Source organism: Aethalodelphis obliquidens, unplaced genomic scaffold (assembly GCF_003676395.1).
Source record: "Aethalodelphis obliquidens isolate GAN/ISIS:26980383/991018 unplaced genomic scaffold, ASM367639v1 scaffold113, whole genome shotgun sequence".
In the NCBI taxonomy this organism is placed as follows: Eukaryota; Metazoa; Chordata; class Mammalia; order Artiodactyla; family Delphinidae; genus Aethalodelphis; species Aethalodelphis obliquidens.
In genome coordinates, this window is record NW_020838057.1 from 176,915 (window position 1) to 245,124 (window position 68,210).

Below are 68,210 nucleotides of genomic sequence, written 5' to 3' on the forward strand. Positions count from 1 at the left end.
GGGTCCTGGTGGGGGCTGGGCAAGAGCTCCGCGCCCCTCACCCACCCCCAGGCAATTAGGGCCAAAACTTAGTTGCTGGGAAGTAATTCTGAGGGCACCAGGGCTTTGCTTTGTGTTTTCTTCAACATGGCTATTTCAACTTTTTTTGCCCCCCAATACAATTACGGGGTTCTTTACAGATAAGGCAGATGCTCTTCTCTGCTGGCTGCTTCCTCCATGGCTGGCAGTGGGCTCCTCTCCCACATCTCGGGTCCCCCCCCACCTCAAAGGTGGGCCTCCTCTGAATTCCTCCTCTGACCCATTCCCACAGGCCTCCGCGAGAACCTGGAGGAGGTCCTTCCCAAGCTGCAGGCAGAGAACATCCGCTGCTTCTACCTCAGCCACTCCTCCCCCACGCCGGGGGTGAGGGCTCTGGGGGCTGCCCTTGATGCGGCACCCTCAGACCCCGTGCCCGCTGACCTTCGAGCTGAGATCAAGCTGAGAAGCCCAGCCCTGTTCATCTACACCTCGGGGACCACCGGTGAGGGCGCCCAGCAGTCCTAGCCCAACCTCTGAACCCTTCTGCTGACATGACTCCAAGCCTGACCTGTGCCTCAAACTTGACCTCTGAAACCCACCCTGCCCTTTGATTTTGACACCTGGCCGAACTCTGACCCCCAGTGTTATTTGAATGGTCAGTGCCAGAATCCTGCCTCTGCCCAGTAAAGAGCCACTGAAACCCTGAACTTTGGAATTCAGCCTCTGAACTCCAGTCCAACGTGTCCTCCCTAAACGCGCCCACAGGTCCCATACTTGACCACCTTTCGAGAGCCTCAGACCCCTGACTGTGCAGACCTGATCCTGGAGACCCACTCCTGCGTGCGGGTCCCTCTAGTGCTGTCTGTGCACCACCCCACTCTTCCCATTGCTTCTTCCCCCAGGGCTCCCGAAGCCAGCCATCCTCACGTACGAGCGGGCGCTGCAGATAAGCGGGATGCTGACCCTGTGTGGGGTCACAGCTGATGACGTGGTCTACACGGTCTTGCCTCTGTACCACACGATGGGGCTGGTCCTTGGGGTCCTTAGCTGCCTGGAGCTTGGTAAGCCCTTCGCTGAGGACCACCCCCCAATCCACAGGACTGCCAGACTTGATGTCAAAGCCCCATAGGTTACCCAGCACCCCAGGTTCTTACCTTCGACAAGGGACAGTGAGCCCCAGGGCTACCTGGACAGAGGGCTGGACACCCAGACAGTCCTTAATGGCTGTGCTGTAGTTGGGAGGTGAAAGAGCTGATGTGAGTGTTGGTCACTCGTATCTATCATCGTCACAGGCGGAGCCAGTGAGGGAACACTCACCAAACGTTCCATCCGGTTGTCGTCTCCCTAGACACCTGACCATGAATTCTGTCAACAGACTGCGCTGGTCTGTTTTTTGTTGTTGTTGTTGTTGTTTTTTCCCTGAAATTTTAACATGGAAAATTTTGAAATATAAAAATTTCTAAAATTCTCTACATGTATCGTCAAGTACTCACCACCCAGCTTCAGCCACCATCAGCATTCTGCTCTTCTGTGTTTCGTTTATCGCCTCCCCCTTATTCCCACTTGTCTTTTTACTCATATTTTATTTAAAAAAATTTAAAATCATGGACAATTTCAAACATACACTAAAGCAGAGCAGTCAGTTTGATGATGCTTCCCATATCCTCACCCAGCCTCAACAATTGTTAACATGTTGCCAATTTTATTTCATATGTACTCCCTTCCTTCTTTCTGGATTATTTTGGAGCAAATCCTAGACACTATCTTTTTGTTGGTAAATATTGCAGTATGTATCTCTAACGGGTAAGGCCTTAAAAAACTGTAACCAGAGTGATCATCACTCCTGAAAAAATTAACAGTAACTCTTTGATATTATCTGATGTGCACTTCATGTTAAAAATTTCCCCAATTGTCTTACTGCCTTTTTGCAGATAAACTGTTCTCATTGTACTTGCTTGCTTGGTCTCTGCTCCTCTCCCTCCCACACTTCCTGGTAGACTAGATGTTCCCTCTAGAGATGTTTTCAGATTCAGTCCAATTATTCTTGTCAAGAACCTTGGTGGGGTGCAAAGTGCCTCCTAATTTGTCACGTTGGAGGCTGCTCAAAACTGGGATCCTACCTTAGGCTAAGAAGAATTGGGAAGCTTTCACTGGAAAAATCCTTATCAACCTCCCCCCTGGCTTTAGCAGCTCTTGAAAACCTTTCCAGAATCCAGGCATTTCACTAGGAGTTGCTAACAAAGCTATCGGTTTCAAGGACCCAGCATCCATTTTCACAGAGAGGGCATTCTATTTCACCTCTGTCAAGATACAGCCTCGAAGAAGACACATGCTTGCTACCTCACCAAGCACACGAGCCATCGTCCCTTTGGGTGCAGGGATGATATTTAGCTTTCGGGGTTTTGTTGAGGATTAGGGTTGAGGTAAGGAGAGTGCCATCCACAGAGCCAGCTGCAGAGGAGGGGATCAGAAAAGGAGGGAGCAATTTCCTGGAGTGCATGTAGTGGCCCCTAAGATGTATTAATCCATGTGTCCATCCTTCAGAACATCCATATATCCATCCACCAACCCACCCACCCATCACCCATCCACCCTTCCACCCACCTTTCCATCCACCTACCCATTCATCCATCTATCCATTTGCCGAGCTAGACATTCCTAAGACAGTTATCACAATCAAGAGTGATTCCTACTCACAGCCCTTATTCGGCAGTGCTCACTTTGTACCAGGCACCGAGCTTTCCACACATACTGGAGACGGGATTCAAACTCAGGCTAGGCTGTGCTCTTCTCATGGGAATAGTTTTGGCTGGGCCAGCAACACAGAGATGAGCCTGATGTCATCTTGGGTTTCAGGGGCCACAGCCAGGTGATCAAAGCAGCTTCTCACAGTGGTTTGGAAGCATGACCTGAAACCCTTTCCTCTCCTCCCTCCAAGGAGTGACCTGTGTCCTGGCTCCCAAGTTCTCTGCCTCCTGCTTCTGGGACGACTGTCGGCAGCACGGCGTGACTGTGATCCAGTATGTGGGCGAGGTCCTGCGGTACCTGTGCAACACTCCCCAGGTGAGGTGCTAAGATTAGGGCTCCAAGGTGAACACCCCAGGAATCACCCCAGGTAAAGATCTCAGGTAGATTCAGTCCAGGACTCAAGCAAGGTCCCTCAGGTATCAATAGAACACCCCAGACAAGAGGCACGGACAGCGAGTCCCACACAAGGTTTCCAATCATGGCTGCTCTGATGAACAGCGGTGCTATCTCGGGCAGGTGACTTCACGTCTCTCAGCCTCAGTGTCCTCTTTGGGAAATCAGGAATAATACCTCAAGGGGGTATTGTGAGAATTAAACACGTAAAGTGCCTAGAACAGGGCGTGGCTCAGGATAAACTCACTAGATGCGAGCTGGCCTCATGCTGTGTATCAATGATGTATGGACCCTGGGTAACTGTCTCTAAGCAAGATCTCCAGGTATCCTTCCAAATATAGTCTCTAGGTCACCCCTCAGGGGAAGGTTCCTGGTAACTACCCCCAAGTAAGGCTCCCAGATAACTCCCCAAGATAAAGCTTCAAGTCACTCCCCAGGTTACCTTCAGGTAAAGGCCCCCAAGTAACCCCTCCTGGTAAGGCCTCCAGTTAACCCCGCCCCCCCAGGTAAAATCTTCAGGTAACTACCCCTATATAAGACCCCAGATGCTTCCCCTAGGTAAGACCCTAGATGAGGCCTCCCATCGCCCCTAGATATCTCTCCAGGTAAGGTTCCCAGGTAACCCCTGCAAGTAACTCTCCAGGTACAGACTCCAGGTAACTGCTCAAGTAAGAACTCAGGTAGATCACCTAGGTAAAGACCCCCCATCACCTCCCAGGTAGCTGCTCAGGTCAGGACCCAAGATAGCCCTCCCGGGTAAGGGTTCCTGGGCACACCCGAGGGCACCTCCTCACCCTTCTTGGGATGTCCCTGCAGCGGCCAGAGGACCGAACACATAAAGTCCGCCTGGCGATTGGCAGTGGACTCCGGGCAGAAGTGTGGGAGACCTTCCAGCAGCGCTTTGGCCCCATTCGGATCTGGGAAGTCTACGGCTCCACGGAAGGCAACGGTGGCTTTGTCAACTATCCAGGGCGCTGTGGGGCCCAGGGCAAGACAAGCTGCTTCCTTCGAGTGAGTGTGTTGGGCGTGACAGTGGCCCTGATTGAGGCTGAGCCCACAGGACCTCTGCTGACACCTCCCCACCCTCCACTCAGATGCTGTCCCCCTTCGAGCTTGTACAGTACAACATGGAGACAGAGGAGCCTGTGAGGGACAACTGGGGCCTCTGCATCCCTGCGAGGCCAGGTATGGGGGCTGGGGGACCTTCCCTGGGTGTGGGGAGGGCGGAGACCCTAGGTCTCCTCCGTGGCTGGAACAAGCCACCCAAAGCCTTGAGGTTGATGTCCAGTGGTGGTGTCTGCAGTCCTCACCTGGACCCTGAGTCCCAGGCCTGTCTGACAGCGGTCCGGGGCCCTCTCCCTCTCAGCTTGTCAGCTCTGCCCAGCTCTTCTGCCTCAACCTCTTGTCCATTTGAGTTGTTCTCTTGAGCTTTCTGTGGAAGTCACATCCTCCCAGGCATCAGTCTCTTGTCCTGAACCTTCTCCTAGGGTCTTCTCTCCGGGGGCGTTGCAAGGTCCTGGCGGAATCTCTCTCTTCCCACCACCATTTGCCTCTCTCCCTCGTCCATCCTTGTTAGCCTTTCCCTATTTCTTTTCTTTTCTTTTTTTTTTTTAAACACTTAGATAACATTTACTATGTGGCAGGTATTGTGCTATACATACAATTATTGAATATCTACCCCCAGCATGTTGTCTGGCCCACGGCCAGCGGTCAGTTTGTTGAGTGAATGAACCCAGCCCCTATGTGCACACGTGCAAAGTTGCTGACTACCCCCTGGAACAGCCCATCACACTGACAGATAACTGGTGATTGGAAGGATCTTCTTTATATTGACCCCAGCTGCCTCCCTGCAATTTCCACCCTCTGATTCTATTTCTGCCCCTGTGGGGCCACACAGTACGAGCCTTAACTGTCCTTCCGCAAGCTCGACTTCGCAGCATCTGAAGACTCATTCGTCCCCCCAGCTTCTCCCTTCCCGACACTCCCTGCAGAGACTCCTCCGGGCTCCTTTCCGCGGCGGTGGTCCCCCTATTTCTAATGGACTCCCTGACGCCACCTTCCCTCTCCTTCTGCCTCTCATTTTCTGTCTCTGGATCTGTTTCTGGGTCTCTCTCTGTCTCTTCTCTGGCAGAGTCCCGGCCGCGGCCTGGTGGGCTCCTGATGTCCTCGTCCACGGCTAATGCTGGACTCCCACTCCTACCCCCCAGGGGAGGCAGGGCTCCTGCTGACCCAGGTGCTGCGTCACCAACCTTTCCTGGGCTACCGTGGGCCCCGGGAGCACACAGAAAGGAAGTTGGTGAAGAACGTGCGGCGCCCGAACGACCTTTACTACAACACCGGGGACGTGCTGGCCCTGGACGACGAAGGCTTCCTCTACTTCCGCGACCGCCTCGGGGACACCTTCCGGTCCCGCGGGGTTTCTCAGGGCGGGGCTTCTGGATTCTGGAGGGGGCGGAGCTTCGTGGACAGGAGGCGGAGCGTCTCCTTTCCAGGGGCGAGACTTGTAGATGCCGGAGGGGGCAGGGCTTGTGGAAGGAGGCGGGGCCTCTCCTTTCCAGGGGCGGGACTTCTGAATTCCAGAGGGGATGGGGCCTAGTCGCCAGGAGGCGGGGCTTGGTCAGGGGCGGGGCCTCCTTTCCTGGGCCCTGGTCCCAGCACCCCCTCCAACCCCGCAGGTGGAAGGGTGAGAACGTGTCCACGCGGGAAGTGGAGGGCGTGCTGTCACTCGTGGACTTCCTGCAGGAGGTGAACGTCTACGGTGTGCCTGTGCCAGGTGCGGAGGGTTCACCTCATTCTAACCCCCCAATTGCTTTGTGGGTGGTGCCGGAGCTTTGTTACAGGTGGGGGGCTGCTGGGACCCAGGGGAGAGAGTCAGTCGCGGGCACTGTGAGGTGGGTCCGCCGAGGATGCATGTGCTCCACAGGATGTGAGGGCAAGGTGGGCATGGCTGCCGTGCAGCTGGCCCCCGGCCAGGCGTTTGATGGGCAGAGGCTGTACCAGCACGTGCGCACGTGGCTCCCCGCCTACGCTGCCCCTCATTTCATTCGTATTCAGGTGAGCTCACCGTGGCTGGAGTAGGTGGGTGGGAGGTCTCGGCGGGACAGTCACAGTCGGGGTTACAGTCCCTGCCCTTGCAGGACGCCTTGGAGATCACAAGCACGTTCAAACTGGTGAAGTCGCGGTTGGTGCGCGAGGGCTTCAACGTGGGCATTGTTGCTGACCCCCTGTACCTGCTGGACAACCAGGCCCGAGCCTTCCGGCCCCTGACTCCAGACATATACCGGGCAGTATGTGAGGGAGCCTGGAGACTCTAACCATCGGGTCAGCCCACAGGACGTCCGAAGGCACTAGGCCCAACGCTGATCACCACCCCCTCTTGTATCGTCACCCACACCCCAGACCTGCACGGCGTCGTCAGGAATCCCAGCCTCTCCTTATCCCCAGCTGCACAGTGTGGGATGACCCTGGCCCCGCAGCAGAGCGAGAATAAACTTGGATGTGTACACAGATGTCTGTGTGGATGGGGAAACAAGCAAGGAGTGCAGGGGCCGGTGCCCTCACTTACCTCAGGGTCCCCCCCTCCCACTTGAGGAGTGGTCAAGGCCAGGGGTGTGGGAGGAGCCCGCAGGCCCACAGCCACCCCAGGTGGAGAGACAATTCTATCTGTGGGTCATTTGTGGCCTCTGATGCAGCTGAGGCTTGGCTAGGCCAGTGGATGTGGGCGTGGTCTGGAGGATGTGGGGAGAAGTGCCATGATGGGCAGTCTGACAAAAGCCAGAGGGCGTTGGACTGAGGCAAGAAGGGTGTGACTGGGGGAGGAGTGTGTCTGGCAGAGTGCATGTGCAAAGGCCCCGTGGCAAGTCCCTCTGGGGGAAGCAGAGGCAGAGCCTTCTGGAGAACAGAGTACACAGTGTCTTAGGGTCCATTGTGGGAGCAGTGGGCAGGGGGATGTTAGCAGGAGCAGTTGTTGCTGGGTGACGTCCCCGAGGCAGTATCATGGTCCCACGGGCCCCTGGGCACTTTAAGGTGGGTTTGCTATGAGGATCTTCCGGTCAGTGGCGGCGGCCGGGCGCTGTGTGCAGCCTGAGCAAGCAGACTAGGCCCTGCGGGCCACCCCTGTGGTTATCTTCCGGGATGTGGCAATTCCTGTTGTCATTGACTGTTTCTCTGCCCTTGGGGCCAAGGGAGCCCCGTCTGTCCCCCACAGAACCACAGCCCCTTCTTGGCACCGGTGCACACAGCTGGACTCAATCTGGGCCCACTGTGGTCCAGCCCGCCTCCCTGCACACACGAGTTCATCAGGTTTGTTCACACGCCTGTTCCCTCCATGAGAGACCCTGGCTAGGAAGGGAGCTGGGGCTGTGTGAACATAGCAGCAGAGGCCCCGGCTCGCCACCCCTGCTTTGGCCCAGGCCTACTTCCTCCTGGAGCACACAGTAGGTCCAGTATCGTTTGATAGCTGGCACATAGCAGCAGAGACTGGGCTGGTCCAGGTTGAGGCGCAGTGTCCTGCCCTTAAGGCCCTTGTACCCTCCGGGACCAGAAACCAGCTTGGAAGAGAGCTTGGAATGTATGGATGAAGCAGTAGAGGCTGCCACTGGCCACCCCACTGCGACCAAGTGCTCCTGCCATGACTGGTCACTGTCCCTTAAGATCTGCTGGGCACTGCTCTACAGGTTCTCCAGGCTTCCCTGGAGAAGGAAAAGCTGCCCACCGCCTGTGCCAGCATGAGCCGATACGTCCGCTTCTCTTGCATGTACCATGCTGCGAGTGGGGTGAAGTTGTGGCCATCACCCCCGATGAGGAACACTGCGTTCCTGCACCCAGGTCAAGGGGCCCTGACTGGTGAGGCCGTGTCACTGCATTTCCTCTTGACAGAGGAGGCTAGCGTCTGGGATGTGAGCCGAAGAGACCCACCCAGTCAACAGAAGAACATGTGCTGGGATGCCTGGAGAGTGGCGCGGGGGGACGTGTGCTGGACGCGAACCTGGGTCTGTGGATCCCGGAGGTTTCAGTGTGGATTGAGAGCGGGCCGCTTACAGCCTGGATGGCCTGGGGCAATGCCTAGAACCCCTTACCTCCCGAGCACTGTCTTTCTTCATTGTAATGGGTGATCGTGTCCACCTCAACAGATGTTTATGGGGATTAAACAAGATAGAAGTGCAGGGAAAGTTCCCCACAAGGGCTACCTGTCGGCCCTGACATGGGCATCCTGGCTCGGCTCTCACTGCGGGCCTGTTTCTTCATCAGCAGCGTCACTGGGAGGGATCATTGTCAGCAACAACAGGATCAAACTGTACCTAAGAACCCTCAAGATTGCCCTTGTAGCTGGGCTAATGCGGGTACGTCTCAGTCAACAGTCTGTGTCACCCTCATCCCATCTCACAGGGTGGGTGTAGCGTTATTCCCACTTTACCGTCAAGGAAGCCCCGGCTGAGGGGGTGCTTCAGCCATGAGTTATTTAGCCAGTACCATCAGGGCAGGCGTCAAGTCCCTCCGTCATCGCATGGATGTTATAAAAAGATCTCACTATGGATCTGAAGGCTTACAGGTTCACCAGCACTTTAAACAAATTCCTGCCCCTGCAAGCCCCAGTCAGCTTCGGACATTCACAGTTTTTGCTATTACCTTTGCAAGGATTAAAACATAATTGTTGGGGCTTCCCTGGTGGCTCAGTGGTTAAGAATCCTCCTGCCAATGCAGGGGACACGGGTTCGAGTCCTGGTCCGGGAAGATCCCACATGCCGTGGAGCAACTAAGCCCATGAGCCACAGCTACTGAGCCTGTGCTCTAGAGCCCGCAAACCACAACTACTGAAGCCCGCGAGCCACAACTACTGAAGCCCGTGCGCCTAGAGCCCGTGCTCTGCAACAAGAGAAGCCACCGTAATGAGAAGCCCGCGCACCGCAACGAAGAGTAGCCCCCGCTCGCCGCAACTAGAGAAAGGCCACGCGCAGCAAGCAAGAGCCAATGCAGCTTAAAATTAAAAAAAAAAAATGTGGCTGGTGGCCCCAGCTTTCTCTCCCAAAGGCTGCTCATGTTAACGCCAGCAAGGAGGTTTGCGCCTGTTGTTGTTTTCTGCTGCCTTGTCAGGTAGAGTCACAGCTTGGAGCCACTTTAAATCCCGTGTCTTCAAGTGACAGGGACATTGGCTGTTCCTCCTCGCGACTTCTCCATTTGTGTGTTTTGCTGACTTTCCTTTGGAGGTTTGCCTTGTTCTTAACAATTTAAAGGAGTCCTTCAAATTTGTCTTTTCAGGATATTAGCCTTTTATCTGTACTGGGTGGCACAGATTTGGAGCAGACTCTCTTAATCTTGTTTCTGTATCTCTTTGCTGTACAGAAATTAGACTTTTATGTAGTCACATAAGATTAAGCCAGTTCCGTAAAATAACTGGATAGATTTCTGTATCCCTGGGCTTCCGTTGTAGAAAATCCATTACTAATGGATTTTTAACTGTGTTGCCATGGGGTTGCTCATAATATCCATAAATGTATATTTCCTTATATCTCTGATACAAGTCTATTTGGTGGGTACATTTCACTCTTTTTTCATGACTAGACTTACATGCTTTAGTGGCCTGTCTCATTTCTTTGCTCAGGTTCAGTGGCGTCATCTATTTTATTTATTGTTCTGTGCAGAGAGCTCTATTTGGGATTTATTTGCTCTACTCTTCTGGATTGGTCTTTTAAGTTTGTGTACTGTCCCTGCGTGTGTAAACTTCTGGGGTGACGAGCGGGCACGGCCGGGAGAGCCGGCACAAGCGGTCCTCTCCGCTGGGCCAGGCTGTCCTCACTTCACCCCTGAAAACAAGATCCCTGTAAGCCTACCCTGTGAGCAGAGTCTGTGAGCCGCCTCTAGCTTCACTCTGCCGTTGTTTTGTGACTTCAGGCCTTTACCCCAAACCATGTCTCCCTCACGCTGACTTGGGCCTCAGGGCCCTAATATACATTTTGCAACAGAAGAAAAGCAAGTTTGATAGCCCCCGCGAAAGACTCTTTCCCTTTTGGATGTCAGCAAATAGATCGTACAGCAAGACACAGTCTGATTTGGGAGTCCCTTCTTGGCCTGGCAAATTCAGTGGACAAGAGTCAATTTACTATGAAACAGCGATTCCTTCTCTGATCCAGAGGTCTTTTCGGGAGAATTGTCAATAGTTTGCTTTTTTGGTCTTATTTCTAAATGTGTTTGATTACGATTAAAAAGGTAGATCCTATAACATCTCTTTATCACACTTCACACCCTTTAGCGTGGTTATAAAAAAAGACAATAACGGGCTTCCCTGGTGGCGCAGTGGTTGAGAGTCCGCCTGCCGATGCAGGGGACACGGGTTCGTGCCCCAGTCTGGGAAGATCCCACATGCCGCGGAGCGGCTGGGCCCGTGAGCCATGGCCGCTGAGCCTGCGCGTCCGGAGCCTGTGCTCCGCAACGGGAGAGGCCACAACAGTGAGAGGCCCGCGTACTGCAAAAAAAAAAAAAAAAAAAAAAGACAATAACAAGTGTTGGGGAAGGTGTGGAGAAACTGGAAGCCTTGTACGCTGCTAGTGAGAATGCAGAAGAGTGCAGCTGCTTTAGAAAACAGTCATCTCAAGGTTAAATGTAGAGTTACTGTATGATCAGTAATTCCAGTGCTAACATACTCTTTTTTTCCCCCTATAAATTTATTTATTTTTGGCTGCGATGGGTCTTCGTTGCTGCGTGGGCTTTCTCTAGCTGCGGCGAGCGGGGGCTACTCTTCGTTGCGGTGCACGGGCTTCTCACTGCGGTGGCGTCTCTCGTTGCGGAGCATGGGCTCTAGGCGCACGGGCTTCAGTAGTTGTGGCTCGCGGGCTCTAGAGCGCAGGCTCAGTACTAGTGGCGCACGGGCTTAGTTGCTCTGTGGCATGTGGGATATTCCCGGACCAGGGCTCGAACCTGTATCCCCTGCGTTGGCAGGCAGATTCTTAACCACTGCACCACCAGGGAAGTCTCCTAACATAATCTTATACCCAAGACAGATAAAAACATATGTCCACACAAACCCTCGCACATGAATGTTCATAGCAGCATTATTCACAGTACCAAAACGTGCAAACAACCCAAACTGTCCAAACAACTTAGGAATGGATAAACACAATGTGCTACATGCATGCAATGGGATATTATTCGGCAGCAAAAAGAAGAAGCCCTGATAGATCCGCAGAGACAGAAAGGAGACTGGTGATCGTCAGGGGCCGGGGAGGAGGAGTTGGGGATGACTGCTAACAGGTGTGCGTTTTTTGGATAATGTGAGAAAATGTTTAAATGTGTGGTGATGGAAGCACAGCTCTGTGGATAGACTAAAAACCACTGAATTGTATACCTTCAAGGGGTGAATTGCATGGTATGTGAATATCTCCATAAAGCTGTGAAAAATCTCTACACTGAAATGTAACATTTTATGATGTTTGCATTCATTTTTATTTTGTAGAATATGAAGCTATTACCTGTCTTGATGGTGAGCCTGTGGCCTCCCTTCAAAGCCCTGCTCTCCTCGCCCTGCTTCAGCCTTGCTCAGCAGCTCTGGGGTGTGGTGCTCCACCCAACTCTGGAGCGTCTTAATCTAGTACCATGGCTCCCACAGTGGGCAGTGGGCACCCGAGGGGGCCCACTGGTTTTCTTTTTCCTTTTTAAAAATTTTTTTTGAATTTTATTATTTTTTTCAGACAGCAGGTTCTTATTAGTTACCTATTTTATACATATTAGTGTATACATGTCAATCCCAATCGCCCAGTTCATCCCACAACCACCACCCCCGCCACTTTCCCCGCTTGGTGTCCATACTTTTTTTTTCTACATCTGTGTCTCTATTTCTGCCCTGCAAACCAGTTCATCTGTACCATTTTTCTAGGTTCCACATACATGCATTAATATATGATATTTGTTTTTCTCTTTCTTACTTACTTCACTCTGTATGACAGTCTCTAGATCCATCCACGTCTCTGCAAATGACCCAATTTTGTTCCTTTTTATGGCTGAGTAATATTCCATTGTATATATGTACCACATCTTCTTTATCCATTCATCTGTTGATGGGCATTTAGGTTGCTTCCATGACCTGGCTATTGTAAATAGTGCTGCAATGAACATTGGGGTGCATGTGTCTTTTTGAATTATGGTTTTCTCAGGGTAAATGCCCAGTAGTGGGATTGCTGGCTCATATGGTAGTTCTATTTTTAGTTTTTTAAGGAATCTCCATACTGTTCTCCATAGTGGCTGTATCAATTTACATTCCCACCAACAGTGCAAGAGGGTTTCCTTTTCTCCACACCCTCTCCAGCATTTGTTGTTTGTAGATTTTCTGATGATGGCCATTCTAACTGGTGTGAGGTGATACCTCATGGTAGTTTTGATTTGCATTTCTCTTATAATTAGTGATGTTGAGCATCCTTTCATGTGCTTCTTGGCCATCTGTATGGCTTCTTTGGAGAAATGTCTATTTAAGGCTTCTGCCCATTTTTTTGATTGGGTTGTTTGTTTTTTAATATTGAGCTGCATGAGCTGTTTATATATTTTGGAGATTAATCCTTTGTCCGTGGATTCATTTGTAAATATTTTCTCCCATTCTGAGGGTTCTCTTTTTGTCTTGTGTGTAGTTTCCTTTGCTGTGCAAAAGGTTTTAAGTTTCATTAGGTCCCATTTGTTTATTTTTGTTTTTATTTCCATTTCTCTAGGAGGTGGATCAAAAAAGATCTTGCTGTGATTTATGTCAAAGAGTGTTCTTCCTATGTTTTCCTCTAAGAGTTTTATAGTGTCCGGTCTTACATTTAGGTCTCTAATCCATTTTGAGTTTGTTTTTGTGTATCGTGTTATGGAGTGTTCTAATTTCATTCTTTTACATGTAGCTGTCCAGTTTTCCCAGCACCACTTACTGAAGAGGCTGTCTTTTCTCCATTGTATATCCTTGCTTCCTTTGTCATAGATTATTGACCATAAGTGCGTGGGGGCCCACTGTTTTAATCATCTTCTCTTCAACCAGCCCTAGGGCTATGGGGAGTGGCTGCACGCACAACACGTGTAGATGAGCTCACAGCCTGCGGAGGAGAGCACCTCACACCACAGGGTCACGTGCTCTTGGGTGGCCCCTGGCCCCTGCTGCAGGATGTGTGACTGGCTTTCTGGAATAATTCTGCAGGCTTGGCAGGATCAGCCATTTGATGGGGAGGGCTGTGTGACTTGGGGCTGTTACTGCAGGAGTAGTGGAGGGAGGGAGGGGGACTTGCTACCTGCCCTTGGGGCGCTCCTGGTTTCAGGAGTTAGGGAGGCACCTAGAATCGGGCTCTGCTTTTAGCCTTTCCCCACATCCGCAGATGCTTCCACAGTCAGACGGACCCGTGTCAGATTTTGGCTCTGCCAATCACTGGGTCACCTCAAGTAGGCTGACCTCAGGAGCAGCGGCAGAGGAAGGAGAAGGGGCTGGAGGGAGACCCAGGTGAGGAGGAGAGGCGCTTGGGGTGGTCGTGAGGATCACAGGAGACTGGGGGCGGGGGGCGAGCAGCTGGAACTGGGCAGGAAGACACCTCCTGCAGCCTCAGCCCAGAGACAGCCCAGGGGATGGCAGGGGTAAGGGGCTGCCACGGGAGGGGTGGCCTGGCCCGGTTTCTAACGTGAAGAGGTAGATTCTGGAAGCTGCCCTGCAGGCTGACCATGCTGCTGAACTGGCTGGGGCAAGCGGTCTAAGAAAAGCGAGGGAAGGGACTTCCCTGGTGGCACAGTGGTTAAGACTGCGCTCCCAGTGCAGGGGGCCCGGGTTCGATCCCTGGTCAGAGAACTAGATCCCACATGCATGCTGCAACTAAGAGTTCACATGCCGCAACTAAGGAGCCCACCTGATGCAACTAAGACCTGGGGCAACCAAATAAATAAATAAATGAAAAAAAAAAAAAGACCCGGCACAGCCAAAGAAAGAAATATTTAACAACAACAACAAAAAAGCGACGGAAGATGAGGACGGTGATGGATCTGACTACGTGAAAATTCCAAAGTCAGATCAGATGCATGAAGATGTGACCAGCGGTGTGGCCCACACCGTGCATTCACAGGAGAGGAAACCCACGTGAGCGGCTGTGGGGAGGAGGGTGCAGCCCGCCTGGCACCCATGGAGAAACAGTGCACTTGGGTTCTGCCTGCAGGATGGAGAAGTCGGTAGAGAACGGGAGACCAGGGTGTTCTAGCTGCCAGGGAGCCCTTCTGGAGGGAAGGCAGACAGGCGGGCCCCACGTTTCCGGAAGACACTGACATATCCATGAGAATTTAAAAATCCCATGGTCCAGGGCTTCCCTGGTGGCGCAGTGGTTGAGAATCCGCCTGCCAATGCAGGGGAATACGGGTTCGATCCCTGGTCTGGGAAGATCCCATATGCCGTGGAGCAACTAAGCCCGTGCACCACAACTACTAAGCCTGCGTGCCGCAACTACTGAAGCCCGTGTGCCTACAGCCCGTGCTCCGCAACGAGAGAAGCCACCGCAGTGGGAAGCCCGCGCACCGCAACGAAAAGCAGGCCCCGCTCACCGCAACTAGAGGAAGCCTGCGCGCAGCAACGAAGACCCAATGCAGCCAAAAAAAAAAAAAGGCGTTCTGGATGATCCGAGTGGGCCCAACGTCACCACGAGGACCCTCAGAGGTGGAAGGGGAGGCAGAGGACAGTGGCAGGGTGACGCCCTGTGGGAGAAAGCCGACTGGCCACCGCTGGCTCAGAAGGTGGGGAAGGGCCGTGAGACCGGCTCGCAGGCCATCTCTAGGGTGGAAAAGTCGAGCACACGGGATGGGTTCTCCCAGAGACAGAAGGCACTCAACCCTGCCGCACCTGGAGCTTAGCTTAGTGAGACTGTGCCTGACCCCTGACCTCCAGAACTATAAAATAATGTTTTAAGACAAAAGAAAAAGGAAAAAACAAGAACAGAAATCCCATGCTCCCGGAAACTCACCGCTCCCACTTTGGGGTGTGTCTGTTCTGAGGAAACAGCTAGGTTGCATCTGGGGTGTCTGCTCAGGTGCGGCCACCACAGCACTGGGTGCTAAGGGGGGCGGGAAACAAGGAACTATCTGGGCTTGGTGGGAACAACACTGCCGGCCAGAAAACGGGATTTCCACCCCAGCATTTTTAATAACACAGGGAGCTGCGTGGTAAGAGCACGATTCACAACGTACAGTAGCTTCACAAGCTGTGTGACACAAACCCCCGTGGATGAACACTGAGAATAAGACAGCAGCATTAGGAATCGTTTTTGCGATCTCCTTTGCCCTCTTGTATACTTCAGATTTCTCTAAGTGAACATAAACTACTTTTAAATATGCAAAATTGCATTAGAAGATAGCCCATCGCTCTCCCTCAGCACCTGGCGGTCCTGACATTGGGCCCTCGGCCTGGCCTGAGTGCTCGGGCCCTGCTCTGTCCTCTTCCGCCGTGTCCCCGGCATGGATGAAGCTTCCTGCTTGCCAACCAGATTGTAACAGGGAAGCACCTTTGTATTGTGTTACAAGTTAGTAACCGGAGGGATGTTGCCTATAAGCTTCAATATACACAATGGCCCATTCCTGGGAGCCCTGCCTCCCAGGTATAATGGGCGTTAAGCTAAAATACCTTTGTTCAGCTCCCAGGAAACCTCCTGACCAGGCCCCCCTGTGAATGACTGCAGGGAGAAGAAACGAACACATCCTCTCCCGGAGCTGATCTGAGCCAGGAAATGTTTCACTTTACTCCCTCCCCTTTCAGTATGAAAGAAACCTGAATTTTAACTCACGCAAGATGGTTCTTTGGGGCACGAGTGCACCACTTTCTTGGTCTGCTGGCTTTCTATTTTTTTTAAAAGCACTTTCTTTTTTTTTTTTTTTTTGCGGTACGCGGGCCTCTCACTGTTGTGGCCTCTCCCGTTGCGGAGCACAGGCTCCGGACGCACAGGCTCAGCGGCCATGGTTCACGGGCCCAGCCGCTCCGCGGCATGTGGGATCTTCCCAGACCGGGGCACGAACCCGTGTCCCCTGCATCGGCAGGCGGACTCTCAACCACTGCGTCACCAGGGAAGCCCAGCACTTTCTTTTTTAATGAATTTTTGGCTGCGTTGGGTCTTCGTTGCCGCACGCGGGCTTTCTCTCCAGTTGCGGTGGGCTTTTCATTGCGGTGGCTTCTCGTTGTGGAGCACAGGCTCTAGGTATGCGGGCTCAGTAGTTGTGGCTCTCGGGCTCCAGAGCGCAGGCTCAGTAGTTGTGGCGCACGGGCTTAGTTGCTCTGCGGCATGTGGGATCTTCCCAGACCAGGGATCGAACCCGTGTCCCCTAGGTTGGCAGGCGGATTCTTACCACTACACCGCCAGGGAAGTCCCGAGTCCGCTGACTTTCTGAATAAAGTCACTATTCCTTGCCTCAACAACTCGGCTCTCAATTTATTGGCCTGTGGTGCGGCCAGCAGTACAAGCTGGGACTCGGTAACAAGATCACCAGTGCCCGGTTCCATCTCCAGCCTGGCTCTACTTCCCCAGGCCTGAGTGTGGCCGACAGGTCAAAGGTCCTCAGAAGACTGGGCATGGAGGAGACGGGTCCTCCAGATGGAGGCCTCTCCCTCCCAGTTTCAGGCTGCAGCAAGGTCCTCCCCACGCAGCCCAGGTGTCCACCCCACCTCTGCTAGTAACCATGGTCACAGCCACACTCAACACCCACCTGCCACCCCTGCATGAGCCTGAGGCTGCGGAGGGCTCCTTCTGTGGGTGCACCTGTTTCCCTGAAACCACGTCCCACAAAAATGTCCCTTGTTTTCAGAGCAGAAAGGTGACAGAGAAGGGTGTGGAATAACAGTCCCCAAAGACACCCATGTCCTAATCCCTGGAACCTGTGAATGCTGTCTCACGTGCAGAAGGGATTTTGCAGATGAGATCAGGTGTGTAGGTGGGGCATGGATGAGATGTGACCCCGAGATGGGGAGATCATCATGGGTTACCAGGGGAGCCGTAGATGTAACCCTGAGGGTCTTTACAAGGGGGAGGCAGCATGAGACTTAACCATCCACTGCTGGCTTTTAAGATGGAGGAAGGGGCCACCACCGAGGAACGTGGCAGCCTCTACAAGCTAGAAAAAGCCTTAAAGTGGATTCCCCCCTTAGAGCCTTCAGGAGGAACCAGCTGTGCTGACACCTTGATTGGGCCCAGTGAGACCCAGTTCAGAGTCCTAAGAGAGTACGTTTTGTGTTGTTTCAAGCCACCGAGCTCGTTAGAGCAACAGCAGGAAAGTAGTACAGTACACTGGCCAAAGTCCTGAATGCCCACAGACGGACTGCCGTGGGCAGCAGGCGGCTGATCCTCCGCCCTCCTGCTCTGTGACTCACTCACCTGCCAGCATGCGTGGCCTAAGTCACATCTGTTCTCAGACGCCATGCTTGTCCATCCAGACTTGGAAAGAAGTTCCCTTAATGTCCGTTCAGGCTGGGACTCGACAGCTGGAAGGACAAGGCCAGGGAGTGATGTGTGTGGCCGAGGAACAGGTAAGCCGGACACCGACCCTGCTCGTGGGCAGGCAGCTCTGAAGCTCCAACTGCCGGGCAGGAAGGGCAGGGGCTGCTGATCCGACCAGCAGAGACTAGAGATCAGGATTCTTACGCAGAAGCTTCTCCAGGAGAAAACTGGAATTTGTTAAAAATCTAAAACGCACAGTGGCCAGACTTTAGCCTTCCACCTGCCTGCAAACAGAAGTAGGCTGTGCGCTCCTGGGCTTCCTGCACCGGCCTGCACCATGTCACAGGAAGGGGTTTGGAAGCCACCTGGCCGCCGCGGGTCCGGTGGGTCGGTGCACTGGAGCCCAGGCCTCTCTCTCTGAAAGGTGGGGTGGGCGAGACAGGAGAGGAGGGAGCCGCGTCTTTGGGGGGAGACTGATCGGGGGTGGGGGACCCTCCTGGGACTCTGACTTCTGGCCTGGGCGGCCTCCAGCTCTCCAGGCTGCGGCGGAGTGGAGTAGCAGGGGCGGGCTGGGCCCGGGGCCCCGGCGAGGCGCCCCTCCTGCGCTCACGGGGCCTCGGGCCGGTGGCTCTTGCGGTGGATGACCAGCTGGGACTTCCAGTCGAAGCTGTGGCCGCAGTCGCCGCAGAAGTGGCGCCGCTGGCCGGCGTGGCCCTTGCGGTGGATGACCAGCTGCGACTTCCAGCTGAAGCTGCGGCCGCACTCCTCGCAGGCGTAGCTGCGCGGGCCCGGGAGCGCGCGCCGGGGCGGCCCCACCGGCTGCTTCTCGGCGCCCGGGCCGCCCGCGTGCGCGCGGCGGTGGATGACGAACACCGACTTCCAGTCGAAGGTGCGGCCGCACTGCGCGCACGTGTAGGGCTTGCTCCGCGCGGGCGGCGGGGCCTCCGGGCAGCCGGGCCGGCCCTCTCGGGAGCTCTCGCTCTCTCCTCCTGGTGGAGGGCCAGAGGTGGCAGAGCCAGGTCGCCTGGTGACTCCGCCCGCAGCCCCCCAGGCGCGGGGCGGCCTGGGCTCCCCGCCCCCCCGCCCCCGTCGCCACCGGGGAGCGGGAGGCCACTCACCCGGGAGGAGGCTTCTCGCTCCCTCGGATCCGGTGCTCAGCGCCTCCGGCTCCGGCTCAGTGCGCGCCTCCGGCAGGGGACACGGCAACCCTGCTGGGGTCGGGGGCCCGTCAGGCGCCAGCCCTGGCACGGGGGCGTGAGGTGTTCGCACAAATGAGGGACAGGGGTGGGGGCCCCGGCGGGTGGCCGGGGTGCGGATTGGGAAGCGCCGGGAGGCAAGGTGCGCGCAAGGACCCGGAGGAGAGGGGTCCTCACCCAGGGAGACCACCGTGCCGTATTTCTGCAGCATCGCGTCCCAGTACACCTCCTTCTGTGACCGGTCCAGGAGCCCCCACTCCTCCTGCAGTGACGCGGCCCATCACCCACAGAAGGCCCGTCTACCCCGCACCCCACCCGGCCCATCCCATGGGCCCAGCCTTGTTAATCACCTGGGGAGCGGCAGGTAAACCACCCTCACCTGCCTGGGGGTGGGGCTAAAGAGGAAGCTGAGATGGGAACCTGTGAGCGCTGGGGATGCAGGGCCGGGAAGGGAGCTGCCTTCTGGCTCACCTGGGGGATGCACCAGTCCCCCTCAGCTGCCCCACCCCATGTTCTGGACGCACAGGTGGAAGCTGAGGACCCATCAAGGATGGGCCTTGAACAGTGGTGCTGCACCGAAAGCAAAAGGCCAGGGGAATGCAGGGGCCCCAAGCACGCCTCCCAGGCCTCTGGTTTCAAGAGTAATGGAGATCCTCCTTGGGGAAGTGTCACGGGCCTCAGCATCCCTGGCTGTGGGGACCGGGCTGCAGGGAGGCCAGGCACAGCCTCCCACTCAGGACATGGCTGGGCTGGCTCCTGGGTGCCGGGGGTGGAAGCAACCATGGCCTTCAGGCTGCGGCTGGGTCCTGGGCGACTTCTCAGTGTGGAGTGGATTAGGAAGTGTCGCTGGGAGAGGACAAGACCCCTGCTGCCCACACTCAGGAACCAAGCCCGCTGGGTGGCAGGGGCTTCCATGCCCAGCTGGTCGCAGCTGAGGGCTGGTTGGCCTTGGAGAAAAGCCCGGGCAGAGGGGGAGCTGCGGGCATTTCCTGGGAAGATTGTCTCCACTCTGATCTCAGGTGTGCAGGGAAGGCCAGACTGCTGGGTGGCACTCAGGCTTTCCTGGTCATCCTGTCCCCTCCCCAGGTGCCAGCTCAGAACTGCTGGGAGCTGTCAACACGCTAACTGGCTTCTCTGTAAGTGGGAAGCCAACCCCTGCCAGTTCCAATCACTCTAAACCAGAATCCCAGTTACCTGAGGCCAAAATCCTTTCCAAGCACTGGTCTGTCCCCCTGCCCCCCAGGACCTGCAGGGGGTACCCTGATACCAACTCCACTTTGGGGGAGCAAAGAGCACAAGAAGTGCTGGCCAAGGAGCCTGGACAACTGGCAGGACACTCTCCTCCCACTGTGGGCCTGCACCTGTCACCAGGGGCTGCTCACCTGAATCCTGGGTGGCTGAAAGGGCACGGAGGTCGGTTCCTGTTGTTCAGCGGGCCCCTCATGGGACCGGGCTGGATGTGGGGGGCTGGACGGTGCTAGGAAGCAAGGCAGACAGGGGTCAGGGGCTCCCACGTGAGCCAGAGCAGGCGAGGAGCTGGCGCTGGCGTCGCAGCCTGGGCCCTCCTCGGCAGCAGGGAGGAGTCCTCTGTGTGTACCAGGCACATAGCAAGCAGGCAGCCAGCCAGCCCTTCCCTCCGGCCTCCCGGGGACCCCACTCTGCAGTCTGCAGTCCCTGCGGGTCCCGCTCCCAGGGGGGGACACCCGCACTCCCTCCAGGAGCCCCCAGCTCCAGCACAACCTCATCTGGGTTCCCCGCCCTAGCTGGGGACGTTCGCACTCTCTCAAGGAGGCCCCAGCCCTCGCGCACCCCCGCTCTCACCTGTCTCCTGCCCGTAGCCATCAGGCTCCTCCTTCACGCTGCAGCTGAGCTGGGCATTCTCCTCCAACTGGGCATCCTTGGACCCCTCCCAAGAGGCTGCCTTTCGGGGCTCCACTGTCCCTGAAGGGTGGGAGCTCCCCACAGACTCCTCTGTGTTCTGTGCGGCTGGGAGCACCGCTTGCTTCAGGACATGTGCTGTAATCTGAGGGGGAGAGGTAAGTCATTGGGGCGCTGGTCTCTCTGTCCCTCCAAGAAGCCAACACCACCACACTCACCCAGCCCAGAAGCTGCCCAGGGTCATGCTGCAGGCCCTCGACCAGGACAGTGGCCTCCTCAGGGCTGCCTGGTTGCTGTCCCCGCACCCAGGCCTGGATCTCGGGGGGCAGCGCGCCCAGGAACTGCTCCAGCACCAGCAGCTCCAGCATCTGCTCCTTGGAGTGCACCTCGGGCCGCAGCCACTGGCGGCAGAGCTCCCGGAGCTGGGCCAAGGCCTCGCGGGGACCGGCCACCTCCTGGTAGCAGAAGCCCCGGAAGCGCTGGCGTGCTGCCTCAGGATCCTCCTGGGTGGCCTCGGGGTCCACAGAGGGCAGACTCGGGGGGCCCAGTGGGGATGGCATTGCTGTGCCGGGAGTCTTCTTGGGGCCACCAAAGGGGACCTGCAGGAAAGGAGGGGTCAGGGTGCTAGCCACAAGGCCACAGCCAGGGTAAGGCACTGTGCAGAGAGGCCCAGCCCAGGGGGCTGAGGCTGTGACAGAGAGGACCGTGGTGTGGGGATGCTTGCGGCTGAACTGGGGAAAGCTTCATGGAGGGAGGGGTCACAGGAGCTGGAACTGAGAGCGGAAGAAACTGACACTTGGAGGCAAGTTACCAGTGGAGCTTCCAGGAAACTGCAGGGAACTGTCTGTCGGGAGATGATGCTGGAGCGCAGGCAAGAGGAGTTAGCACAGGCTTCCAGGGTCAGGCTGAGGAGCCCCGGCAGGTGCCCCCGCGGCGGAGAAAGGGGGTAGCCAGGGAGGCGGTGGGGCCGTGATCCAGGGTGAGAACTGGGGCCAGGCTGCCTGTCCCCACCATCTCTGGGACACGCTGACCCAAGTGGGGCACCCTGAGGGGCTGGCTTGCGCCACGGCTCGAGGCAAGGGCTGATGTGGACCCCGAGACACCGTGCTCGCTGACCGCGGAGAGCTGTGCATGACTCACACGGTATGGACCGTGCGTGTGAAATGCAGAAGCAAAGCAAAACGGAATCACGAGTTGTGTGGAGCGGTGGACGGGCAACTGTGTCCCGGCCCTGCAGAGGGTCTGGAGTGAAACACGCCCACTTTGGGAGTGGGGGGGTCCTCTCCGATAGGCTGGACTAGGTCTGACTCCTGGAGTCCGCCTTCCACAGAGGAAAGGGGGGCAGGTCTTCCCGAAGGAGAGGAACGGGGCTGCGGAAGGGAGGAGGGGCCCGGGAGAAGGCTCGGAGGTGGGGCACGTCGGGAGGTAGTGGAAAGGCCACGTCCACCCAGCCGGCCGGTGCTCACCTCGGCCACCCGAGGCCACTTCGGGTAAGTGGGCCCACGCGGTCCCGCGCGCCTCTCCCCGGACCCAGCGGTCAGCCCCTCGCGCGTTGCCCTGGCGACGCCGCCCTGGCCAATCACACGTCTGCTCCGAAGGCAGCACCACCCCCTCCCTTCGGACTACATTTCCCATGAGCCTCAGCAAAACAGGGACAGGCGCGGCCTCCGCCAGTAGATGATCATTTTAGGAGGCCTCTCACGACTGAGAGGCGCCCCATGCCTCCGAGAGGAATCTGCAGAGTCGCAGGGTTTGGGGGACTCCCTCCCCTCCCCGGAAGCCGCTCTTCCTTTGTATCGCACCCTAGGACTCACCAACGGCGGAGACGTATGGTACCTTCGAATCCTGCGCATGTGCACAACAGGCCCGGCGCCTATTGGCAGGAGGTGACGGATGGGGAGGAGCGTGACCTTTCGGTCAATCAGGGTTGGCGCTACGCCTAGGCTCCTCCCCCAGAGCCCTACCTGAGGCTTCTTTCTGGTCGCCCGGCGGACGCCTTGGTAACCCCTGGAGCATAACCAACCTGCTCCAGCTGTTTCCAAGACAACGGCCCGAGGTCCTAGGAGGAAGCAGGGACCTACCAGGAAGGCTGGCCTAACCCACGGGCTTTCTCCGCCATCCCCGGGAATTTCTCCAGCGAGGATGGTGCTGGGGTCCTTCATTCGACCACTGCTGAGCGCCCTGCAGGGGCGGGGGGGGGACAGCAGGCACCCATCTCCTGATGAAGAAACTGTTCCATGATTTATACCCTCAGAGTCTCAGACATGCCTTCAGCTAGATCAGTACTGCAAAGTGAGGGCTGGAGGTTTTTGTCCAGAATTATGGGACGTGTTCAGCCTTTTATTTACTTTGGGGACCAGAACTAGTATATATCAGTAGACGATGTTATTGTTTTTAAAATCTGACTGTGGGTCAGGGTGTTTTGCTTCCACACATCAAATGGGTGAACAATGACTTATTATTTCGATCCTAAGGTGCATCTGCCTGCCTGTTTGAGTTTCTTCTAATACCTAGGAATCCCTGGCTACCAGGGATTTGATTTTTTCTCTGGGACTGTTCGGATTCCCCAGAAAGGACTCTTCCACCATCTACCCTGTGGGAAGAGCTGGAGCTCTAACAGCGTCTCCAGGAGCTCCCACTCAGTCATCTTTGTTTTGGGTCTCCCCTTCCAGGGGGCTGCTGGTTTTCAAGTCTTCTGGAATTCTGCAGCGTAAGCCTGATGGAATCTCCTTCCCCTTCCGCCAGCGCCAACTCAGCATTTGGCTTTCCCCAAATCAGTGACAGCTCTCCCACCCCCAACTACTTCTAGCTTCAGAATGCCGCTGCCTCCTCTTTTACCATCCTCATATTTGTAGGTTTGTGTTACAGTTAATTTATTGGCCGTGCCGCTTGCGGAATCCTAGCTCCCCAACCAGGGATCGAACCCGAGCCCCCTGCAGTGGAAGCGCAGAGTCCTAACCACTGGACCGCCAGGGAATTCTTAAGGGTTTGCTTTAAGGGCTCTCTGTGGTTTCAGTGGTCTTCTGGACCAAGTGAGATGCATGTGTTCAGTCCATCGTCTTGACCCAGAAAGCCCACGGATACCTTTTATAGTCATGACCTGTTCACGGTTGAGTGGAAGGGTCAGGCTGGCAGGACGTGGCCCAACATGATCAAAAAGGTTTGGGGGAGGACAACTTAGGGCCAAGACATGGGGGAAGGTGGGTGCTCATGGTTGCTGTTCCCACAGGAACAGGGCTGGAGCCTCTGACCACCCCTGGTGCTGGGAGGGTGGACTCGAGGAGGGTGGAGGAAAGGAGGGATAGTAGGGGCCAAGCACACAGGCAGGAAAGGCTCAGTGAAGCAGGGAGGAGGCTGGTGGGGAGACAGGATAGAGCACCAGGACCCAGCTTCTGTCCAAGGTGCGAAAAAGGTTGCAAGTGACTCTCTGGGCATCCACTTGGTGTTCAACACTCCTTTGCTCCTGAATCCCATGGGCTCCCTACAGTAGCCTTCTGTAAGCTCTGTGGGGTTTGTCTGCATCTCACAGCCATCCACACTGACCCTGAAGTGAGCTGCTCAAGAATCCCTCATGGGGGCCAGCCTGGGGGAAGATGAAATAGGGCGAGGCCAGGGCACGGACCAGCTCAAGAGAGAGGATGGGCCCCAAGAGGGGTGGACAATGCTCAGAGGACCTGCGCTTGAGGAGTTTTGGGGAGCCTGGCCCTGTGTGACTCTTCTCCCTACCCCTTGTCTCCTTTCCTTGCAGGAACTTGGGAGGTTTCAGGGGCGGAACCTGCTGGCAGGTGGACAGTTGGGGATGTGACGTCTCTGTTCTTTGGCAATGGCAGATACCTGCGAGGTCTTTGAGGTGATTGAACGGGAGCACCTGCTGGGTTGGGGTCAACCTTTCGGGTCTCCACGTGTGCCCCCTGCCTCAGATTCCAAGGCCTGGATCCACAAAGGCTCATGTCCCAACAGAGCTGCTGCTTGGGGCAGCCCCACCCTGTCCACGTCTCTTGGCTGCCAAGGGGACACAGACCTTCGGTGGGCCGCAGACAGGCTGCACCTCTACCCTGAGGCCTCTCAAAGGGACCAGGGTTGAAGTCAAGTCCCTGCAGCTGTGTGATGACACGTTTGCATCGTGCTGGGATGAAACCGGTTTCAGGCTGCTACCACTCACGTTTTTAAAAAGAAACCTTTATTAGAGAGCCTCTCTGGACTCTGTATTAAAACCTTCTGCACCATGACCTGGAGGCTGAGGCTGTGGACCTACACAGTGCCATGCAAGAATTTACAATGTCCCTCCATTCCAAGCTGTAAGTTCTAGTCTTTTTTTACCCCCAGTAAAAACACCATTAACTTCCTGCGGGTGAGGCCCAAGGTGGAGATGGGGCTTGTCTGTTGAAGGCCACAAGAAGCCAACCAGGCCCCCACCTAACTTGTCTGCCTCAGTGTCCCCACCCTGTGGGTTATGTCACACGGGGGAGGGGATCTTGGGAGGGCGCCACACACTGCCTTAGGTAATGGCAGGCACGTGGCCACTGGACCCCAGGGAATCGAGCAGCCCCATCTTGTCTCCTCTGCACCTGTTGTTACGGTCACCTCCAGTCAAGGCAGTGGGGATGGAAAGGCTCCTGTATCGCTGACTTTGGCAACAACAGGACACGGCCAAAGCTGAGGCTTGGACCACACTCTGAATGCACCAGCACAGCTGGGGAACCATCACTCTCAATCTCCGTCCTTCACCCGGGGACTTCCCGCCCCCACCCTCCTCCACCTCCTGAGGGTCCGCCGTGAGCAGCAAGCCACGCAGCCTTCACCCAGCCCTCAGGGCTGGCAGGCTAAGTGTGGGGGTAAAGTGGGGAGCTCTCTGGATGCTGGGCCGGTGGCCCTGCTCTTGTGCAACTCACGTCCCCTCTCTGTGCCTCAGTCTCCTCATCTGAGAAGTGGGGATACTAGCCACAGCAGCCACCTCACAGAGCTGTCAGGAGAAACTGTGCAGCGCTCAGAACGGGGGCTGGCGGTTGGCACGTATTGGCCCTTATCGAGATGCTGCCTGTCAGGGTGCTGCAAATACCCTCTGCAGGGCTGAATCTTTTCTCTTCCCTAGAGGAGGGAGCTGAGGCTCAGAGCCCAGCCACTTGTCCGAAGCCAGTACCTGCCTCCCCCATGACTTCCTGTCTTCTGGGCCTGTTCCCAGGAAGCCCTGGATGAACTGAGGGCTGGGGGAATACGCTGGGGGTAGGGGTGGAGAGGTTCCACACAGACCCTGTAGGTTGGGTGTAAACCTCAGAAAGTTCTCAGGACCACCTCCACCCCGTCCCAGCGCTTCCCGTTCGCGCGCACAGTCAAAATATGGGCGAACTGGCAGCACCATGCTGGCCTCCCCCTGGCCTTTGTTCAGCGTGACCGCTTGGGCCTGGAGGAGTGAGCTGTGGCTGACAAGAGGCAAATCTTGTCACCACGTGCAGGGGGGATGGCAGTGCACGTGCAGAGCTTCTCCACAGCGTGGCTCTGCAGAGGGCGGGGCCCCGTACCCATGGAAGGGACTCACAACAGGCCGGGGAAGGTCGGGGCTGCGACCTCAAGGCTCAGCTGTCTTTGGAACCGTGGCTGGGCCTGAGGCAGCAGTGGGCCCGGCTTCCTTCCCCAGTGTGCCTTCACACGATGCCCCCGAAGGAGGCCTGGCCTGGGGGAGCGGGCTGGCCCGGGGCCGCCGCGCTGGCTTCTCACCGGTGTGGAGCCTCTGGTGGTGGAAGAGGGCCGGACGCTCGCGGAAGGCGCGGCCGCACTGTGCGCACACGAAGGGCTTCTCGCCCGTGTGGATGCGTCGGTGGCTGAGCAGCACGGCGCCCTTGGCGAAGGCCTTGCCGCAGTCCGAGCAACGGAAAGGCCGCTCTCCCGTGTGCAGCAGCCGGTGCTGCCTGAGATTGGAGCTGTGGCTGAAGGCGCGGCCGCACTGCGCGCAGGCGAAGGGCTTCTCGCCGGTGTGCACGCGCCGGTGCTTGAAGAGCGACGAGCCCTGGCTGAAGGCGGCCCCGCAGAGCGCGCAGGCGAAGGGCTTCTCGCCCGTGTGCGTGCGCTCGTGCTGGATCAGGTGCGAGTTGCGGCAGAAGCTGCGGCCACAGCGCGTGCACGCGTAGGGCCGGCCCCCGGCGTGGATCTTGCGGTGCTGGCTGAGGTTGGAGCGGTGGCTGAAGGCCTTGCCGCACTCGGCACAGCGGAAGGCCTTCTCGGCCGTGTGGATGCGCTGGTGCCGCACCAGCGAGGAGCTGTGCCGGAAGGCCTGGCCGCAGGCCGGGCACGTGTAGGGCGTCTCTCCGCTGTGGATGCGCTGGTGCTGCGTCAGGTGCGACGTCTGGCTGAAGGCCTTGCCGCACTGCGCGCACTCGTACGGCCGCTCCCCGGTGTGGGTGCGCAGGTGCTTCAGCAGGTCCGAGCTCTTCACGAACACCTTGCTGCACGCCCTGCACTCGAAGGGCTTCTCCCCAGAGAGGAGGCCGGGGCCAGCGTGCAGGGCCTCGCCCAGTTCGGCCCAGGTCGGGGGCTCTGAGACAGCAAGCAGTCTCTGAGGCTCGCGCCAAGCCTCACCCATTCCTCGGTCCCCCTGAGCCTCTGGGGCGCCCGGGAAGGCTCTCCCCGGGGCCTCGCATGCGTACAGCTTCTGCCGCTCCGATGCCCTCGGCTGCTTGCCTGGTGCAGGGTGGTCTGCGAGGGCCTTCTCCCCGGGTGGGGCCCGCAGAGAAGAGGTCAGCCGCAGGCTGACGCTGGCCTCGCCGCTTTCCCAGTAGATCACAGACACCCCTGTGGGTTTCCTCTCCCGAGAGGGGGACACGCCGCGCCGACCCTCCAGGCTTTTCCCACACTCAGAGGCACCAGCGCTGGGGAGAACCCTAGTCGGTGCCAGAGGGGGGCCGTCCTGGAAGGGCCCTGGCAATGTTGCTTCTCCAGAAACATCTCTGTTCTCTGCCAGATGAGGGGAAGCTGAAGGACCAGAAACGGTGGACGCCTGGGTCACCCAGACAGGCCGCGTGGGTAGGCAAGGGGGCCCGCGGGACCGGCCGTGGAGGCTGGGGAGAGGAACTGGGGCCAGACTCCCTTCCTGCACGGAGCCCGTCCCCAGGGCACTCCCCAGGTGGGTTTGCCCCTTACACTGATGGCTACCTGAGGGAACAGATTTTACTCACCAACTCTGCTTGCTGACTGCCTCTCCCCTAGCAGGGTCAACCCCACAAAGGCAGGACCAGGAGCGGGCTGGGCAAGGCTGTGTCCCCAGTGCCACGAACGGGACTGGCCACTGCAAGTGCTCAACGATGAACACGTGAACAAACGGCCCCACAGATGAGGTGGTGAGGGAAGACGGGCAGGGTCTGAGGCCACACAGACTGGCTGAGGGTGGGATTCTGAGCAGGTCTCACCACGGCCTGGGGGTGGCCCTTGGAGCTCCCCTTCAAGGGCAGCCAAAGCCGGAGCCTCCAGAAGAGGCTGATGGTGAAAGGAGTCGGTCGGGTGGGAAGCTGGAGAGGAGAGCATCCAGGAGGGAAGGTGGACAGAAGCTTGGCCATAGGTTGGCCCCAAGTTCACACCCCTGAGCCCCCACTCACCAGGGCTCGGCCTCCTCTGGGCATTCCTGGCCAGGGTCACATCTGTCCCATTGAGAACCCAGGGCTCCTTGCCACACTCAAGCTGGATGACCACGTGGGGTCGGGAGACAGAGAGTCCTGTGAGAGAAGACAAGCAAGTGAGGGGTCACCCCCGGCAGATGGCAGGAGTCAGGGCTTCGTGGGCCACGGACGGCATCATCTGTGCAACCAAGGATACCCGAGGTCACATCACAGGGCAGGGATCTCAGAGCAGCTCGATGGTGCCTGTGAGGAGAACCGTGTCGGCAGCACCCGAAGGGGACTGAGCACAGAGGCACCACAGCTAACAGGGACACTCAGCCAGAGGACATGGGGCTGCTCACAGGCCGCCGGGCGGTAAGAGGTTAGTGCTGGCAGCCTAGCCTGGCAACACATGCGCTCCCCATGGAGGACCCAGGGCTTACCCAGCGAGGCCAGGAGGGTGAAGTTCTCCAGCATCACACGGCGGTACAGAGCCCTCTGGGCTGCATCCAGGAGCCCCCACTCCTCCCGGGAGAAGTACACAGCCACGTCTTCAAAGGCCATTAGGCCCTAAGAGAGTTGGAAGATGGACATGATCTAAGCTATAGCTGTGTGAACCAAAACCCAGCTCCGTGCCCCAAAGGCTACCTCCGCTCGTGTCCCTCAGATGCTCACCCTCCTCCCACAAGGCTCTGCAGATGGGCCTTCCCTCACCTCTCTGGACCCCTCCCCTCCCCCTTCCCCATCTAGGCCGTAGATGCCTCTTTAACCCGACCTGGCCACTCTACACAAGGCAGCCAGAGGAAGCCCCTGGCCTTCTGCCACACCAAGGTCAGCCCCTGGCGTCCACTCATTCTCCAGCCTTTGCACAAGCTGAGCCTCCCCAAAGGTGCTCTCATTGCTCTTGCTTAAGTAACTGTACAAGTCCCAGCTGCAGAGCCCCCAGGACATGCCCATCCCTGTAGGTATGCCCTCTCCTGCTGAACTTGCCTGACATTTCAAGGCTGCTCTTTGAACCTGAAGGACTGGCTGATCCCCTCCAGCTGCCACAGGGGTGGCGCCAAGGATCTGGTGGGCACACAAGAAGCCACTTCCCTCCTCCCTCCATAGCCAGGCCCCCTCTATTTCCTCCTCAGGTGGCTGCCACCTTCCCTTCCCTCAGCCACCTGCCAGACTTCCCCTGAGAGCCCCAGGGACTGCCAGCCATTCCTCATCTCCCTAGAGCCCTGACTGCCCATGCCTATCCCTGGCTGAGTCTGTGAGATGTCCTCTTCCTAAGTTTGATTCCTAGGCTCCACCTCACTCAGAACATCAGGACTCTGTCCTCGGACATCTACAATTCCAGGTCCATGTGACACCTCCACTCTGAGACAGCACAGACTCTTCCCAATTTCCCCCTGAAATCTACTTTCCCTTCAAATTCCTAATTTTGTCTACAGCAGTTCCGTTCTTTTTTTCTCTGTCCCATTGAGTGACAGTTGCCACTGGCACAGTCCCAGGGCAAGGATACAATCAAGGGTTTTCAATTTCAGCACCAGCTACCAAATCCTGGCCCCACTGCCTGGGGGAGGACCTGTGAAAGTGCTAGGCAGCTCCATTCTTTTGGGTGCTCCGGCGGAAAACCTTAGACTGGCCCTTCACTCAGGACACTCCCGCATACCCCGCACTTGATGCATCAGCAGATCTATCCAGAATCCAACGGCTTTTCGCACCTGCACTGCCCGGACTGTGACAGTAGCCTCCTCCCTGCACACCGCCACGCCCCTCTGCTTCTGTTCTCCACTCAACAATAGGTGGAATACCCTAAAAAATCGTTAACTTAAAGCATGTCCAGTCTCCCGGTGCCCTCGGGATAGTCTTAACTCCTCGGCCTGCCCTTTCAGACATACATATCTTCTCCCCGCCGAGCAGCTCACTTCCGGAAGCGCCTACACTCAGGCTTCCCTCCCAGCTTTTGCAAACGGGGGACCCTCCCCTTGGAACTTCCTTCTACACCTCACCCCCTTAGCTGCCAGAAGTGGGGATCCCACGCGTGCACTACCAACCAGCCGGGACAGCACGGCCTAGGACGAAGCGCGAGGGGAAGACAAGACGTCCAGGTAAAGTGCCTCCCTCGATCGGGGCTCGGGTCCATGAAGGAGGCATCCGGGTGGGTGGGGGCCTGGGGTTCCCGCTACTCACCTGCGCCGGGTCTGTCTGCGCCGCCGCCATCGGAACCTGCAGAAAGGTGCGGGCGCTCAGGCTCCGGGCCTCTCTCCCAATCCGTCAAGGGCGCCGCGTCGGGACGGCGTGGAGGCCGGAGCACGTGGCTTGGGGGGCGCACACGCCGCACCCCGGGAAACTGAGGCCGGGGACTGGCCTTGGGCCCCCGGGCTCGGCTGCCCGTGCCTCGGATCTCCGCCCGCACGTCCTCGCTGCCCGCACGTCCTCACTGCCCGCACCTCGGGTCTCCAGACCCTTCCGCAAAACCGGCCCCGACCCGGCGCTCTCCGGCCGTCACCGGCGTGGCCCGACGCCGGCAGCCAAGTGACAGTCCCGGACGCCGGAAGTCCAATCTCGCGAGCCCTCATTGGCCCGTGGCGCGCTGCGGACGCACGCGCAGAGCCTTCTGGCTGCCGGCGCGGTAGGTGGAGCGCGCCTGGTCTCCACGGCAACGGCCAAGCGGCGCCGCCGGGGCCGCTGGGAAGTGGAGTCTGCAGCAGCGCCAGGCTTCCGGGCTGAGCGTGGGGTGGGGTGCTGGCGGGGTCGTCAGCGCTGCGGGTGAACGGTGAATTGCTGAGGGCCCGGGAGGGCCTCCGCCACTTCCCACCCTCGCCCAGCGCAGCACCGGGGACGGAGCGTGACCGGGGTCCCATCCCATCCCCGCCTCCTGGGGCCTCGCACCAGGGCTGGGTGTGACCCCCGCGGGTCAGCGTCCTGTTATGGTTGGGAACAGCCCCCACGCCGAGTCGCAAGGCCCTAACCTAAGTTTTTCTAGCGTCTGGAATCGTTCTGAGACTTCCTCCACCATCTGTTTTCTTGGCTCAACTGGGCCGCGCAAAAAGTACTCTCCCCGACTCACTTGTCCCTAGGTCGTCTAGATCTTACCTTGCCCCGCACGTCATGGTGTTGATTCCCTGTTCCTTTATTTTGGGGGGAGGGGGCAACCTACATGGGTACGACACATAAAATCAAACGGAAGGGTAGTCTCAATGCAGACTGACTACTGCTGACAGAGAGTAAAAGGTTTTCTCTTTGTTGTTTCACTCTGAGGGTCTGTTTTTCAGGGTTCTTAGTCCTCATACACAAAATGGGACAGTAATGGTACCCACCGCATAGGGCTATTGTAAGTTAATATGGAACCAATCTGTGTCGAGTTCATTCACTCTGTCTCCCTCCCTGCTTACCTCCCTAGGTAAGTTATAAGTGATTGTTATAACATCTATATCAGCTCTGTCTGCAGTATCACTACTCTTTGTAAGTCCTTGTAATGCAAGAGATAACATCAATTTTGGAGTATTTGTGTGTAAATTTTGCTCACTTTGAAATAAATGAAGAAAATCTAATGTATTTGTGGTTAGGGAATGTTTCTTGCCATTCCAGTAAACAAAGAATGTTTGAGTCCCTCCCTGGTGGTCTAGTGGTTAAGACTCCATCCTCCCGATTCAGGGGGCCTGGGTTCATCCCTGGTCAGGGAACTAGGTCCCACATGCTGCAGCTAAGAGCCCACATGCCGTAACTAAAGATCCCGCATGTCACCACAACGAAGATCCTGCATGCAGCAATGACTAAGGGCCGGCACAGACAAATAAATAAATAATTAAAAATATTAAAAAAAAAAAAAAAAAAGAATGTTCAAATCCCACGTGAGGTTCACCTTGAACCCACGTGCCGAGACTAGAAGCCAGCCTAAACCCAGATTGGGACTTGAACCCACGGTCTCTTTTTTCGGCTGTGCCGCGCGGCATGGGGATCCTAGTTCCCCAACATGGGATCAAAGCCACACCCCCTGTAGTGAAAGCGTGGAATCTTAACCCGTGGACCGCCAGGGAAGTCCCAACCCCCAGTATTTTTTTTAAAATTTATTTCTTGTATTTATTTATTTTTGGCTGTGTTGGGTCTCTGTTGATGGGCGCGGGCTTTCTCTAGTTGCGGTGAGTGGGGCTACTCTTCGTTGTGGTGCGTGGGCTTCTCATTGCGGTGGCTTCTTTTGTTGGGGAGCATGGGCTCTAGGTGCGTGGGCTCAGTAGTTGTGGCTCACGGGCTCTAGAGCGGAGGCTCAGTAGTTGTGGCGCACGGGCTTAGTTGCTCCTCGGCATGTGGGATCTCTCCGGACCAGGGCTCGAACTCGTGTTCCCTGCATTGGCAGGCAGATTCTTAACCACTGCGCCACCAGGGAAGCCCCAACCCACCGTATTTTAACTGAGATGACACACCTGGTCTCAGGACTTAATGAAGCTCAGGTTCTTTATGTCTCATCGCAGAAAGAATTCAGCGAGATACAAAGTGATAGGTAAGAAATGGATTTATTTAGACATGTACATATTCCATAGATAGAATGCGGTCTGTCTCAAAAGGCGAGAACAGCCTTGGGAGAAACACACTCCACAGAGTGTGGGCCATCTCAGAAGGTGAGAGGCCCCGAAATATGGGGTGGTTAGTTTTTATGGGCCGGGTAATTTCATAGACTAATGAGTGGGAGGATTATTCCAAGTATTTCGGGGGAAGGGGTGGAGATTTCCAGGAATTGGGCCGCCACCCACTTTTTGACATTTTATGGTTGGCCTCAGAACTGTCATGGCGCTGGTGGGTGTGTCATTTAGCTAATGTATTACAGCGAGCATAAGATGAGTCTCAAGGCCCACTGGAAGTTGAATCTTCTGCCATCTTGGACCTAGTTGGTTCTAAGCAGTTTTTGTCATGTCCTATGTGCGTCATTTTTTTAAAGGTTGTGCCCTGCCCCCTTCCCTCCTGTTTCAGAGGGACCAGCATGTGCAAAGGCTTGGAGGCAAGCCTGCAGGCGGGCATTCAGGAAACCTGAATTGTGTGTGTTTCCTGGAGGAGCTAGAGCTTCAGATTTCTTTGTGGAAACTTCTGCTTTTATAATTTTGGCACCTGTTTTATTTTATTGTTTTGGCCGCGCTGTACGGCATGCAGGATCTTACTTCCCTGACCAGGGATCAAACCCGTGTGCCCTGCAGTGGAAGCACAGAGTCTTAACCACTGGACCCCCAGGCAAGTCCCAGCACCTGTTTTAAAATAGCTAATAGCCATGTGAGTTCAATGTGGTAGGCAGAATCATGGTCCTCCAAAGATGCCCACATCCTAATCCTCAGAACCTGTTAATATGTTACCTGACATGGCCCGCTTTATGGACTAAGTTAAGGATCTTGAGATGGAAAGAATATCCAGGATTGTCTGGGTGAGTCCAGTATAATCACATGAGCCCTTGAAAGCAGAGAAACATAACACAAATTATTAAAAATTTCTGGATGTCATAAGCCTGACACTTGTGTCAGCTACTCTAAAATCAAGGAATCGGCACTTCCCTGGTGGTCCAGTGGCTAAGACCCTGCGCTCACAATGCAGGGGGCCCGGGTTCGACCCCTGGTCAGGGAACTAAATCCCACATGCCACAACTAAGAGTTCACACACCACAACTAAAGATCCCGCATGTAGCAACGAAAATACTGTGTGCCGCAACTAAGACCCGGTGCAGCCAAATAAATATTTAAATATTAAAAAAAAAATCAAGGCATCAGCAGGACTGTGTTGCTTCTGGGGACTCTGGGGAAGAATGGGTTCCCTTGCCTTTCCAGACTCCACAGTCTGCCAGCATTCCTTGGTTTGTGGGTCTTTCTGTCTTCAAAGCCAGCAACGGCAACTTCTTTCTCACATTGCATCACCCTGACTCAATCTCTCTCCATCTCTACTGCCTCCCTCTTCCACTTTTAAGGACCCTTGTGATTACATTGTTTCATCTCACCCTCCCAACCTCAGATAATCCAGAATGATCTCCACATTTCAAGGTCAGCTGATTATCAACCATAATTCCATCTATCATTTTAATTCCCCCTTGCCCTGTAACATAACATAGTTACATACTCCAGAGATTAGGTCCTGGACATCTTGAGGGGAGGGGAAGGCATTAGTCTGCCTACCATGAGCATACTTAAAAAAAAAACATTAAACATTGCCTACCTGGCTACTCGTTAAGTCGAGAATGAGTAAAAATAATAAGAACTGGCAAAAAAAAAAAAAAAAAAGAATGAGTGCATTTCATATTCACATATTGAGGGATGGGGAAGTCATTCTGGCTTATACATGATTTGACTTTTTTATGCTAAAACAGCCTGTTTGTGGCCTATCAAAAACACATGGTACATCTGCTGTAATCATTAAAGAAAAGGGTGCATTGACCAGAGGTAAAGAATGTCCATGTTAAAAATAAAGTTTAGGGCTTCCCTGGTGGCGCAGTGGTTAAGAGTCCCCCTGCCGATGCAGGGGACATGGGTTCGTGCCCCGGTCCGGGAAGATCCCACATGCCGCGGAGCAGCTGGGCCCGTGAGCCATGGCCGCTGAGCCTGCGCTTCCGGAGCCTGTGCTCTGCAACGGGAGAGGCCACAACAGTGAGAGGCCCGCGTACCGCAAAAAAAAAAAATAATAATAAAATAAATAAAATAAAGTTTAAATGCCTCCCTTCCTGGAATGCCAATGCTGGTATTCCTTCAATGATAAGACTAGCTTCTTCTCAAGGCCATATTGACTGTGTGCATGCTGACCTGTTTTTGTTTTTTTTTTAAAACCTTGAAGGAATGCATCCTTGACCTGTCTGATGTTCTTTGTTCTGACAAGATATAAAAATGTGCCATGATTCAGTGGAGCAGTTCAGAGTTATCTGAGAGGCTGTCTTCTGGGCTATAGTCCTCAGTTTGGCTCAAATAAAACTGTCTTCTATCCCTAGTAGAGATTGTTTATTGATTACTTCCAGCGACAGTGTCAACAAGCTCAACAAGCATTCTGTAGACAGGCATCTCTTACTTGCTCTCCCTGGCAGTGTATGTAAGAGCCTTGGGATGATGCTGCTGGTGACGATAAGGACAATAACAATACTAGCTCTCTCATATATGTAGCACCACGTGCCTGGCCCTGTGCTAAGCACTTTTTTTTTTTTTTTTTTTGCCGTACGTGGGCCTCTCACTGTTGTGGCCTCTCCCGTTGCGGAGCACAGGCTCCGGAAGCGCAGGCTCAGCGGCCATGGCTCACGGGCCCAGCCGCTCCGCGGCATGTGGGATCTTCCCGGACCGGGGCACGAACCCGTGTCCCCTGCATTGGCAGGCGGACTCTCAACCACTGCGCCACGAGGGAAGCCCAGCTAAGCACTTTTCATGTCACCTCGCATGAGGAAAGTTGTGGTATTTTCCAAATTTTGTCACAGGACTTTGAATTAGACCTGATTCTTTGAATTTAGAGCATCAGAATCTCCAGAAGGGCTTGTCAGGCTCATCCCTGTGGGGGGCGGGGACAAGAATTTGCATTTCTAGCCAGTTCCCCAGTGATGCTGATTCAGGGACCACAGTTTGGGGACCACTGAATTAGAGAGACATTTAAGGTTATTAAACAAAGTCTCCATGAGGAAGATAGTATTTTCACTTGACACCCTCAAAGGCAACAAGTGATTCCCCAGGGGCCTCCCCACGGCTGGTTGTCCGAGGCCCAGGACACGGGTCACTTGCTGGACAACAAACTCTGCGGGAGGAAACCTGGGAGCGGCCCCTTTAAAAGGAAGCAAAGACACGCTCCTGCCCGTCTTTTTTCTCAGCTCTCCATTTCCCAGCGCCCCGCTAGAGGTAGCTTGGCGTTGCCATGGAGAATGGAGAATGTGTGGGCGCCGCGCCGGGGGGTGGGGTGGAAATGCAGGACTGAAACTACATTGACCACAAGGCATCGGGGGCGGCAGGTTCTGGACCAATCACAGCCCAGAACAAGGGCTGTTTCCTGCTGCTCGGTCGGCGGGGGCGGAACTTCCTGCGTCGCCATTGTTGGCATTCCTTCTGTTCTTGACAGGTCGTTTTCCACTGCCCTTGGGGACCCGAGTGTTGGGTCGTGGCCGTTTTCCAGGCGCCTCCTCGGGACCCGGCCGAGGTGGACAGTGAGGAGGATGGGACCGGCCTCCAGGCTCCGTACGAGCCGCACTGTCCTGTAACGTGGTGTCCTGCGTCCCCACGGTCCCTGGAGGCGGCGTTTACACCGTGGGGACAGAGGTCCCGCGTGCAACGGGCGGTGGGAGGCCCCCGGCCTGGGGCTGGGGGTGTAGGGAGCGGCAGAGCCCGCCTGGGTCTGATGGCGGTGGCGCTGAGGGGCCCGCTGCGGGTGAGTGGAGGGTCCCCACAGGCCCCACTCACTCGGACCCCTACCCATGTGGCCCGGGACCCCCGACAGAGGGGAGGGGTTGCTCCCGGACTCTGCCCCTCCATCTTCGCTACTGGGACCCTGGGGTCACTGAAAGCCCAAGGTGCCGAGTCCTGGCCAGGTTTTTTGTGGAAACGTTCTCATTCTGGAATCCAGCGGGACAAGGCGTGCAAAGCAGTTTCAGGCACAGGGACCAGGATGTGCACATGCTTGGCGGTGAAGCTCAGTTGGGAGTGTTCAGGGAACTGAAGGTCTCCCTGTTGCCTGGTGGACAAGAGCTTGGCCTGTCACCTGAGGGTGGCGGGAGCCACGGAAGGTTTGGAGCAGAAGAGGGAGGTGATCTGACTCAGGTGTTCACAGGCTTCCTCAGGCTGCAGAGTGGAAAACAGGAGAGTGAGAGTGAGGGAAGAGAAAAGGAGGCACACAAGGATGCTACCTTAATATAGCAGTGGCTTGGCCAGAGCGGTGACTGGAGTTGGGAGAAGTGGTTGGAGCTTGGATCTGTCTTTTAAGTTAAGCCAGCCTGATTTTAGGTGGAGGGGGAGAGAGAGAGAGAGAGAGAGAGAGCACAAGGAGGTGGGGATGTCCCTGTGGGTTTTTGGCCTCAGCGATTAGAAGGTGGAAGTGCTTCGGCTGAGATGGGGAAGTTGGTGGGTGGAGTGGTTTCAGGGAAGATCAGGAGGTGGATTTTGACCATGTGGAGACTGAGGTGTCCCAGAGACTTCTGAATGCAAGTCTGAGTTATGCTGAGGGATTCCACTTGGAGACATCCAGTTGGCAGTACCCAGCCTGTGAAGTGAGGTGGAACTCAGGTGCAGATTTAGGAGGGAGCGTCTTTAGGGCATGGTGATGGATGCCCCATGGGGGCAGCTGAGGACTGGGTGGCTCTCCGGGTACCTGGACAGGGGTGGTGGGTGTCACAAATTCAGGTGAAGGGAGGAGCAGCCACAAAGGAAGGGGTGTGTGGGAGAGGAGGGTCCAGAAGGGGCCCCCGGTCGCTGGGGTGGAGGCTGAGGCATATTGTGGGTGGAGGTAGATGACAGCAGGACCGGGGCTGGTGGCTATTCACCTCTCTATGGCTCGCCAGCCTTTCTTGGCACCCTCTATGGGGCCTGTGAGTTTCAGTTAGGATAGCAGGTTAGCTCAGTGGCAGGCAGGCAACTGGGAGTGTCGCAGGCCTGGGGTGGGAGGTGGTGGGCCTGGACTTTGAGTATACGTTAGGAGAGAAGAATACAGTGGCAGGGGAGGTGACAGCATGCAGAAAGTCAGAGGCCAGGACATGCCAGAGATCCATGTCTGGCCTTGGTGGCTGAGAGTTAAAGGTAGGAATAGGCCCAGTTGCAGAAACAATGAAGGAAACTCTGGGTGCCACCCCTGGCAGTTGGAATTCTTTGAAGTCTGGGTCAGGAAGGGGTACTGGTTGACCTCACCAAGTAGCCAGGCTCTGGACACCATTTGCACAGTGACATGTGGGGTGGCTGGGAGATGCCCATTGTGTGGGCCAGGGAATGGTGTAGGGTCTGGAGATGTGCAATACAAAGCCTGACGTGTGCATGCAGAGGAGATGAGTCAGTGGACTGGAATCTGGTACTGGGGGCCCTGTGGGAGAAAGGGGGCTTCCGGTTTGGTGTTTCTGGGTGGCAGGATCTGGGGACCCAGGGGAATTACCTAGCAGGAGGAAGTGGGGCCCTACATGCCAGGCTAAGGGTTTAGATGGCATCTCTCTGTCCACCTGCCTGCTCTTTGAAGGACAGTGGCCGATGGGACATGAGGAGACAGCGGCACCCATGACATTGCATCTGGGGGAAGTGGGTGACCTGGAGTGTTTGGGGAGGATGGTTTAGGGGTCAGAGACTGCCCACCACAGAGGTGGTATGATGCAGGGTGAAAGATCTAGGTCTGTATGGGCTCATCTGTGCACTGTTTTTTGTTCGTTTTTCTACCATCCTTTGGTCTAGCTGACTTAATTGTCTTCATCATGGCAGGGCTGGGGGACCTTTGAGGACATTGCCGTGTACTTCTCCCAGGAGGAGTGGGGGCTCCTTGACGAGGCTCAGAGGCACCTGTACTGTGATGTGATGCTGGAGAACTTGGCACTTGTGGCCTCACTGGGTAAGGCCCTCCCAGCCTCCTAGGCTCTGCCTTTCCTTTTCTCCCAGAAGCAGCTCTGTCTTCCCGCAGCTGAGCATGGGCACTGCTTCCTCCCCTGGACCACCTGCCTCGTGTTTGCCTGCTCCTTTCTCTGAGGAGCCCCAACACCTGATTCCGAAGCCTTCTGGGGAAGGGCTCAGGCTTCGGAGTCTCAATCCGGCTGCCTAAATTGGTCCGGATCGGTGGCACCTCTGTGCCTGGCTGTGCTGTGGACTGCAGACACCGACGTGGTCACTGCTTGTGGAGACGACTGGGCTGTTCCTGGGAGCCGCTCCTCAGGAGCTGATTTTGTAACACTGGGTTTTCTTCCCAGTTGCAAAGATGACACGAACTCCCTTTGGTCTGTCACCGGATAGGTTGCCCTGAGCTAGGCCACCCCCTCATCCGCTCTTTCTGCCAGGACTTGCATATTCCACGTCCTGTGTGGTTGCCCAACCACAGGAACAGGGCAAAGGACCCTGGGTGCCCATGTCTGCAGCCACAGCAAGAGAGGCTGGGAAGGGGCCTGGCTCTGGTGAATGGGAGCTGGGGGCAGAGGCGACATTGTGATGGGCTCACATTATACTGGGTACTTCACCTGTGTCCACTGGAGCTTGTTGCTGGAGCCAGTAGCCCCACCCGACCCCCACCTTCCTTCTTCATTGAGGACAGACCACCTATTTGCCATTTGTCTTTTGTACCTAGGCCCTGATGACGGACAGCCTCACTGCTCTGATCTCCATTTCTCCCCCATTCCCCGCCTTTCCTCCTTTTGCAGGGCTGTCCCAGGTTAGCCTACAGTCCATGTGTCATGACATGTGTGTGTATCTTCATGTAGACTCAGAGTACCAGGTTCCTTGCATTTTCCTGAGCTCGTGCACATGGCTCTGTGTCCTCTTTTCCTGGCAGAGCTCTCTCCTCTCCTGATGAAAGCTGAGGAATGAGTTGGAATCTCTGCTTCTCCTCCCAGCCTGAACCTCACCCATGTTCTCACAGGTGATGGGCCCTCGCTTTCTGTGGCCTTCCTGGGCCCAGTCCTGCACCACTGGCTCTACCTCACCCCAACTTGATCTACAGACTCATTCCTGAATGTGTCAGACACACATCTGTGAAGAGGCTGCCCTCTCCCAACAAAGCCTACATACATTTCACTGGCATTTCTCTGCTTTCAGATTATGGGTGTGGAGCAGAGGCTGAGGAGGCATCTTATGAGAAGAGTGTTTATGTAGCAGTGCTTCAGTCCAGGACCCCCAAGGCAGATCCATCCATCCAGAAGGCCAACACCTGTGATGTGCATGACCCAGTGTTAAAAGACATATTACACCTGGCTGAGCACCAGGGAATACAACCCAGGCAGAAACTGTACACGTGTGAGACATGTGGGAGAGGTTTCTGGCTCAGTGCGAACTCTCACAAGCACCAGAAGGAGCACAGTGAAGAGAAACCCTTCACATGCAGGGAGTGTGCTAAGGCTGTCCTGGACAGCCATGGTCTCCAGCCCCAGGCCACCTACGGAGAGGGGACATCACACAGAAGCACCGAATGTAAGGAGGCCTTACCACCCAGCTCCATTTGGCAGCAACAGCAGGGAGGCCACGCCTCACAGAAGCCCTTCAAGTGCAGCGACTGCGGACAAGCTTTCCTGAAGGCCTTTGCACTCCTCAACCACCTGATCACTCACGCCAAAGAGAGACCCTTCAGGTGCCCAGCAGGTGGAAATGCCCCCATGGAGAGCTCAACCCTGTTTAATCACCGAAAAACTCACACTGGAGAAACATCCCATGTGTGTAAGGAATGTGGGAAGGTGTTCAGCCACCTGTTTAGCCTGAGGATGCATCAGAAAGTGCACACTGGAAAAGCGCATCTCAGTTGCAGTGAATGTGGTAAAGTCTTCACCCGCAAACACTCACTCACTCAGCACCAGAGAGTTCACACTGGAGAAAGGCCTTATGAGTGTGACCAGTGTGGGAAAGCCTTCACTCGTAGCTTCCACGTTGTTCGGCACCAGAAAGTTCACAACACAGAGAGGCCTTATGAGTGCAGACAGTGTCGGCGAGTCTTTAGCTGTATCTCCAACTTTGTCGAGCACCAGAAAATACATACCGGAGAAAGGCCTTATGAGTGCAGCGAATGCGGAAAAGCCTTCGTTAACACCTCCCATCTTGTCCGGCATCAGAAAGTTCACAACACAGAAAGGCCTTTTGAGTGCAGTGAATGTGGAAAAGGCTTCCAGCAAACCTCCAAACTTATTCTGCATCAAAGGAGTCATACTGGAGAAAGACCTTATAAGTGCAACCAATGTGGGAAAGCCTTCAGTTGCCCCTCCAACCTCGTTCCACACCAGCGAATTCACACTGGAGAAAAGCCTTACAAGTGCTCCGAATGTGGGAAAGCCTTCAGTCAAAGCTCTGCCCTCATTCAGCATCAGAAAGTTCACACCAGAGAAAGGCCTTATGAGTGCACTGAATGCGGGAAAGCCTTCAGCTACAGCTCTAACCTTGTTAAGCACCAGAAAGTTCACACCGGAAAACGGCCTTATAGGTGCAGCCAGTGTGGGAAGGCCTTCAGCGAAAGCTCCATTCTCAGTCAGCACCAGAGAGTTCACACTGGAGAAAAGCCTTATGCGTGTAACAAATGCGGAAAAGCTTTCCGCTACAGCTCAAACCTCTCTAAGCACCAGAAGGGTCACACTGGAAAAGAGCCGTCTGAGTGCAGTGGACATAGGATCACCTTCAGCCAGAGCTCCAGCCTCCCTCAGCCCAGAAAGGTCACACCAAAGAAAGGCCTTAGGAATGTGGCAAGAGTGGATAAGCACTAGTGGGGACCTTCTCCTTGTTCCATAAAAGGACTCACTCTTGAGAAACTCCTATGAGAGGAACTTTTGTGAGGAAGCCATCAGCCAAAATTTGAAACTTGCGCATCCCACACCCCTACTGGGAGATTGGCTGTAGTGCCAGTGGTAAGTGGGAAGCTTGCAGGAGCTATGCAGCACTTTCTAACCTGTCCAGGTGCTTTGCCAGATTATGTCACTGCCAGGTGCCCTCTCACCTCTACCACTTGGCAGATCCCCACACCATGTGCCTGTCATCTCAACATACTCAGGGAATGCAGGCTTGTGTTCTCATTCCCTGGAGGGAGCCATAAACTTTGGGAGCCCATTGGGGTGGCCTCATTTTCCACCTCTCCCCTGTCCCCAGTGGCTCAGGTGTTGCCTTGACGTAGTTCTCTCCAGGAGGATCTGGAGTCTGACGATGTCCAGAGGAAGTTTCCTTCTTCATGGGCATTGTTGAGTCTACAGATGATGCCTGCAGTGAACTGGTCCAGCCTCCATATCACCCAGCCTTGGAACTGCCTGCCTGCAGAGTGTGATAATAAAGACCTTATTGCTGAAGCCATCTTTAATCCTGAGACTCCGTCCATTGTGTATGGGGAGAGATGGAGAACAGAATTGGGCTCTAATGGTGCCAAGAGAGGAAAGGGCTTTTGTGGGGGCCCAGACTTTGATAGTAGGATGGCAAGGAATAGCGTGCAGTCTAGTTTAATCTAATTTGCCTTGTAGCCCAAGGCCTCCTGGGACAGACTGAAGGTCTCTGGGCCAAATCTTATATCCTGGGTGCCAGGACTATTTGTTGGGCCCAGAGCTTTGGGGTTTAAGTACTGGTGTGGGAATCTCCAGCAATTCCTGCACAGCATTCCTGGGAATGTCCCACATCCCTCAAAAGTGTTGAGGGGAGGATGTCTCCTGGGACCTGCCCATGGGTCCAGTAAGGCCCCTGATGTCCAGAATCTGTAGGTAGGTATCTCTGGATTTAAGATCTACAGGGGCCAGGTAGAAGCATAAGTGGGTGTGGACACACTGGGTTTGAGCTCAGGAAGACGGTGACAAACGGAGATGTGGCCGATGCTGTGCCTGGGCCATGCACATCATACCCACTCACAAGAGCTGAGTGTGTTCAACATCAAGTGGGCAGCTTGAAATAGCCATGGTGGAATTTATACCACAGAAATTAGCAAACAATAGCTCTCGGGGAAAAAATAACACACCTGAGAAAACCTGATTTGTAGTGTTTGCCAAACTTGCTGACAGTGACCTTGGCCACAAGAGAGACTCAGCTGTACAGGGAAGTCCTGCATGCTCTTGCCTTGTCCTCCAGAACAAGTGCAATGCCACTTTAGGGGTGTAACCAGGGGTGAGGTGCTCACTGCCAAACAATAATCTTGAGGTGGTTTGGATTCCTACAGCCTCCCAGAGCTGCTCACTTCAAGGCCAACACTGCAAAGGCAGGAACCCTGGGACTGAGAAGGGAGGTCCTGCAGTCCAGGATTTTAGTGGCCCAGTCAGTATTCCAGGCGAGTGTGGTGGCCATTGGCCTTATCATCTCCTGTTTTCTGCTGCCACTGAAGCACAGCTGTCCCCAGGTATAGGGGTCAGAGACGGTGGAATCAACATATGGTTGCCCCATTTTCTGGTTTTCCAAGAGGAGTGAGAGATCCATGTTTTTATGTGGAGCCTTTAGATTTTATAAAGGTTGAAAACTATTTCCCCCAAACTTCAAAGTTTATAGGTACAAATGCAAACTATATATATGGGTTCCATATGTGTTCCTGGACCAACACTTGTGACTCTTAGAAAATAAGCAAACCAGGCTTCAGGGAGCCCAAGAGTCCCTGGGGGTCCCCAGACACGAAGGCTTTTGGCCCAGTGTTTACTGCACAGCACATAGCAGGGACAGTGGCACTGCTACTACTCCACTCAGGATGACTCTCTGTACCCCCCACCCCCAATCCTCTGCCAGTTCCCTGAAACTGACCATATGAGGAATGGCATTCCTGGCAGGCTTGTGGTCAGCCGAGCACGTGGCAGATGTGCCTGAGCTCTCCCCAGCATCCCAAGGTGTCAGGGAATCCCCTGAACTCAGACCATCCCTTCTGGGTGTAATGATTGTCTTCCACCAACTTGGGAGGCTTGGGATCAGAGTTACATTCAGTTGAACCTTGGGGCCTCAGGCTTCCTGGCAAAGGGTGGACACATCATCAATGGTTCAAGTCCTTGAACCCGTGTTGTCAGCTGTAGTTAGACAGGCCTCATAACACTGCCCCCAGTGCATGGATGAAACCCTTCACCTACCTTCTACTCTCCCCACCAGGGCTCTGTCACACCAGCCAACTTACTGGAACCTTAATATTTCCCTGGTGATGCCACAACATACTGAACAAAGGTGTGTTGGTTCTAAGCATTTGATTTCCCCAGAGTACCAATTCATCCCTAGCATCACAAGATATCCAGGGACCCTTGGCCTGCTCAGGCCCACTCTCCTGGGTGTATCAGTTGCCTCCCACCAACATGGGAGAGTGGCTTGGGATCAGAATTAAAGTCCAGCTGAGACATGTGGAACTCAGGCCTCCAAGCAAGGTAGGGCAGACACCTGTCATCAGAGCTGAATCATTTGTACCCCAAATGGTCTGCGATGTGTAGATCCTGTAAAATGAAGACTTTTGGTGAAGAGTCCTTGATTTGGTGAAGTGTCCTTGACCTGAACCTGCCTTGTGGTCTCCCCAACAGGGCTCTGTGCAGGGCAGCCGGCCTGCGGGTGTGTGTGTGTGTGTGTGTGTGTGTGGGGGTGTTTGTGTGTGCACGCACATGCGTCTGTGGGTACATGATCATGTGCATGTGCCAGAACATCCATAATAAAGCCCTTATGGCTCTGAGCATCTATGAACTGGGGCTACTGACATCTGTCTTGACTCTACAGGAAGGCTGATCTGTAAATGAGCCACAGAGGAAGGCAGCATTACTTGAGCCCCAGATCCACTTAGTGCCTGAAGCCAGATGCCAAGTGGACTTTTGGGTTCCATGTACCAAAACTGACCAAAGCAATTCACAGAGGAAAAGGTAATTTTTTCAACCAACCAAATCAACAACTGGACAGCCATATATTACAACAAACTTCCACCCATACCTCAAGTCATGTGCAAAAGTTAACTCAAACTTGATCATAGACATACCTATAAAACTTATAACCATAAAAGTTCTAGAAGGAAGCACAGTGACCTTGGATTTGCTGAATTTCTTAAATATATCATAAAAAGCATAACAAGAAAAATACAAATCAATTGGACTTCATCAAAATTTTAAACTTTTGTATTTCAACAGTCACTCTCAAGAAAATGAAAATGTAAGCCATACTGGGAAAACTATCTGTTAAGAAAACACTAACAAAGGACTTGAATCTCGACTATATAAAGAACTCTTATAACTTTTGTTTTTTTTGGCCACACCACAGGACTTGTGGGATCTCAGTTCCCCAACCAGGACTGAACCCAGGACACGGCAGTGAAAGCGACAAACCCTAACCACTAGACCACCAGGGACCTCCCACAGCCTAATTTTTAAAAATGGGCAAAAGTGACTTGAACACTCACTTCACTAAAGAAGATATCTGGATGGCAAATAAGCACAGGCTTCCCTGTAAAATGTGTTATTTATTTAAAGCTCATGGCACCCCCATAGGCGTTCTAGAGATACTGAGCCGGTAAAGGACACAAAATCTGAGCTACACATCACAGCTGATAATTAGCTGTGTGCCACTGGACATATTACAAAGTCTCAGTTCCCCCTCTATGTAATAGATTATTTATTTATTTATTTATTGGCTGTGTCGTGTCTTTGTTGCTGTGCACGGGCTTTCTCGGGAAGTCCCGATTCCCCTATATTGAATTGATGGCTTTGGCAGAGGTGCAGGTCTGCAGATCCTCAGAAAGTCTGCATACTCTCACCCCACATGGACTCAGTCATCAAAGCAGACTCATGGGCTTCCCTGGTGGCGCAGTGGTTGGGAGTCCGCCTGCCGATGCGGGGGACATGGGTTCATGCCCCGGTCCAGGAAGATCCCACATGCCGCAGAGCGGCTGGGCCCGTGAGCCATGGCTGCTGAGCCTGCGCGTCCGGAGCCTGTGCTCCGCAACTGGAGAGGCCACAACAGTGAGAGGCCCGCGTACCGCAAAAAAAAAAAAAAAAAAAAAAAAAAACAGACTCATGACTGCTTCACAGAAAGGGCAGAGTCACTCCAGGCTGCCAGTCTCCCCCACTCTCTATTTCCTCATACCCAGTGTTCCTTTACCACTTAATATACCCACCTGGCTCTTACAGGAATACAAGAAGGTGACCCTGCCTTTCAGGGTCTGGTGTCCGGAGGACATGACTTCTAGCCCAGGAGAAGAGCTTCCTGTCATTGCGGCTGGAGGTGTGATGTGAAATATCCTCTAGAACAAGAAAGCAGCAGCCTCGCCTCCTGGATCACTGGTATGTTTTCAGAGTGCCCTCTCCCTTCCCTGGGTGAGCTCTTAGCAGCCAAATCAAAAGATTTGGAACATAGAATCTTTCAGCCTTTCCCAGGAGAGCAGATATGCAAAGTAGGATACACACTGGAAAGGAAGAAGTAAAAGTGTCTTTATTTGCAGATGACGTGATCCTGTATGGAAAAAAATCCCAAGGAATCCATTTTAAAAAGAAAACCTCTATAGTAAATAAGTTTAGCAAGGGGCAGGATAAAACCCAAAATATATTAGCAACAATCTGAAAATGAAATTCATGAAACAACTCCATTCACAGTACCTTAAAAAAGATTAAAATGGTAATAAATTTAACAAAAAAGTGCAATACTTGTACTCTGAAAACTATAAAACAGTGCTAAGAGAAACTGCTGAGAGACATTCCATGTTCATGGATTAGAAGACTCAATGTGTGGGACTTCGCTGGTGGTACAGTGGTTAAGAATCTGCCTGCCAATGCAGGGCACACGGGTTTGAGCCCTGGTCCAGGAAGATCTCACATGCCACAGAGCAACTAAGCCCGTGAGCCACAACTACTCAGCCCACACACCACAAGTACTGAAGCCCATGATCCACAACAAGAGAAGCCACTGCAATGAGAAGCCCGTGCACCACAACGAAGAATAGCCCCCACTCACCGCAACTAGAGGGAAAAAAAGCCCACATGGGGCAACTAAGACCCAACGCAGCCAAAAAACAAAACAAAAAAAAGACTCAATGTGTTAAAATGACAATACTCCCAAATTGATGCATAGATCCCATGCAATCCTTATCAAAACCACAGCTGACATTTTTGGTAGAAACTAACATGCTCATCCTAAACTCATAGATACGCAAAAGACAACAGACAAAAGAATTTTGACAAGGATCAAAGTTGGATTTACCTTACCTAATTTCAAAAGTTTCTATAAAAAAAAAAAAAGTTTCTATAAAGCTGGGAATTCCCTGGTAGTTCAGTGGTTAGGACTCCCCACTTCCACTGCAGGGGTCACAGATTCGATCCCTGGTCAGGGAACTAAGATCTCACAAGCCAAAGCAAGGCCAATTAAAAAAAAAAAGTTTCTATAAAGCTAAGGTAATCAAGACAATGTGGTACTGGCATAAGGCCAAACATACAGATCAATAGAATAGATTTGAGAGTACCAAAATGCCCTTAATTGATTTCCAACAAAGTTACAATGTGGAAAGATGCCTTTTCAGCAAGTGGTTCTGGGAAAATTAGATATTCACATGCAAAAAGATGAATTTAGATCCTTATCTCACACCATATGTAAACATTACCACGAAAAAGACCATAAATATATGAGCTAAAACTATAAAATTTACAGAAGAAAACAGAGAAAATTTTTGACTTTTGGTTAGGCAAAGAATTTTTTAGGTATGACATTATGACAATACATAAAAGGAAAAACTAATAAATTATACTTCAAATGTAAAATTTTGCTCTTCAAGACACACCATTAAGAAAACTAAGGGACTTCCCTGGTGGCACAGTGGTTAAAGACTCTGCGCTCCCAATGCAGGGGGCTCGGGTTCGATCCCTGGTCTGGGAACTAGATCCCACATGCATGCCACAACTATGAGTTCGCATGCTGCAACTAAGGAGCCCCCGTGCTGTAACTGAGGAGCTCGTGAGCCGCGACTAAGGAGCCCACCTTCTGCAACTAAGACGTGGTGCAACCAAGTAAATAAATAAATAAAAACAAAAGAAAATTAAAAGATGAGCCACAGACTGAGAGAAAGTGCTTGTGTATATATATACGGATTCTGAATATAAAATCTATTAAGAACTTTACGATTCAATGATAAGAAGACAACCCAATTATCATCACAAAAGATAAAGAGATGGTTAATAAGTACATGAAAAGATGCCCAACATCATTACTCACAAAAAAAAAAATGTAGATTAAAACACCAGTAAGATGACTGCTTAATGGGTAGAGTTTCAGTTTAGGATAATGAAAAATTTCTGAAGATGTGTAGGAGTGACAGTTGCACAACTGTGTGAATTTATTTAATGCCACTGTACTGTACAGTTAATGGCACAGTCACTTTGGAAAATGGCTTTGGAGTTTCTAAAGAGTTAAACATAAAAGTATCATATGACTCAGCAATTCCACTCCTAGGTATTTACCCAACAGAAACGAAAACATATGTCTACACAAAGATTTGTAAGCAAATATTCCTAGAAGCATTATTTCTAATTGCCAAGAACTGAAAAAAATTTAAAAGTCCATCAATTGGTGATGGACACATTTTGGTATATCTGCACAACAGAATATCATTCAGCAATAAAATGGAATAAAATACTGATACATGATATAAGGAGCTTTTTGGGGCAATGGGAATGGGGTAAGATAATGGCTGCAGAACTCTTTACATTAATTAAAAATCATTAAATTGTATACTTATACTGGGTGTATTGTTGGAGGGAGGTATTCCCTGGAACAGAGACCATCATCTTGCTTCTTCCAGACCAAACACTGTCTTCCCCAGGAGAACTCCAGGTCAGAAGCTTCAGAACAGAGGCTTCCATCCTTTCATTTCACAGGGACATGGGGAAGAAATGCAAATTGAGTCACAGCTGGACACATGCTCCATGCCTTGCTGCTGTGCCTTTTTTCAGCCCAATGGCTAATTTGGGAGCACCTCTCAATTCAATGTTCTCAATTCACTCCATCCACTAAATAGGACTCCAATATCAAAGGTAAATTAGTGATGTAGTCACTGTCAAACAGTACCAGGGCTGAATGACAGGAATGCACAAAACCATCATGTTATGAGTACTTGAAGCAGCTCTATGAAGGCATCACTGATATCAAATGCAGACTTCATAATGTCCATGAATAATGGGAACCTTACCCAGAAGGCCCCCAGAAGCCATCCCATCAGGCCCCTTGCTCAGAGCAGGAGTGAAGTCCATGCCCTACTCAGTCATGGGAGAGCAGCATGACGTCATGCCAATGGGTGCAGGGCCATCACTCTCCAGGGCACTGCAAACAGGGAACAGAGGCTGCTTTATGCTGAGCAATTGTGAGGTGACCATCAAACACAGAAGGGCTTCTTCCCTAAGAGCCAGTGGTGCAACAACTCTCCCAAAGTCCTCCAACAAGTCACAAAGTACAACACTGCCCCTTCAGGCTTCCCCATGCGCAGGGCAGTCCTGGAGTGTCTCCTCTGGTGGCGGTCCTTCTATACAAGGTCCAGCTTCTGCCTGAAGGCTACTCATGTAGGCTCTTTCTTGAGTGTTAATTCTCTTATATTGATAAGGTTAAAAAAAAGAGGCTGATTTTTTAAATAAAACGTTAAAAAAGGGGGGTGGAGAGCTGAAGACTTTACTGTATTCCCTCAGAAGGCTTCTCTCCAGAGTGAGGTTTCTGGCATTGGGAAGAAGGAAGTGTGGCTGACACCTCTCCCAGGTCAGTTGTACACACAGGATCCTTCTCCAGTGTGAAGCGTTCTACGCGGAACAGGCAGGAGCTGCAGCTTTTTGCCCTCCTACTTACCTCACTCACAACGTGGTAACTTGCTGCTGCAAAACAGGATTAACTCTGAGAGGAGGCTTTCCAACACTAGCTGTACTCATGCCTTTCTCTGATGGGGACTACATGAAACAGGTTTCATATTTTCCTGGAAGTTTTCACGTAGTTACTGCATTTGCACAACTGTTGCCTGGTGTGAATTTTCTGGTGCTAACAAGTGTGGAGCTCTGAATGGAGATGCCCGTTCTCCACATTTGTGAGTCCTTTATCAGTGTGAATGATTTGGTACAGGGGGAAGTGCAAAATTTTGCTCAAAATTTTGGGCCACGCTCCCTGCCCTCATAAGGGCTTTCTATGGGGCAAATATTTTGGTGCTCAATGGAAATAGAGGTCTGGCTGGAGGCTTTCTCATGTAACATTCAAATGTGTGAACGTACTCCTGCTTTCTCAGGATGGAGACAAAGGTGAAGGCCTTCAAAATGCACTTGGGATTTTTTTCCCCATTCTTAAGTTTTTTTTGGTGGTAGAAAAGGGAACACCTCTCCTTGAACACCTCTCCATTTGCTGTGCATTGATCAGGTGTCTCTTTCAGTGTCAGTTCTCTGTGGATTCTGCAGAATGTGGAGCTGGCAGGGCCTCAGTGTCTGGTGACAGACAGGTGCTGTGCAGTGAGGGGAGTCCAGGCCTGGGACCCCTGACACTGTGCCCACCTTCCTCAGAGGGACAAGTCAGGCTCATGGAAGAACAGGTTTTCAAGAACTATTTAAGGATATGTGAAGAGGAGGCCAATGATGGAGGACCTGGCCATAAGAGGGGAGAAAGAGAGAGGCTGAGAGGCAAAGGACCAAGAGGGTTTAGCCAGGGGACAGGAAGTCAGGGTAAATTAGGATGGGGTGTCAGAAACATAGAAAAGAGGCATGGGTACTCACATTGATGCCACGGCAACAGAAGACACAGGTCAGGTACCAGGTAAGAGATCAGCCCACTGCCACAGGCCCTTCCACACCTGTCTTGCACTCACCAGGACTGGTCTTCCATGGGTCTCTCTGGTCATGAACTGATTTGAGCCACCCGATCCACCAGCTAGGTCCCCTTTCGATGTTCAAGTTGGGTGACCGCACTGGGGTGGGTGGAGACAGTAATTCTTAAGGGAGATCAAGGCGTTTGTGCGAGGTCAGCCAGCCCCAGGTCAGGGGTGATTCACTCCATGACAGACCAAGGTGGATGAGGATTACTTATGCATCTGGGAGAACTGAACCTCACAAAATGAACACCCCGGGAAGGTCCCACTAGAAAAGCTCAGTGGCCCCTGAATCAATGACCATGTTAGTGCCCATAAAGCCAGTAAAGGCGCTGACAAGGGGCAGCTGGCAGGAAACTTCCACTGGAGAAGGTGTGATAGAGGGACCGAAAAGTCACAGACCCTGACTGGTTCATCAGACCAGAAAATAACCAAGAAATATATATATATATAACAAGAAAATAACCAAGAAAATAACCGGCTACTCCTGTTGTGATATTTTTGACCTTGGACCACAGTTGTCAAGGTCCCAAGGCAAAAGGTGTTGGGGGTTGTTTATACTGTAGTCTGGGAGGAGAGGTAGCAGAACATTGGACAGCACTAGGGCCAGCAGCACCTCTCACAAGGAAACTGGCAGCCTGACCTGGTGAAGACAGCACCATATCACAGCAGAAGCCCCACTGGGCCTCACTAAGGAGACCCACTTCTTCCGAAAGAAAGGCACACGACCTTGTCCTCAAAGGTCACTGGGTCCTGCAACAGCAGGCAAGGGGCACATGAATGTGTTCTAAGCATCGGGCACTGGACCTGACATGCCAGTCTCTGTCCTGCCACACACTTCCCCTTATGTCTCCCAAACCCTGTCCCCTGACACACCTGCCCACCCTTTCGTATCTGAGAGCATGGGCCGTCCTCCTGGGTATGCACTCTCCCCATGTCCATTGGTGTTTGGACAATGCTTCTCTTTTTCTGCACCCACCTCATCTACTCAGCTATTGGTCCTTAGTCTGGACACCCCACACTCACCTCAAGGCCTATCTGTAACAACCTAAGAGTTTCCTTCCAAAATCCCATTCTCAGCATCTTCCCTGGTCCAGGCCACCAGTGCACTGCAGTCTGGACATCAGGAGGCCAAATCAAAATCCCCTATCTGTTCACGGGCACATGTGTCACCTCCACCTAGAGGCCTCCAGAAAACTCAGTCTCTACCCGTACAAAATCCAACTGCTAATCTTCCCCCAAATGTACTCCTCCTGCCAACCTCCTTTCTCCATCTCATTCTTTATCTGAACACTTACGGTGGTCCTTTACCCTCCACTACGTTCACTCTCCACGTGTAACTGGAGGTCCCATGGACTCCACTTTGAAAGACGCATCCAGAATCTGAGTATCTCTCCCACCTCTCCTGCTTCTATTCTGAGCAGGCCACCCAACATATACCTGCAGCAGCAACCTCATGCAGCTGCCTGCTTTCAGCCCCACCACAACCCCTCTCCCACAAGGCTGCTCAGTGTGTTTACGCGGGATCCACTGGGATAGTTTCAAAATCCTAACTCAGATCATAGCCATCCATCTTCTAATGAAAAATTTCTGTGGCTCCCAGCATCCTCAGCCCGTCAACAGAGTTAGGACTCCTATCCTCACGCTCTCGGTTACCCGCAACGGAGACTGGAAAACGTTCCTGAATGCTCAGGTCAGTCTCACTTCCAAGTCTTCGCACATGCACATTCCTCCGCCTGCACCCTCCACATTTTATCATACTGGATTCTGAAAGGGAGACCCCCCGACCTGTGAACGTTCCACTGTCCTGAACACCCAGGCCTGAGGCTGAGTCAGGGACTTGGGGCACTGGGGTTCGGAGTCCAGCCAGGTGGAGGCCAGGAGACTCTACCTCATCCGTGCCTAGTCGATCGGCTCGCTCATCACGCCCGCAGTCCAGCTACATAATGGGTCAAGACCTCGGAATGGCTGGTTTTCGAGCCTGGGTCTTCTTCTCCGTAAAGTGGACACAACGCACAGGGCGACGACTCCGGGGCGGCCACGGACACAGACGGGCCTTGACGGAGGTATCCGCAGGGCCCCCGGCGCCAGGCGGTCCCCCGACAGCCGAGGACACACGAGCTCGGGGAGGCGGGACGTTCGCTGCGGTCATGGGGCGTACAAGGCACAGCGGGTGGACCACCAAGGCTCTCGTACCTACCCTACTCCCGTTTCCGCGGGCCCGGGGAGCCTCCTGGACGCTACGTCCCTCCACGAAGTGCCGACATACAGGCGGGACAAAGAAGCAATGGTCCAACCCCGGAAGTCCCGCCCCCGCCGGCGCGGCCATTTCGGAAACGCCCCCTCCCTTAGGTGATCATTGGTCCCTATCCTGGGCTCTCATTGGTCAACACTGTGTGCGGTCGCACGGCGAGGGTGTTTCTGGGTAATGTAGTTCGTGTCTCGTGAGACGTGACGCAACGTGCGTCCTTCCTGATCACCTAGGCAACGACTAGGCGGCACCGCGATTGGCTCCGGGAAAAGCGTCATAGTCAGCCGCGAGCCTTGAACCAGTGAAGGGTCAGGATTTGGGCGTTTTCGCGTGGGCCTCAGGGGGTGGGGCGGGACTTCCGGCACGGCCATTGCAGTCTTCGTTTTGCGGCGGGTTGGGCTGTGCGCAAACAGTTGCTGGGACGTGCGGCGAAGGGGGCCGGGGGGGTCGTGCTGGAACCGTCATCGCACCTTGGCAGTCACTTTTACCCTCGGCTGACGGCCCTTCCTTCCTGAGCCTCGGTTTTCCCGGAAGTGGAACGGACGCAGAGAGTCTCCGCGCCCCGCCTTCGTCCCACATTCCCGGGAGACAGCTCCTATATCATACTGGGGAAGACAAAGGCCTTGAGTGCGACCGTCAGCCTGCGGTCACTCCACCCAGTGGGTGTGGGGGTTCGGATGAGCCCGCTGGGCTCTTCCCCATCGCCGCCTGGCAGGGCCCCGCCCAGCCCACAGGTTGTGACCGGGCCTGCAGCGTCGCAGATGGACCCGGCGCAGGTGAGTGGCGGGTGCACAGGTCCTCACCCGCTGGGATCCCCCCCTCCTGTGCCTGGAGCCCGTTAGAGAATGGTCGTGTCCCGAGTTCTTCACCTGCACATGAGTCTGGGGCCCTGAGAGTCACTTTCCCCTAGCATCCGGAGCCTAGGCCAGAGGTTAAATGGAGCGGATCACGTGGGATAAGGTCTGGAAAGGTGCCCCTAGCACAGGGATCAGCATGTGCCAGTTGCTTGGAGGTGAGTATAAGGTGGAAGTGTTCAGGGAAACCACAGGTCTCCATTTCGTCAGGTGGAAATAACAAGCAGGGGAACTGGAAGCAGGCCTGGAATAGCAGAGTGAGGTGCTGGGCCTCTGTTCGCAGTGTGATGCGAGTCACGGCAAGTGTAGAGCAGAGGAGGGAGGTGTTCTGACTCAGATCTTAACAAGCTCCCTCTGGATGCTGGGTGGAGAAGAGACTGGCAGGTGGGGTGCTGTTGCAGGCAGGAAGACCATTGAGGAGGGGACTGCAGTAGTCCAGGTGTGTGCTCTTTGTGGCTGGAGCAGAGAGGTGCCTGTGAGGTAGGAGAAGTGGTTGGCTCCTGGATGTGCTTTTTAAGTAGGACGGACTAGATTTCCTGATGTGTGGCAATGAGGTATCATGGTTGACCCTGATAGGTTTTCCGGATGTGGAAGTTGGTGCGAGGAGTAGATTTCAGAGGGAAGATAAAGAGTTGGGTTTTGGCCTTTTTGTATTTGAAATGGCCCAGAGGGACTTCCCTTGTAGTCCAGTGGGTAAGACTCTGTGCTCCCAATGCAGGGGGCCCAGGTTTGATCCCTGGTCGGGAAACTAGATCCCACATGTGTGCCGCAACTAAGAGTCCTCATGCCGCAACTAAGAAGTTCGCATGCCACAACTAAGAGTCCGAATGCCACGACTAAAGATCCCGCATGCCGCAACTAAGACCTAGCACAGCCTAAATAAATAATAAATAAATATTAAAAAACAATGTCCCAGAGACTGCCAAATTGAGGTGCCAAGTGTGCTTCTGCTGGGTCCAGGCTGGAGACATCTAAGGGGTGGAGGCTTGTGCTTAGATACTGTGTGCAGCTGTGAGCTGGGTACAGGATGATGACCAAGCCTCTGAGTAGAGTGTAGACTTGGGATGAAAAATGAAGCATGGAAGTAACTGAGGTAGGATAACAGAGGGGCCCGAGGTTACATTGTTTTACCTCTCTACAGCTCACCAGGTTTTTGTGGCTATCCTCCTTGGGTCCAGGGGTTTTTGTCAGGCTATTGGAGTAGCAGGGACATAAAGGGTCAGCCCAAGCTAAGAGTTCCTAAGCCAAGAGTGGGGGCCAGCGGGTCTGGGATTCGTGTATTAGGAAGGGCAAGGACAGCTATGACTGGTGAAGGGACAGCATGCACAAGGTCAGAGCTGGAAGAGAAAAAGGGTGTTTGAGATCTTACTCATGGTTCTGGGGGGCAAGGTTGAAGCAGCAGAGCAAAGAAGGGAGGCATTAAATAGAGGGGTGAGGGCTGTCTCTGTCAGTGGGAAGTTTTGGCAATCAAGGGCAGTCCAAGGTTAGTATTGGATTTTGCTTGCCTTTGTCGGCAAGCTATGTACATAGTGGTATATGGGTACACTAGGGAGATGCTTGTGGTGTGGCCAGGGAGAGGGGCGATGGTATTGCGGGCTGTGGGGAGTGGAGATATGAGGAAGGTATGGTCTTATGTGTACAAGGTAAGGGAATGAGCCCTGGTACTAGAGGCTTAAGGAAGAAAACAGAGCCCAAGTTTTCTTATATTTGGGAGGTGTGACCTGGAGGACACAAGGGAAATTGTCCAATGGGGGAAGTGGGCTGTGTGCCAACCTAGAGCTAAAACAGCATCCATCTATCCACCTTCTGTTTGTTCCTCTTGTTTGGTTTGGTCTGGATACAGTAGCCAGTGGGAGTACGAGGAGAGAAGGACACCAGTGGTGCCAGCACCTGTTGTCTTCTCTGAGGTGAGGGTCTTCTCTGAGGAGAGGGGGGTGAGCTGCAGGTAGGTGAGGGGAGGATGGACTGAGGGGGTCATGAGAAGAGGAGATGACAGTGGTAGATGTGGCAGAACTCTGAGTCACAGGTCAAGGGCCTGGATGTGCCCATTTGACTATTTGTTTATTATTCACCCCACCTATTGGCCCCCTGGCTTAGCTGTCTCATCATTGCAGAGTCTGGTGACCTTTGAGGATGTGGCCGTGCACTTTTCCAAGGAGGAGTGGGGGCTCCTTGATGCAGCCCAAAGGCAGCTGTACCACAGTGTGATGCTGGAGAACTTGGAGCTCATGACCTCACTTGGTAAGGCCCTTATGCCCTGCCCAGCCTGGTGGCCAGCATCTGCCTTCTGCCTTCTCCCCACAGAAAGCTCTGTTCATCCCAAAGCTGGACCATGGACACTGCTTCCTTCCCAGGTTTCCTGTTGTAGGTGCTGTGAGTGCTGGGACTGAGCTGTATGCACTCGCCCTGTTTTTCCCTGAGCAGCCTGATGAGCAATCCTAACAGCTGTTAGGTCCCACAGAGGCCTTGTGGGAGAAGAGGTTGGGGATCAGGCATTCTGGTCTGCCTAAAGGATCCCACTGAGCTTGACCAGTTCCTGGCAGGGTGACCTAGTGTGGGGCCATGCCTAGGTTCTGCCCCTTCTCCCAGAGACATTTTTTTTAAAATGGCTTTACTGATACATATAACATTCACCTTTTTTTTCGGCTGTGTCGGATTTTAGTTGAGGCGAGTGGGATCTTTGATGCAGCATGCAGGCTCTTTGTTGCAGTACACACAGGCTTCTCTCTAGTTGTGGCACGCAGGCTCCAGAGCACACGGGCTCTGTAGTTTGTGGGACACGGGCTGCCTTGTTAAGGCTCACAGGCTCAGTAGTTGTGGCACACAGGCTTAGTTGCAACGCAGCATGTGGGATCTTAGTTCCCTGACCAGGGATCAAACCCGTCTCACCTGCATTGGAAGGTGGATTCGTTACCACTGGACCACCAGAGAAGTCCCACGTTCAACTTTTTTTTTTTTTTTTGCGGTACGCGGGCCCCTCACCGCTGTGGCCTCTCACGTTGTGGAGCACAGGCTCCAGACGCACAGGCTCAGCGGCCATGGCTCACGGGTCGAGCCGCTCTGCGGCATGTGGGACCCTCCCGGACCGGGGCACGAACCTGTGTCCCCCCCATTGGCAGGTGGACTCCCAACCACTGTGCCACCAGGGAAGCCCCAACGTTCACTTTTTTAATGTGTACAGTTTAGTGGTTTTTCATATGTTCTCATTGTATAAATATCACCATAGTCCATAAAACTCCTAGAAAAGAACATAGGCAGTATGTTCTCTGACATAAATCATACCAGTTTTCTTAAGTCAGTCTCCCAAGGCAATAGAAATAAAAACAAAAATAAAGAAATGGGACCTAATCAAACTTACAAGTTTCTGCACAGCAAACGAAACCATAAACAAAACAAAAAGACAACCTACGGACTGGGAGAAAATATTTGCAGATGATACAACTGACAAGGGTTTAATTTACAAAGTATACAAACAGCCCATACAATTCAGTAACAACAACAAAAAATCCAATTGAAAAATGGGCAGACACCTGCTGGGCCTGTGTGCCACAAATGCTAGGGCCCGCACACCTGGAGCCCATGCTCTGCAGCTGGAGAGGCCACTGCAACAAGAGGCCTGCATACCACAGCAAGGAGTGGCCCCCCCTTGCTGTGGCCAGAGAGAAGGCCATGTGCAGTGGCAAGGACCCAGCACAGCCAAAAATAAAATAAATAAATTAAGAAAAAGAAAAATAAAAATGGGCAGAAGACCTAAATAGACATTTCTCCAAAGAAGACATACAGATGGGCAATAGGCACATTAAAAGATGCTAATCATTACTAATTATTAGAGATGTGCAAATGAAAACTACAATGTGGTACCACCTCACACTGAGCAGGATGGCCATCATTAAAAAGTCTACAAATAACAGATGCTGGAGAGGGTGTAGAGAAAAGGGAACCCTCCTGCGCTGTTGGGGGGAATGTAAATTGGTGCAGCCACTATGGAAAACAGTATGGAGGTTCCTTAAAACACTAAAAATAGAGTTGCCATATGATTCAACAATCCCATTCCTGAGCACATATCCAGAGAAAACTTGAAAAGATACATGCACCCCAATGTTCACAGCAGCACTATTTACAATAGCCAAGGCATGGAGACAAATGTCTCCATTTGTCTAAATGTCCCTCAACAGATGGTAAAGAAGATGTGGTGTATATATACAATGGAATATTACTCAGCCTTAGAAAACAATGAAATAATGCCATTAGCAGGAACGTGGATGGACCAGAGATTATCATACTAAATGGAGTAAGTCATAAGGAGAAAGACAAGTACCACGTGAGATCTTATATGTGGAATCTAAAATACGACACATGAACATATCTATGAAGCAGAAACAGACTCACAGATACAGAGAACAGACTTGTGGTTGCCAAGGGTGGGAGTTGGAGGAGGGATGGATTGGGAGTTTGGGATTAGCAGATGCACCCTAGTACCTACTGGATGGATAAACAAGGTCCTACTGTATAGAACAGGGAACTGTATTCAATATCCTGTGATAAACCATAATGCAAAAGAATATGAAAAAGAATTGTACATCTATGTGTAATTGAATCACTATGCTGTACAGCATAAATTAACACAACATACTTCAATTAAAATTTTTAAAAATTAGAGGTAATAAATATCACCATACTCTAATTTTAGAACATTTTCATTACCTAAAGAAAAACTTTGTAGCCTTTAGCAGTCACTCTACATCCCCCCTCATCCCTTCCTCCTGAGTCTTAGGCAACCACTAATCTACTTTCTGACTATGTAGATTTGCTTATTCTAGATATTTTATACAAATGGAATCATACAATATACATTTTTCTGTGACTGGCTTTCACTTAGCATAATGTTTTTGAGGTTCATCCATGTTGTAGCACATATCAGTTATATGTTGTTCATTTTTATGGCTGAATAATATTCCATTGTATTGATATACCCGTTTTTTTATCCATTCATCAGTTGATGGGCATTTGGCTTGTTTCCACTTTTCGACTGTTACAAAAATTATGGCTGTTATGAACGTTCATGTACAAGTTTTTGTGTAGATATGTTTCATTGCTCTTGGGTAGATACATAGCAGTGGAATTCACAAACTGTTTCCCAAACTAGCAGCACCATTTTACATTCCCACTGCAGTGTATGAGTGTTCTGAGTTCTCTACTTCCTCATAAACAACTTGTTACTATCTTTTTTCTTATAGCTATCCTGGTGGGGTGGTATCTCATTGTGGTTTGAGTTTGCATTTCTCTAATGACTAATGCTGTTGAGCATTTTTTCATGTACTTACTGCCCATTTGTGTATATTTATCTTTCTTTGAGAAATGTATTTTCAAGTTCTTTGCCTCTGTGTCCATGCCTCTGGTAAGGCCCCTTTACTCTGTGGCTTGCTGGGCCTTGTCCTGCACAGTGAGCCTTTCACTCTTACTCTGGCCCCCTTGGCCTATCAACAAACCCTTGGGCCCATTTCTGTATGTGTCAGTCACACATTTCTAATGAAATCACCCTTTCCACTAAGTGGAACACTCAGTTAAACAGAAATTTCTCGGCTTTCAGGTTGTTGGCATGGAGTGGAAGATGAGGAGGTATGTTCCAAGCAGGATGCTTCTGTAGATGTGGTGTCACAGGTCAGGATTTTCAGTGCACATCCTTCCACCCAGAAGGCTGACAGTTGTGACATGTGTGACCCATTCTTGAAAGACATTTTGCACCTGGATGTACATCAAGGAACACATGCTGAGGAGACTCCCTACACATGTGTAGCATGTGGCAGAGAGTTTTGGGTTGGTGCAAACCTTCACCAGCATCAGAAGGAGTGCAGTGGAGAAAAGCCCTTCAAATGGGACAAGGATAGGGACTTGTTTGTGCAGAGCTCAATAGTCTGTCTATCAGAGAAGCCCTTTACATGTGGGTTAGGTGGTAAGGATGTCTCGGACAGCCATGACCTCCTCCAGCACCCAAACACAGATGGCAGTGGGAAGCCACACAGCAGCACAAAGTGCAGGGAGGCCTTACCACACCCTTCCAGTCTTGGGCAGGTCCCAGAAGTCCATGCCTCACAGAAGCCCCTCAAGTGCAGTGACTGTGGAAAAGCCTTCCAGAAGAGTTCTGTCCTCCTCAACCACCTGAGAACTCACTCTGAAGAGATACCATTTAGATGCCTAAGAGTTGAAAATTCCTTAGAGGAGAAATTAACTCTTGTTAATGACCAAAAGTTTCACACTGGAGAAACATCTCACGTATGTAAGGAGTGTGGCAAGGCCTTTAGTCATCCGTCTAAGCTGAGGAAGCACCAGAAATTTCATACTGGAGTAAAATACTATGAGTGCAGTGACTGTGGGAAAACTTTCAGCCACAAACTCACACTTGTTCATCACCAGAGAATCCACACAGGAGAAAGGCCTTATGAATGCAGTGAATGTGGGAAAGCCTTCAATAACAGGTCACACCTCACTCGGCATGAGAAAGTTCACACTGGAGAAAGACCTTTTGAGTGCAGCAAATGTGGCAGAGCCTTCAGCCAAAGCTCCAATTTCCTTCGGCACCAGAAAGTCCACACCCAAGTAAGACCTTATGAGTGCAATCAGTGTAGCAAAGCCTTCAGCCGCAGCTCTGCTCTCATTCAGCACTGGAGGGTTCACACTGGAGAAAGGCCTTATGAGTGCAGTGAGTGTGGGAGAGCTTTTAACAATAACTCCAACCTTGCTCAGCATCAGAAGGTCCACACTGGAGAACGGCCTTTTGAATGCACTGAATGTGGAAGAGACTTCAACCAAAGCTCTCACCTCCTGCGACATCAGAAAGTTCACACCGGAGAACGGCCTTTTGGATGCAGTGAATGTGGGAAAGCCTTCAGCAATAGCTCCACCCTCATTCAGCACCAGAAAGTACATACTGGTCAAAGGCCTTATGAGTGCAGTGAATGTAGAAAAGCCTTCAGTCGCAACTCCAGCCTGATTCAGCACTGGAGAATTCACACTGGCGAAAGGCCTTATGAGTGCAACGAATGTGGGAAAGCCTTTGCTCACAGTTCCAGTCTCATTGAGCACTGGAGAGTTCACACAAGAGAAAGGCCTTATGAGTGTAGTGAATGTGGGAAATTCTTTAGCCAAAACTCCATTCTTATTAAACATCAGAAAGTTCACACTGGAGAAAGGCCTTATGAGTGCACTGAATGTGGGAAGTTCTTTAGCCGCAAGTCCAGCCTCATTTATCACTGGAGAGTTCACACTGGGGAAAGGCCTTATGAGTGCAGTGAATGTGGGAGAGCCTTCAGCAATAACTCTCACCTGGTTCGTCACCAGAGAGTTCACACACAAGAGAGGCCCTATGAATGCAGCCAATGTGGGAAAGCCTTTAGTGAAAGATCAACACTCGTTCGACACCAGATGGTTCACACCAGAGAAAGGACTTATGAGTGTGGCCACTGTGGGAAAATCTTCAGCCGCCTCTGCAACCTTGCTCAGCATAAGAGGATTCATACCTGAGTGGAGCCTTGTAGAAATGATCTTCGTGAGAAAATCTTCAGCTACATCCAACTTCATGCAGCAGAATACCCACAAAGAAATTACCTAATGTGTCACTAATGTGGAAGAGCCTTCAGAAGCTACTCTGCCCTTTTTGAGCAGCTCAGGCAGCACTGTCTCACCTCTGGAGCATAAACCTCTTTCTAGCTGCCTGGATCCAAATATTTGCAGCAGTCACCTACATATACATGGAGAGAACACCTCCCTTTGCCTCCCTTCTCCTTTCCTGGAGGGTGTTGGGATTGTCCTAGGCTCACTGGAATGGCTTCATTCCCATTGCCTCTGAGAGGGTTAAGGAATGAACTGACCCCATGCCGGTTGAGAGATTAATTAATCAAGACACATGACAGTCCTAAATGTTAATATACCTAACAGTGCTTCAAGGTACATGAAGCAAAAACTGATAGAACTGCAAGGAGAAATAGACAAATCCACAATTATAGTTGGAGATGTCCACATCCATCCCAGATAATCGGTAAGGACAGAGAAGATGACAACACTGCCAACCAACTTGACCTAATTGACATTTATAGAACATTCTGTCCAATAAAGGCAGAATACACATTCTTTTCACAGGCACATAGAACATTTACCAAAATGGAGCATCTTCTGGGCCACAAAACAAGGCTTGATAAATGGAAAAGAATTGAAATAATACAAAGTATGGACCCTGACTATGAGAGAATTCAATAAGAAGTCAAGGATAGTATGATGTGTGGAAAACCCTCACTTGGAAACTAAATAGCACACTTGTAAATAATCCATGGTCAAAGATGAAATCAAAAGAAAAATTAGTATTTTGAATGAAAATGAAAATAGAGGATATCACAACATATGGAATGTACCTAAAACAGTACCAGGGGAGAAATATTTGTGTGTGTGTCTCCATGTATACTAGTGAAATAAGAATAAACCCTATGGAGTGTAAAAAAGAATCATTAAATGCTCAATTTTTTAAAAGTTACAACAAAAGAAGCAACCATGACAAATACAAGCCATAATAACTTCTTCCCTTCACTAAAAGGTAAAAGCCAATTGCAGAGGTCACCTGAGCCCCCAGGAGACAGAAATGCAGAACGTCAGGAGGGGCCTCATTGACACACTCGGGGCCCCTCCACAATCCTGCTCACAGTTGCCAGTTGTGTGGTTTCTTAAGGGATGTCTGTCTCCCTGTGTCTTAGGCCATTCCAACTGACAGAACAAAAATACCATAAACTGGGTGGCTAATAAATAATAGAAATTTCTCACAGTTCTGGAGGCTGGAAAATCCAAGATCACGGTGCCAGCAGATTTGGTGTCTGGTGAGGATACTGGATAATAGCTGTCTTCTGTGTCTTCACACAGTGGAAGGAGAGAGGGAGTTCTCAGAGGGTCTCTTTTATGAGGGCGCTAATCCCATTCATGAGGGTTCCTCCCCCATGACCTAATCATCTCCCAAAGGCCCCCACCTCCAAATACCAAACATGGAGGGTTAGGTTTTAACCTATGTATTTTGGGGGGACACAACATTCGGTCTACATCACCTACTAGAATGTCTGTTTCATGCAGGAGGGCCCCTATGGGTTTTGTCTCTGCTGGGTGAGTTCAGTCTCCAGAGCACAGCAGTTTACCCAGCCTGGGGTAGGTGTGTAAGCACTCAGGGAGTGCAGGAAGGGGGATGTACTACTCTTTCCCTGTGCTCTCCTACCTCCTACCTTCTCCCTCCCGAGTCAGCTCTGATGACAGGGCTGTGGTCTGGGCCCAGCACAGTCCTTCAGAGCAGCCAAACATTCCCTGGAGTCCTACTGTGTGTCAAGCTCTTGCCTGAGCTCTGTGGTAGATACATTTCATCTCCATCTGATGTGCAGTACAGAGATTTAACGTGCAAACAGACTAAAGCAGCGTCATTGTAGGGTGGCTGGAGCTATGAAGGAAATGAAGCAGAGGTGACAGAAGTGATGGCTGCTACTGCAGATTGGTTGGGGAGAGCTGAGGAGGTGACTCCAGGGGAAGGGTATTCCAGCCAGAAGGCCACAGTGCAGAGGCCCCAGGCAGGAATGAACAATGAGGAGACCCAGTGGCCCATGAAGAGGAGAAGAAGGCCAAGAGGTCAGGAAACAGGTCATGCCGGCCCTTTTGGCTGGGGTGAGGAGTTTGGTTTAGTCTACCCTACCCCCACTTGTTTGTCATCTGAGCCCTACTCGGCTCAGCTGGACTGTAACTCCGCTTCCACACAGACTGCCATGCCAGGGGCAGACAATTATTACACACAGGGAGAAGGGCCTGAGCAGGCCTGGTGGTGGGCGTATGCCTTACGGTGTTGGAGAGACATTGAGCAGACTGGCCGAGAACTCTGTAGGGTCCTACCCCACGTGGCCACCACCCCTCCTGCCATCAGGGGGTGGGTGAGAGTAATCACTGAAGCTAAAGGAAGCAGTGGTTTCCAACCCCAACCCACAGTACTGGCTGAGCACCATGGCCCAAAGCCCCTCAAGTCCAGGGTTGGTGGCTCTCTCCCCAAACATACCTCCCAGCTAACGTTTCCTTCTTGACATGAAGCATGATTTCTAGACCAGGGACACAGCTACAACCACATAACAAGTTTCGCCGAACTGACATTTTATTTACCTTTTGAAAAAACAGTTTCCAAAATTTTAAACATAGATCTGGATCCATATGTTGATTCAACCACTTCTTTCCCTGGAGCCCTGGGAGAGCGGCAGCAAAAACAGCCAAAGCCATGGTGTGCAGAGACATCAGGAACACTAGCTGGGTCACAAAAGCCACATCCTAGGACTACAGGATCTTCTTTCAGTCCCAGGGTGATGGCCATGAGGTGAACATGCCCGGAAAGGCTCTGAGAATCCAGGAAACCTGTAGATTATTTGCTGACAGTGACCTTAGACACAGGGAACAGGTTTGCAATTCCTGAGAAATTCTGCATGCCGCACCCTGTGAAACCATGGTTCCTGGAACATGTGTGGGTGCCTCTTTAGAACCAGCTCAAACCCTCTCGTTTACCAGATTCCCCACTCCATGTGACCTCACTCAGTGCTTCTGTGTCCACTTACTCTTTCCAACAGGCCCCTGTAGGACTTATGGCCAGTCTAGAACTTACCTCCACGTTCTCGATTTCAGGGGGCATGGCTTCTGAGCTGATTCTGGAAACAACTTCTTCTGACCAATGCTGGAGATTGCAGAACATTCCCTGGGAACAAGGAACCCAGGTGCTTGTCCCTAGTCACCCGGGGATCTTATACCAACCACCCCATTCTTCAGGTGAGCTCTGGATCCTTAAGTAAACCTGACATCCAGGCTGAAGATTTATCCACAAAGCCCTTCAATCTTTCCCTGGAGGTCTTAGGCACCAGTGCAAGTTAGGCCAACCTTGACTGGAGCTGTCCTCTGCCATCCTGCTGGCCCCACTGAGGCAGACAAAAGTCAGGGACTCCCACAGAAACCGTTCCCTCTATCCATGAGCCCAATTTTGTTCTCAATCCTTCCACACAGATCCCAAAGATTAAGGGTGGTTTAAACAAAAAGGCCTAAAGATTACCAGACATTCCAGAGCAGTGTGAGCCAGTTCCAGGGTTGGATAAATGCACGACAGGGACCCAATGTAGTGTCAACAGTGTCCATGAAAATGGTTAACCTTCCCTGGAAGGCCCCAGCAGACACTGCTCAGCTACTCTTGGCCAGAACTAGGTCATGTCCACACCTAAACCAGTTGGAGGGGGAGAGAATAAGACCCATTATGGGCTCCACCACTCATGATTCTCTCCTTTATCAAGTGGGGAACACAGAGGTCAGCTTCCCTGAGCACACACAGTGACTGATGCACACCACGGGGACCTGCCAGGTGGTAGAAGTGGGATGGCTTCTGTCACAGAAACTGGCAGTGACTCAACACTGCCAACAGCCTGGGCAGGTGAGAGTGCAACACAGCTCCTGAACGCTTCCCATGTACCTGGCACCAGCCCAGTGTGGGTGCTGGGGTGTGACATGTTTAGCTTTCAAATGGCTACTCTCCTCAATCTCCTTTCTGGAGTGAGACCTTTCATGTTGAACAAGGTGCCAGCCATGTCTAAAGGTTTTCCCACATCCCCGTCCTCCTATGGCCTTTCTCCAGTGTGGACTTTCTTGTGCTGAAGGAGGGTAGAACTATGTTTAAAGGCTTTCCCACATTCTGTACATTCATAAGCCCTCTCTTCAGTGTGGAACTGCTGGTGCCGATTTCGGTAGGACCTGGTAGTGAAGGTTTTCCCACACAGGCTGCACTCGTAGGGACGTTCTCCAGTGTGGACTTTCCAGTGCTGATACAGCCCAGAGCGGGTCACGTAAGTTTTCCCACATTCACTGCACTCATAGGGCCTCTCTCCAGTGTGAACTCTTTGGTGAAGAATGAAGCTATGGTTGTATTTGAAGAATTTCCCACATTCCCTGCACTCATAGGGCCTTTCTCCAATGTGAACTTTCCGGTGCCGAATGAGGGTAGACAGAACGCTGAAGGACTTCCCACACTCGCTGCACTGGTAAGGCCTCTCTCCAGTGTGAATTCTCTGGTGCAGAACAAGTGCATCTTTGCGGTTGAAGGTTTTCCCGCACTCACCACACTTGAAAGGTTTTATGCCAGTATGAACCTTCTGGTGCTTCCTCAGTTTAGATGGGTAACTGAAGGCCTTCCCACACTCACTACACACATGGGATGTTTCTCCAGTGTGAGTTTTTCGGTGATGAACCAGGGTTGAGCTCTCCATGGGGGCATTTCCACCTGCTGGGCACCTGAAGGGTCTCTCTTTGGCGTGAGTGATCAGGTGGTCGAGGAGCGCGAAGGCCTTCAGGAAGGCTTGCCCGCAGTCGCTGCACTTGAAGGGCTTCTGTGTGGCGTGGGCTCCCTGCCGTTGCTGGCGAGTGGAGCTGGGTGGGAAGGCCTTGCGCTCGGTGCTTCTGCGTGGTGTCCCCTCTCTGTGGGTGGCCTGGGGCTGGAGGAAGCCTAAGGTGGCAGGGATGTCCTTCCCAGACACCCTGCACAGAAAGGGGTTCTCTGACAGGCGGACTCTGTGGCTCTTCACCTGCTCGGGAGGGGCTTCCTCATCCTGCAGTCTACACAGAAAACCTGAGACAGAAGAGTCAGTCACTGAGAGCTGGCTTAGACGGAAGAGGCACCTTCATCATCAGTGCATGTCAGACACACCCATAAAGGAGTCCACAGAATTGCCAGGAGGTTGCAAGGAAAGGTCTGGATGAGAAAGGGCTGGCCCAGTGGAACAGGGCTCTGCCAGAGCCCAGAATAGGGGAGACCTCAACAGGGACCAGGACACAAAGATGGGAACAGTGCAGGGAAGGGATTCAGGGCCTCTAAGTCACTCCTGTGCAAAGGGTATCGGCAGGGCTTAGCTACTGGAGACAGCAAGCACTGTGAAGAGGCTGTGTCTACTCCAACGAAAACATGACTGTGACACAGTAGCTGGTGCTCAAGTATTACTGAAGGATATGTACGCACCTCAAATCACAAATACAGGAGGTCACAGTTGACAGTTCTGCACTGGCACAGAGGAGAGGAAATGACAAGACACAGAGGCCAGAGAGGTGGGTCGTCCAGAGCCATGGTAGAGATAGCAAGACCACACAGTGAGTCCACAAGAGGGGAGAGGAAAGGTGGGAATAAGGTGTGGTCACTGGCCCCAGCACCAAAATGTCAGTGTACTCAGATACCCATTACTGAAACCAAGGCACCCCCAAGACCAGGACCCATCCTGGCCTCTGCTCTGCTGACCACAGTCATATCCACCATGTTGGGCACCCAGGGCTCTTCCTCACCCTTCATTTGGGCCACCTCACCCTTCATAGGAACCTCAAAGGTGCAAAGCCTAGGAGGTAGAAAGGTAATAAGATGCCAGCCCAAATCAAGGCTGACCCATCCCTACACGTACCACAGGAAGCTCATGTCACCATGGCAACCAGGTAGGAAACCAAGTATTAGAACATGAACCTCTTCTGTACATTAAAAAAAAAAATTGTCAGAGAAGCAATTGTAATGTTCATTTTTTTTAATTTATTTTTTAAGTTGAAATATAGTTGATTTACAATGTTGTATTAGTTTCCGGTGTTCAGCAAAGTGATTCAGTTATATAAATATACATATATATACTTTTCCATTATAGATTATTACAAGATACTGAATATAGTTCCCTGTGCTATACAGTAGATCCTTGTTGGAACCTCTTCCGTACATTTAAAAATTTGTTAAGAAGGTAGATCTCATGGTTTATTTGCTTTACCACAATTTTTTAAAAAAGACCCTCCTGTGAAGCAAAACTGACATAACTAAAGAAAGAAATAGACAAACAATAATATTTAGAGACTTCAATTTCTAACTTTCATATATGGATAGAACGACTAGGCAGAAAATGAACAAGGATATAACACATGAATAACAATAAAAATCAACTAGACCTCCAAGACATCTATAGAACATGCCACCTAACAACAGCAGAATACATATTCTCCTCCATTCTCACATGCACATGGAACATTCTCCAGAATAGACCATTTGCTAGGATATAAAACAAGACTCAGACTTCAGACAATTGAAATCATACAAAGAATGTTCTCTAACTACAAAGGAATTAAAACAGAAATCAGGGCTTCCCTGGTGGCACAGTGGTTGAGAGTCTGCCTGCCGATGCAGGGGACATGGGTTTGTGCCCCGGTCTGGGAAGATCCCACATGCCGCAGAGCGGCTGGGCCCGTGAGCCAAGATCCCACATGCCACGGAGTGGCTGGGCCCGTGAGCCATGGCCGCTGAGCCTGCGCATCCGGGGCCTGTGCTCCGCAATGGGAGAGGCCACAACAGTGAGAGGCCCGTGTACCGCAAAAAAAAACAAAACAAAAAACAGAAATCAACAACAGAAAGAAATTTGGGAAACTCACAAATTTTTAAAAATTCGTTCCCATTATGGTTTATTACAGGATATTGAATATAGTTC

At 52.7% G+C, this 68,210-nt stretch overlaps 6 protein-coding genes and 1 non-coding gene across 18 annotated transcripts in view; 3 read left to right on the forward strand and 4 right to left on the reverse strand.

The window, feature by feature from the left end:
- The window catches only part of SLC27A5 (solute carrier family 27 member 5), an 8,733-nt gene extending 2,068 nt beyond the window's left edge, over positions 1-6,665 (forward strand). Inside the window, exons 2-9 of the mRNA XM_027097415.1 lie at positions 311-520; positions 921-1,079; positions 2,957-3,081; positions 3,976-4,170; positions 4,254-4,344; positions 5,367-5,565; positions 5,835-6,213; positions 6,297-6,665. Coding sequence (XP_026953216.1) covers positions 311-520; positions 921-1,079; positions 2,957-3,081; positions 3,976-4,170; positions 4,254-4,344; positions 5,367-5,565; positions 5,835-6,213; positions 6,297-6,473 — 1,535 coding nt within the window. The 3' untranslated portion in view covers positions 6,474-6,665. The remainder of the gene's footprint in view (positions 1-310; positions 521-920; positions 1,080-2,956; positions 3,082-3,975; positions 4,171-4,253; positions 4,345-5,366; positions 5,566-5,834; positions 6,214-6,296) is intronic.
- A 9,804-nt stretch (positions 6,666-16,469) lies between these two features.
- Positions 16,470-24,679, reverse strand: ZNF446 (zinc finger protein 446). 5 transcript variants are annotated; one of them, XM_027097392.1, is made up of 7 exons: positions 22,450-24,679; positions 20,854-21,234; positions 20,579-20,780; positions 20,140-20,234; positions 18,935-19,019; positions 18,680-18,769; positions 16,470-18,550 (listed from the first exon to the last, which is right to left on the reverse strand). In XM_027097392.1, exons 1-7 carry the CDS (start codon positions 22,795-22,797, stop codon positions 18,168-18,170), a joined length of 1,584 nt encoding a protein of 527 aa, XP_026953193.1. In that variant the 5' UTR covers positions 22,798-24,679; the 3' UTR covers positions 16,470-18,167. The 5 variants fall into 5 exon arrangements, with proteins under 5 accessions (XP_026953193.1, XP_026953192.1, XP_026953191.1 ...); XM_027097391.1 differs by having other exon boundaries at positions 18,680-18,772; XM_027097390.1 differs by having other exon boundaries at positions 16,470-18,769.
- Positions 24,680-24,793: 114 nt separating this feature from the next.
- Positions 24,794-30,882, reverse strand: LOC113615204 (zinc finger protein 324A-like). Of its 7 annotated transcripts, none has more exons than XM_027097382.1 (5): positions 30,403-30,882; positions 28,665-28,791; positions 28,222-28,338; positions 27,805-28,134; positions 24,794-27,601 (listed from the first exon to the last, which is right to left on the reverse strand). In XM_027097382.1, the coding sequence occupies exons 1-5, from the start codon at positions 30,430-30,432 to the stop codon at positions 26,202-26,204; spliced, it is 2,004 nt and encodes a 667-aa protein (XP_026953183.1). In that variant the 5' UTR covers positions 30,433-30,882; the 3' UTR covers positions 24,794-26,201. The 7 variants fall into 7 exon arrangements, with proteins under 7 accessions (XP_026953183.1, XP_026953182.1, XP_026953181.1 ...); XM_027097381.1 differs by adding an exon at positions 29,934-30,024 and having other exon boundaries at positions 27,805-28,338; XM_027097380.1 differs by having other exon boundaries at positions 27,805-28,338; positions 28,665-29,289.
- Positions 29,679-29,809, reverse strand: LOC113615281 (small nucleolar RNA SNORA30/SNORA37 family). Its single transcript, XR_003430950.1, has one exon. It is a non-coding gene; the product is annotated as a small nucleolar RNA SNORA30/SNORA37 family (small nucleolar RNA).
- Positions 30,883-35,996: 5,114 nt separating the features above from the next.
- Positions 35,997-42,137, forward strand: LOC113615207 (zinc finger protein 132-like). Its single transcript, XM_027097388.1, has 3 exons — positions 35,997-36,573; positions 38,598-38,724; positions 39,915-42,137. Exons 1-3 carry the CDS (start codon positions 36,544-36,546, stop codon positions 41,558-41,560), a joined length of 1,803 nt encoding a protein of 600 aa, XP_026953189.1. The 5' UTR covers positions 35,997-36,543; the 3' UTR covers positions 41,561-42,137.
- An 11,359-nt stretch (positions 42,138-53,496) lies between these two features.
- Positions 53,497-61,888, forward strand: ZNF132 (zinc finger protein 132). Its single transcript, XM_027097371.1, is given in 4 exon segments — positions 53,497-53,604; positions 55,797-55,923; positions 59,273-61,020; positions 61,022-61,888. Coding segments are annotated over 4 exon segments (2,244 nt in total). The 5' UTR covers positions 53,497-53,505; the 3' UTR covers positions 61,292-61,888.
- A 1,935-nt stretch (positions 61,889-63,823) lies between these two features.
- ZNF584 (zinc finger protein 584) overlaps positions 63,824-68,210 on the reverse strand; it is a 9,020-nt gene continuing 4,633 nt past the window's right edge. For both annotated transcript variants that reach the window (XM_027097404.1, XM_027097406.1), the window contains exon 3: positions 63,824-66,337. In XM_027097404.1, coding sequence (XP_026953205.1) covers positions 65,334-66,337 — 1,004 coding nt within the window. In that variant the 3' untranslated portion in view covers positions 63,824-65,333. The remainder of the gene's footprint in view (positions 66,338-68,210) is intronic.

Bases quoted from the DNA above. Each gene is read 5' to 3' on its own strand.
- ZNF446 (XM_027097389.1), bottom strand. From the start codon at position 22,797: ATGAAGGACCCCAGCACCATCCTCGCTGGAGAAATTCCCGGGGATGGC. The intron at 20,781-20,853 runs GTGAGTGTGGTG...TCTCCCCCTCAG, and splicing joins CTGGGCAGCTTCTGGGCTGG to ATTACAGCACATGTCCTGAA. The intron at 18,773-18,934 runs GTGAGGACCCCT...CCCCGACCCCAG, and splicing joins CGGCACGGTGGTCTCCCTGG to CAGGGTTGCCGTGTCCCCTG.
- LOC113615204 (XM_027097378.1), bottom strand. From the start codon at position 30,432: ATGGCGGCGGCGCAGACAGACCCGGCGCAG. The intron at 28,339-28,664 runs GTAAGCCCTGGG...CTTCTCTCACAG, and splicing joins CACCCTCCTGGCCTCGCTGG to GACTCTCTGTCTCCCGACCC. The intron at 27,602-27,804 runs GTGAGTAAAATC...CTGGTCCTTCAG, and splicing joins GCAGTCAGCAAGCAGAGTTG to CTTCCCCTCATCTGGCAGAG.
- LOC113615207 (XM_027097388.1), top strand. From the start codon at position 36,544: ATGGCGGTGGCGCTGAGGGGCCCGCTGCGG. The intron at 36,574-38,597 runs GTGAGTGGAGGG...TCATCATGGCAG, and splicing joins CGCTGAGGGGCCCGCTGCGG to GGCTGGGGGACCTTTGAGGA. The intron at 38,725-39,914 runs GTAAGGCCCTCC...CTCTGCTTTCAG, and splicing joins GGCACTTGTGGCCTCACTGG to ATTATGGGTGTGGAGCAGAG.